At 45.3% G+C, this 59516-nt stretch overlaps 8 protein-coding genes across 8 annotated transcripts; 5 read left to right on the top strand and 3 right to left on the bottom strand.

Moving 5' to 3' along the window:
• Positions 1-2825: 2825 nt before the first annotated feature.
• UCRPA7_3511 (putative urea amidolyase protein) lies at positions 2826-4432 on the top strand (the record flags this gene model as incomplete). The annotated part of the gene is made up of 2 exons (XM_007916110.1): positions 2826-4193; positions 4367-4432. The coding sequence occupies 2 exons, from the start codon at positions 2826-2828 to the stop codon at positions 4430-4432; spliced, it is 1434 nt and encodes a 477-aa protein (XP_007914301.1).
• Positions 4433-9861: 5429 nt separating this feature from the next.
• On the top strand, positions 9862-11954 carry UCRPA7_3512 (putative group protein; the record flags this gene model as incomplete). The annotated part of the gene is made up of 4 exons (XM_007916125.1): positions 9862-9872; positions 9941-10333; positions 10385-10890; positions 11062-11954. 4 exons carry the CDS (start codon positions 9862-9864, stop codon positions 11952-11954), a joined length of 1803 nt encoding a protein of 600 aa, XP_007914316.1.
• A 10165-nt stretch (positions 11955-22119) lies between these two features.
• UCRPA7_3513 (hypothetical protein) lies at positions 22120-24129 on the top strand (the record flags this gene model as incomplete). The annotated part of the gene is made up of 1 exon (XM_007916164.1): positions 22120-24129. One exon carries the CDS (start codon positions 22120-22122, stop codon positions 24127-24129), a length of 2010 nt encoding a protein of 669 aa, XP_007914355.1.
• A 149-nt stretch (positions 24130-24278) lies between these two features.
• Positions 24279-25240, bottom strand: UCRPA7_3514 (putative acid phosphatase protein; the record flags this gene model as incomplete). The annotated part of the gene is made up of 2 exons (XM_007916087.1): positions 24279-24997; positions 25057-25240. The coding sequence occupies 2 exons, from the start codon at positions 25238-25240 to the stop codon at positions 24279-24281; spliced, it is 903 nt and encodes a 300-aa protein (XP_007914278.1).
• A 976-nt stretch (positions 25241-26216) lies between these two features.
• On the top strand, positions 26217-26814 carry UCRPA7_3515 (hypothetical protein; the record flags this gene model as incomplete). Its single annotated transcript, XM_007916093.1, has 2 exons — positions 26217-26635; positions 26706-26814. 2 exons carry the CDS (start codon positions 26217-26219, stop codon positions 26812-26814), a joined length of 528 nt encoding a protein of 175 aa, XP_007914284.1.
• Positions 26815-41783: 14969 nt separating this feature from the next.
• Positions 41784-44127, top strand: UCRPA7_3516 (putative siderophore iron transporter protein; the record flags this gene model as incomplete). Its single annotated transcript, XM_007916137.1, has 3 exons — positions 41784-41808; positions 42269-42506; positions 42576-44127. The coding sequence occupies 3 exons, from the start codon at positions 41784-41786 to the stop codon at positions 44125-44127; spliced, it is 1815 nt and encodes a 604-aa protein (XP_007914328.1).
• Positions 44128-51046: 6919 nt separating this feature from the next.
• On the bottom strand, positions 51047-51937 carry UCRPA7_3517 (putative chitin binding protein; the record flags this gene model as incomplete). The annotated part of the gene is made up of 1 exon (XM_007916156.1): positions 51047-51937. The coding sequence occupies one exon, from the start codon at positions 51935-51937 to the stop codon at positions 51047-51049; it is 891 nt and encodes a 296-aa protein (XP_007914347.1).
• Positions 51938-55955: 4018 nt separating this feature from the next.
• UCRPA7_3518 (putative allergen asp f4-like protein) lies at positions 55956-56906 on the bottom strand (the record flags this gene model as incomplete). Its single annotated transcript, XM_007916177.1, has 1 exon — positions 55956-56906. The coding sequence occupies one exon, from the start codon at positions 56904-56906 to the stop codon at positions 55956-55958; it is 951 nt and encodes a 316-aa protein (XP_007914368.1).
• Positions 56907-59516: the final 2610 nt, after the last annotated feature.

Raw genomic sequence — 59516 nt, forward strand, 5'->3', positions numbered from 1 at the left:
GCGGCGTCGCTCTTTGCTGGTAATGACTTTCTTCGATCAACACTAGCAGCCGGCACCATTCATTTCTCAAGTCCACTGTATATCAACCTCGGGATCGGCCCGGGCGTGAGTCTATTGGCAGGCTTGACATGCGGTTGTATCCTTGGTGTTTTCGCACTTTGGTACTTTGGAGCGTGGCTCAGAGCTAAGAGCAGATTTGCTGCGCAGTGATCGCGCGACGTCATGAGTCAGTCACTTCGGTGCGGCCCATCCCGCACCGAGATCACTAATGGTATGTTGTGCCTATCATGAAGATGATATGTTTCTATCTATCGCGGAAGGCTGATGCAAAGCTGCTGGGAAGTATGAAGAGTGATGGCCGACGGCACCATAGTCAAACGCCGGCGGCGACGGCCGCTAAACCATCACCAAGAGTTGAGGCGATAACAAAAGGTGGAGAAGATGGGGTCGCGCTTGAGGTGACCAATTGTATGGCGGGAAAAGGTAAAATAGGCAACTTGTTTGGAATAATGAATTAAGAAAAGATAGTAATGAAGTCAATTACTATTAGACATGACATGCTAGTCTAATGCGCAACAAGTGGACGCTTGAAATTAGCCTTAGGCGCACATGCAGGAACCTGCCGCCGGGGCCGTCCGCCTAACATATACCTTGATGAACACGAACAGTGCCCACATTATTGCTGGAATAGGGTGCAAACAGAGTCTTGCTAAGTGTTCAGTTATCAGTCATACTAGACACATCACTTCAAGGCCGCAAGGTGGATGGGTACGGGGTATCTAAGCCCCTGAACCCCTGAATAAGAGGGCCAATCACGTGAGCGGCCGTCGGCCAGGTGCCCTCCACTTGAAGCGCTGTCCGGCGGCAACTCGCACAGAAAACCGAGACATCTAGATTAGGCTCTCGGCACAACTCAACGATTAGAAAAATGAGTTGCAGCGAGTAGCAACACTTCAACGTGCAGGACGTCGTACTCTATACTGGCTCTCATGTAGTGGTGTGCTGGAATCCGCTGTGAGGCGAGTTTCTAGACGATCATCAGGGCCGCCGGCGAAGGTCAGCGACGGCTGTCCTTCTCCAGCTGGCGCCACGAAAAGCGTGTCAATCTACCCCACGACCAAAGTCGGGTTGTGCTCATAAAGCAATCAATGAACGGTCTCATTTGCTTGCCGTCTATATGATGCGTCTGTTGTCTCATTTGGGGTCGTCCATACCATAGCCTGCGCAGCTCGTCACAAACATTTAGGATGACAGGCACATCCTCCAACTTAGCGGATGTCGTCTCCGGGCCCGTACCTTACTCCGGCCCTTTTCCACTCCTCATTTCGGAGTGGAGAGCCCGTCAAGCATCGGCGGCCCCGGACTCCGGACTTGCATGTTTGCTTGCGCTGCTCAACGCGGAGACGAAAGCGGCATCAAATGCGTGGATTGCGCTTGCGACGCCAAACCAAATTCGCTCACAATGGGCGAAGCTGACACAGCTCCGGGATGAAGGGGCTAACCTCCCTCTTTTTGGCGTACCTTTCGCAGCTAAAGATAACATGGATGCACTGGAGTTTTCCACAACTGCTGCTTGTCCGGCCTTTGCTGGTCCGCCAGCCACTGCCGATGCCCCGGTAATTGCACGCTTAAAGGCTGCAGGAGCCGTGCTGTTGGGGAAGACCAATCTTGATCAATTCGCAACGGGGCTTGTTGGTACTCGATCACCCTACGGAGCTGTTGCTAATACGTTTGATTCTACTCGAGTGAGTGGCGGCTCAAGCTCTGGTAGCGCTGTAGTAGTGGCACGAGGCGTCGTACCGTTTGCATTAGGGACAGATACTGCTGGCAGTGGTCGTGTCCCGGCCGGCCTTAACAACATCGTAGGACTAAAACCCACCCGTGGTGCTTTGAGTACCAAAGGAGTGCTACCCGCTTGTCGAACTCTAGATTGCGTCTCAATATTCGCTTTAACTGTCGACGACGCGGAGACTGTCTTGAACATAACCGAGGGCTATGATGAGCAGGACTCTTATTCAAGAAGACGGCCATCGACAATAGGGGCAACGCCTCTACAACTCACCTCACTCACGCCGAAGCTCGCCATATGCGCCAATCCGAACTGGCATGGTAATGTCCAGGGGGCTGCAGCGTACAGCACTGCCTTAGAGAAGGCTCGAGCAATTGGCTGGCAGCTGAAACCAGTCGACTTCAGTCCTCTTTTCAAACTCTCTGGCTTGCTTTACGACGGACCATGGGTATGTGAGAGATACGCAGCCATTCGGGCCTTCTTTGAATCCGACGCGGCAGCTGCTCCGGGTGGCATGGACCCCGTCGTTCGTGATATCATCCTAAAGGCTAAGGAGTACTCCGCCGCTGATGCTTTTGATGGCGAATATCTTCGACAAGATCTGAAGAGGCAGATTGAAATCATATTTCAAGACTTTGGTGGCCTCTTAGTGCCTAGCGCTCCCACGTTCCCAACGCTGAAAGAAGTGGCGCAAGAACCGGTCCGAGAGAACGCGATCCTAGGGACTTACACGAATTTTGTCAACTTTATGGACTGGTCAGCCGTGGCAGTTCCAGCAGGATTTCGCGATGACGGTCTTCCTTTCGGGTTAACTCTTATTTCCTCTGCCTGGGAGGAATCTAAATTGCTCCAGCTTTGTAAAGATTGGTTGGCTGGATCAACCAGGAGACTCGGGGCAACAGAGCGACTTCACGCAGAGCCATCAACTCATGATCTATCGCCAGCGTATACCGATGCCGCCACAGTTTCAATCGTTGTCGTTGGCGCTCACCTTACCGGGTTTCCTCTCAACAAGGATCTTACATCTCGAGGTGCAATGCTAGCGTCAAAGACCACAACTGCGCCGCAATACCTGTTCTATGCGTTGAAACCGGTAAATGGAATCAGCAAGCCGGGCCTAAAGAGGATTGCGAACGGCGGCCACGCGATAGAAGTTGAGGTTTGGGAAATGCCTCAACCTGCCGTCGCAAGCTTTTTGAAAACCATTCCGTCACCGCTGGGGATCGGCTCCGTGGAGCTCGTAGATGGTACCTGGAAATTGGGCTTCATATGTGAGCCGTACGGGCTTCAGGATGCCCTCGACATCAGCTCTTTCGGCGGCTGGCGCGCCTACATGGCCACAAAGCAGAAGTCACCAAAGCCAATCATCAATGGCTCATCACCACGGTCCATCAAGTCTGTGCTCATTGCAAATCGGGGTGAAATTGCTGTTCGCATAGCTCGCACATTACGCGATATGAATATTCGCTCACTTGCAATTTACTCTAGCGTCGACTCAGACTCAGACCATGTCAAATCTGCTAACGAAGCTTTTCTTCTGACCGGCTCAACGGTCAGTCAGACTTATCTCGATGGTACACAAATCCTCAAGCTTGCAACTGCGGCAGGTGCAGATGCCATCATTCCCGGCTATGGATTTCTCGCCGAGAATGCCGACTTTGCAGGAAAAGTTGAAGAAGCGGGCCTCATCTGGATTGGGCCGACCCCAGAACAGATGCGTGAGTTGGGTCTCAAGCACCGCGCTAGAGACATCGCAGTCGCGGCGGGAGTACCTGTGGTTCCTGGCAGTGGACGCCTACTAAGCGCTGCCAGCGAAGCAGTGTCCGAGGCTAAGAAGATCGGTTATCCTGTCATGCTCAAAAGCACAGCGGGAGGTGGCGGTATTGGGCTCCGTGTGTGCACTAATGCACAGGCTGTGTCGGAGGCTTTCGAGGCTGTGATCAGACTTGCAGAGGCGAATTTCGGAGACGGGCGAGTCTTCCTGGAGCGATATATCCCACGAGCCCGACATATTGAAGTACAGATTCTCGGCGACGGGGCAGGAAGCATCATAAGTGCTGGCGATCGAGACTGCTCTCTCCAAAGGAGAAACCAAAAGGTCATAGAGGAGGCGCCAGCCTTGTTTGTCCCTGAGGTGGTCCGTACACGTATGTCCAAAGCTGCTATTGACCTTGCCGCATCAGTGAAATACCGCAATGTTGGTACAGTGGAATTCATTTACGATGTCGACAAACAAGAGTTCTACTTCCTGGAGGTGAACACCCGTCTCCAAGTGGAGCACCCAGTGACCGAGTCTATTACAGGACTTGATCTTGTTAAATGCATGATGAACATAGCCAGCAATGACTGCGAGACTCTTTTCTCCGAGGGGCCGAGGCAGGTAGCTTCCAAGTCCGCAATTGAAGTCAGAGTCTACGCAGAAAGTCCTCTGCAGGATTTTCTACCTTCAACGGGGCGGCTATTTGACGTGTCATTTCCAGAAAACGTCCGAGTTGACACCTGGGTACACACTGGCACAGAAATGTCACCCTTTTACGACCCACTCATTGCTAAGATTATAGCCACCGGACACGACAGACAATCGGCTCTCAATACACTATCTACAGCACTGCAGCAAACACGTATTACTGGCGTGGAGACTAATCTCGATTACCTACACAAGCTTGTTAGCATGGAAGAGTTTCATTCCGGCAAATTTACCACTTCAACCTTGAACGGCTTCAAATATCAGGCGCAAGTTATAGAAGTCGTTGAACCCGGTACGCAGACCGCCATCCAAGACTTTCCTGGACGGACAGGTCTGTGGCATATCGGAATACCGCGATCTGGTCCTATGGATGATTTCTCATTTCGGGTAGCCAACCGTCTCGTCGGTAATAAACAAGCTGCTGCTGGCCTCGAATGTACTGTTGAGGGACCTACTCTCCGCTTCCATTGTGACGCGATCATTGCTGTTGCTGGAGCTGTTGCAGATGTCGCCATTGATGGCCGGTCAATCCCAATGCATCAATCAATTACTGTTCTATCTGGTCAATGCCTCTCTGTCGGGATTGCAAAGAATGGATACCGCACTTGCGTTGCTATTCGTGGGGGCATAGACGTCCCCAAAGTTTTTGAGAGCCGTTCAACATTTACTCTTGGTAATTTGGGTGGACATAATGGCCGTAGCTTACGATCTGGTGATCTACTGCATGTGGCTTCGGATATTGACGGTGAACCAGCCACCGCACATGATCTTGAACCAATTTTAAGTCTCATACCCCCACAACCGAATGCCGTTTGGAGTATCAGGGTTGTGCCTGGTCCACAAGCCGCCCCTGACTTTTTTACACCCGAAGGATACGCTACTCTATTCAGCAGCGAGTGGAAAGTGCATTATAATAGCAACAGATTTGGCATTCGATTAAGTGGACCAAAGCCTGAATGGGCAAGGAAGACCGGTGGCGAAGCTGGGCTCCATCCATCAAATATACACGACACATCCTACTCAATTGGCGGCGTCAGTTTCACTGGAGATGAGGCTGTCATTCTAGCTTGTGACGGGCCAAGTCTGGGCGGCTTCGTCACTTTCTGTACTGTTGCGACCGCTGAAATGTGGAAGCTGGGGCAGCTCCGTCCAGGGGATCGATTACAATTTTCTCCGATTACGACAACTAAAGCTTTGGCCCTGAACGGTGACTTGAAGTCTGCCATCTCGGACTTATCATCTTTAAAATTCAGCGATGGTGAGATCTTTCACCGTGAAGAAACTGTACATGCATCAGGAGACGGTGTCTTCGGCGAAGTTCTTACTTCAAATGGCACAGTCAAGTGCCGCGTTGCCGGCGATCGCGCAATGCTGCTCGAGTTCGGTAACAAGGATGGATTTGATATGCGGCAGAGTTTTCATATCTTTGCTTGTATTGAAGAACATAAGATACACCCGCTGCCAGATGTGGAGGAGCTTTCTCCGGGAGTGCGTACGCTTCTAGTCCAGTTCACACAGCCAGCTCCATCTTCGGAAATGTTCAAAGTCATTTCGACGCACGTGGAGCGTGTCAGTCGCAATATTCCTTCGAGCGTTCAGTCCCGCACAATTAGTCTCCCTCTGGCCTTCGACGACAGTGTGAGCCAAGCCGCTGTTACGCGATATGCCGCCACCATTCGCCATGAAGCACCGTGGCTTCCTAGCAATGTTGACTTCCTAGCCGAACTCAATGATCTAAATGGCCGATCGGGTGTGTCAGATATCCTACACAGTGCGACGTTCCTTGTGCTTGGGCTGGGCGACGTGTTCCTCGGCTCACCATGTGCCGTGCCTCTCGATCCCCGCCACCGACTGTTCGGGACGAAGTACAATCCTTCAAGATCATTCACACCACGTGGCTCAGTCGGTATTGGTGGACAATACATGTGCATCTATGCCATGGAGTCTCCAGGCGGATACCAACTTGTTGGTCGAACACTGCCAATTTGGAATGAGAAAGGCTCAGGAGGTAGGCCCTGGCTCTTCAAGCTCTTCGATCAAATAACCTTCTATCCAATGGCAGAGAGCCATCTGGATAGTGCTATTAGGGAAGGCCGCCAAGAGAACTTGATCAAAGTCACGGAAGGCTGCCTTAATCTAGAGTCATATGAAAGTTGGTTGGAAAAGCATCAAGACGATATCGACGATAAATCGAACATCCGGGCTGCAGCTATTCCCAAGGTACCTTTCTATAAACAGCTTTTGTTACCCTATGATCGCAGCCAAAACACGTCCACCGCGAACAAGTCCAAGTCAGACTCCTTGAGAAACACCACAGACATCAAAGGGGAACGAATTAAAGCCCCAATGCCAGGACGATGCTGGAAACTAGATGTACAGGAGGGTGATGATGTCGTGATTGGAGACATATTGGTTCGTGTACACTTTGCACTCTAAGGAGTACCAACTGACACTCGAGTAGATCTGGATCGAGTCCAATAAGATGGAACTGAAAATCCCAAGTCCAGTGAGTGGGAAATGTGTAAGACTCCTTGTCAGTGAAGGGGATCTAGTTGGCCCAGAAGACGATATTGCATTGATCGCTGTTGATCAAGTATAAAAAGATATCAATTGATACCCAGAGAAGCGATGACTGGAGATAATCTTGATCTTGTGGTAAATTCCTATATTCTACGAGATATAGATAGCAGATTACGGCTGGTACAGACCCAAATATCACACTGTCCAAGACTGTTATGCTGGTGATTGCCTTTTTGGCATCGGAATAGTGCCATTCATCCCGCATCCAGCGTTCACGCAAGAAGAGACAGTATGAATGTAACGAATCTTCCCGTTCTCAACCCTGAACATATGACTATCAGGCATCGGTTCTTGACCTCGTGTTCGGTCAAGTCCAGGAAACCCCAGAAATATGTCCACTACCCCCATTGTTTCATCGACCACATAGCGTCGATTAGTAACAACAATCGTGGATGGTAGTCCGCCAATATCGCAGGTATTAGCACTGAGGTTCCCTCGCCCTGTGTACGCACCTCCCTCGAGCCTGGCGCAGTGTGTGCCAAAAGGCACCACAAAGCTCACATTGTTGAAGCGATTGAAGTATGCGTCACCAGCTGCCTTGATTACCTCGCGACTATCGCGTTTGTCTTCAGGGATCGGCTCCCAGCTTTCAAGTGAGTTCCAATAGAGATAGCCGGTGGCATTGAAGGCCCAGTCTCCTTTATCTGTGACAATAGACTCGATAGTAGTGATTTGATCATTAGCGAGGAGCATCCGAGTGCCAATAACGTATGGATGATCCGAGTTGGCGACGATGAGTTCAGTGAAGGTTGCGCACTTCGCTGTGTCGTGTATGCTGCGCTTATGGTCAATTTTCATGGCCTGGGACAAGACACCAGCAGTTATATTGATCGCCTGCTCATTCTCTGTATAGTTGACAGAGTTAGCAAGGTATTTGAGACTGCTGACTGAGCCGCTCCTTTGTGCCAATGTGTATTGGTCAGTAGCGTTTTGAAGCATATCTCGGCTGCATTCTGCTGATACAGGCGCTAATAACGCCGAAAACACGAGAGAAATTAATAGAATCATTGTATTCAGCCACTTAACATTTAGTATGGTTGGTATTTATCATCGATATGGTCGGCCCAAGCATTTCATGTGTAGCTCTCTTCCTTTTATATGCTCGTTTAGGTTGTGTTGGAAAGTGCCGACGCAATGCAAAATTGTCACAGATGCTGGCCAACTTAATCTTCTTCGAACATCACATTGTAAATTAATTCACAAAGCCAATCCCAAAGTCAATATAACTGATAGACGATTGTGTATCGGAGACCCTGACATCATCTATTAAAGGTTCGGGAAATATCCGAGCAGCCTGCGGGGTGTATGCAAAACCCGGCAATTCAGTAGAACAACCACATTCATTCCATTGCCAACATACTGTCTACATATTAACCGGTTCTCAGCCTCGAAAGCTCGGTTATCAGCTGACTTGGCCGGAACTAGATCTCCATGTTTGGTTTATGTTCATGGCACGAAGTATCAGGAATGACCGCGACCGTACGATCACCCTACCTTTTTTCAATTACTCATTTTGGAGGCTACAACAGAATGACCGCCACTCCGGCCGTTTTCTAGTTGTGATTGCAGTTGATGGATTTGAGATCATGAACCCTTCGGTCAAGGAAGACTGAGCGTGTAGTTCCAATCATTTCACTCAATATTTTTTAGTTAAGGCCCTAAGCAATAAATCCTGCTCGTCCGGAAGAGCATTTGTAGCAATTGCCTTTGAAGACAAGACAAATCCATAAAGGTTTTCAATAGCTCATGCTCCAGAGCCTTCTCCTTAAAAATAACCAAGTAACCTATAGCGTAAGTCCCGCGGTGATTCCGATGCAGGTTGTCATACTATTTGTCTTAGCACAGGTAACTAGTGAAATGCGCCTGCACTATCTTTTAAGAACGCTTTCAGCACGTCAACGCACCTGTGGCGGCCGCTTACTAGATCTTGTAAGCCAGTGGCTCCGATTGGATCTAGGCCACAGGGCTCGATCTAAACCCTAACTACCATCACCGCTCAAAGACTTGGTGCGTGCCCTCTGCATGGTCAACGCCTCGCTTGCAGCCCTGGTGCTTGCTCGTTGAAGGTCCACTGGCATTCCTACTTGGACAACCAACGCTCTTAACATCGGCTATTATACATACAGTATCACAGTAGTGTACCACGATGCTACGCCTCATCCGCAAGTGGCACGGGAGCATTCCCGCTAGATGTCACAGTGACAGCGGCGCACCGTGCACTGCAAAACGGTTTCAGCACCTAGTCGACACCCCCGGAGTATTTGCCAGCAGTACAGGACGAAATACACGCAGCCTCCGGCAAATGGCTATCAATGGGGCCTCCTCGGCAGATTCCCCTATTGCGTGACGTCGGCGACAATGCTTTTTTCGGCCTGGAGAGGAGCTTCCTGGACAAGATCTTCACCGCGAGCTCTATTTACGGTGCTCATGACGGCAATGCCGGGGCGGACAGTGGGGATGGTGAGGAGCGTGATGGATATGCTTGGTGACAGCTCCGTCAAAAGCCTGGGCTCCGGGCCTCGGACCACCCAAACGAAACATGTCCTGCGGGGGAAGGTGACAGTCCAGTGCTGTCGAAACGTGAAATTTGCATATGATTATGAAGGCCAGACGCAGAAATCCTCGGTTGCCCCTCCTTTCACACGCCACTACCTGGCAGCTCGCGAGACACTATAGGCTTACTATAGGATGGGGATGGGTGTACTAGCAAGGGGTGTTCCCCGAAAAGGATGCAAATCCTACCCTAAGAGCCAATGAGCATCGTGAAAACCTGGCTCAGTGCAACTCAGTTGTACAGTCGATCAGCCGCTTTGATAACGGGATCGCTGCATATCTCTACACTAGGGACCCTTGGGGTATACACTGGCGCAAACGAGAAAAGTCGTCCTGGGGGGTAAGCTCACCTTTTTAAGCAAGCTGAGTCCCGCAATTCAGCTCTTTCCACCGCTTTTGGACTCTTGAACGGCGCTGGGCGCTTTGCTTTCAATAACGTGCTCTGCTGTAGGCTCTTCAACCCGCTGGCACAATGGATTACATGTAAGTCATGGTTTTTGGGTGCAGCGTTCTTTGTAGGAGCTATAACTGACTCTGGCACGTTCTGACAGGGCCATTACTACGGGATGCATTGCCCTGAGCAATGCCATTTCGAAGACATCCGGCGCTATTCGAGCATTCATCCGAGAGGTACGCGAGTCTCGCTCTGAGCTGGACGTCATATCGGGCGAATTGCATTCCCTTGACGGTGTGCTTGACCTGCTCAGAGACGATGCTGCTTCATTTCCACCAACACTGGCGCACCGCACACCAGTCCTGCTGGACCGTTGTGTTGCTATTGTGAACGAACTGGGAGGTTACATTTCGACGATCAATGCTGGAGGGCTTTCGAGACATGACAAGAAATTCCGCTGGATAGCGACCCGGAAACACATGGCCAAACTTCAAGAGACGTTAGAAGTGCACAAATCGTCCTTGGGTCTTGCCTTGGATGTGGTTGGACTGTAGGTTGACGGTAGCCCCTTAATGCGCATGTCCTAACAATATTGTAGTAGAACCACGCCTCGCAATGGCAAGGGAGCTGTTTCTGGAAAGAAAGAAGCTCCCGAGAGTCTAGCTGATGACCCAGACTTGAAGAGCGACGTTCTGAGGATCATTGGTGAGATGAACCGATTAACAGCAAATATTGCGCGAGATTCACAAGCGAATGGCGCTACGTTCAGTCTACACAACTACTTAGATGCCGTGCAGGCCTACAGCGTTTCCCTGGGTGTCAAGTTCGAAGCTGATGATGGCGATGGGAACGCTTCCTCAGTTGGAGATGGACCAGACAGTGCAATCGAAATGAATGAAGAGGTGATGTTTCCAGTTCTACCTGACACCCTACCGCGCGACGTCACCCTTTCCGTGGAGGAAATCGATGAGCTTTTGGACGAGCTCAAAGACACAATGCCGAGTCGACCTCCAACACCCCCACCGAAAGCCCGAGCGCGAGCGAACTCGACTCGCAGCTCTGTTGTCTCGCCGATTGATTACCGCCTCAATACCCCGGAGAGCGAAGGTAGTCCGAGTAGCAGGACTGGGTACATGGACGTTCAGCCCAAAGTTCCTGGAAGATCGAGCTCCTTGCGCGATGCTTCTGTCTGTCCGTCCGAGTCCGATCGTCAAACAGCTGAAAGCCTCTATACCGTGGTGACCAGAATCAGTTCTGACAATCAATCTATTGCACCAGTCAGAGACACTCGCGCAGGACGACTGTTTGGACATGTGCGCAATGCGCTGTCTAGTGCGTCAGAGAGGACAGCAGCAGAGCCACCACCGCCGATTGCGCGCCACCCTCCGGGCCTGGTACGACGAGGCAGCCGTCGTCTGTCGTTCACACTGAAAAGCTTGCCCCAATGGAAGTCAAATGGCCCAGCTGAGGAAGAGAATCCGGAACCAGATACGGTGTTTGGAGTCTCACTAAAGAAGAGCATGCAGATTGCGAAGGGGACAGTTAAGACCCGCCATACTGGGAGCGGCTCGTCTGCGAGAGATTTCCCTTTATGCGTCTACAAATGTTATTCCTTCATCAAGGATGAGGGAGTTGATGCTCAAGACATCTTCGGCGAAGGCGGAGATCCAGAAGCATTGCAGAAGTTGAAGGAGATGTTTAGCACTGGTCCTAAATATGGTGAGGATATGGACTGGAGCGAGTTTGGTGTCTACGAAGCCGCCGATCTTATCCTATTATATCTTGCACAGCTCCCGAAACCAATCATTTCCGAGTCCGTGGCCAAGCGCTGGATCTCGCTCTCTAAGCAAGCAACAATGCCGGGTTCCCACGCCATTCGCTTAGAACAGTGCATCGACTTCTGGGAGGAAGCGCTTGGCGGAGTTCGCGGACCCGCTCGCAGCTTGTTCAAGCTGCTGCTCAACCTCTGGGGAGATATCGCCGACGCAGCCGATAGAAATGATATGACAGCAGAACGGTTGGCTGCCCGAGTTCTCAACCCCCTCATGCATCTGCCGGTTGGCAAATACGGTACTGACTACATGCTTGGTCTTGCTTTCCTAATTCGAAAACGTTCCGAATACTCAATGCTGCTGCAAGGCGACACAAGGAAGAGTAATGCTGCGTTCTAAAACTCGCTGAGTTTAGATACACTTGATATTCTATTTATCTTCTACAAATGTCTGTACGGTTCTTACACATGCAGTTATGCTCGATCGAACGGCCGAAGCAAAAACCTGGGTTCCATTCGCTATGCTGAACCACCCGGAGAAAATGGTCTTGTGTTATTGGGTCGGCTTGCTCACTCATTACATGTTGCTCAACAACGGCGCTTTTTCTTTGGCAAGACTTTTGCTTCCACTGGATGGGATGAGATAAATTAGATACCCAATATGCCACTAGTGCTGTTTATTTTGACTTGTAAATAATATTTTGAATATGGCAGTCCAGTGGCTACAACCGTTAGTTTCTTGTTCCAGAATTCTATTGTGCTCGGTTGTCTAAAAAGGCGTAAATAATATGATGCCAAGCTATGAGTCTTTATAAAACCCACGATTAGAACTTCGTATGTTCCCGACAGTCATAATTCTTGCCTAAAATCAACATGCTTTATAGCTCTTCGTCTTCACTTTCATCATCTCCTCTCATTCTTCTCCACCATTTGCTCTGTTCCTCCAATCCCGACCCATTTATTAACAACCTCCACTTCTTAGCAAACCATCTAGCACATTCCCAGTTCCTCCGATCTCTCAAGAGGCTCGAAGCTCGATCGCTCGGCCCATGCGAAACTCCCCACACCAGCAGACCTTCTGATTCAATATCTCGTTTAAGCTCACTTTCGTCGAATGCTGGAGGAGTCATATTCAGGAGCGTGATAGCCCTATCACGAAATATGGGGAATGGAATCAGATCGATATACATATCGTGGGGCTGTAATTGCTGGAGTTCCGTAGGGGCCAGATCGGCCATGACGCTCGTGGAGAGACTAAAGCATGGACGACGGCGGACAGGTCGGACAAAAATGTCTGTTCTAGGTGAATTTCCGCGAATGTAGAGGTGAGAAGTTTCTGAACTACTGCGATGTTGTGAGATCTGTGAAGTCGTAATGCGAGCAAACTCCTTATGCCAATACCAGGGCGAAATGATGCTTTCAGCCTTTTGGGCGAGTTGAAGAGGCACATTAAGATAAAGAGCATTTTGGATACGCGCCGCTTGAAAGTTATATCTTTGTATTTGTAGAAAGTTGCAATATGGCGAAGGTAGCTGTGACGTCTCGTGGGTAGTGTCGTTCAGCAGCGCTGACGGACTTGTGGTTAAGTGAGACACGAACGAGGAAACCCCATATTCCAAAGGAAATGTGGGTGCCGATAATGCTGTGTCTAGTGAATCTTCAAAAGAGTTGTCGCCGCAAGCATCTCGTACTGGCGAAACCCCGGAGTCGAGAAAATCCAGGATACCAGGAGCTGCGTCATTGGACAAGTCAAGCAAGCTTGAGCCTTCGGACAGGTAGGTCGACAGTTCACTTTGTTTTGCTTTTCGACGATCCCCTAGCGGACGAAGTCAATAAAAGGGTTATCGTTCAAGCTAGGGATCAACATACGGAAGCGTCTTTGAGACTCGCGATTCTGTGTGCGTCTTTTCTCTGTCAGAACTCTCCTCCGCTTCCCGGGCTGCGAGGCTCCAGCAGACTTTGGCATTTTCAGTCACGATAATCATCAAGATAAGCAAGTTCACTAGTCGATAGCAGCTCGTACGTGACATAAATAAGCCATTTAGTGGCTTACAAATAAGCCCTTCAAAGCATTGCCGCTATTGGATACAATTCGCATAGGTGGAGATTGCGCAACGTAGATGGGGGAATGACCACCAGAGAAGTTTCATATGTCTATGTCTATGTTTCGAAATCGCATTGAACAGTCGTCACTTGTCCTATAATGTTATTCATGGAGCCCAGTCTTTGCGAAGATTTAGCACGGCTATCTCCCCATTCGAACGCCTAGTGGGGCCTATCTGTATCTCAAATGCGTCCACAGTGATCGCCAGCTTCTCGAAATGTCCACACGCTTGACTTACATTGAACTAAGAGACTTATCGAAGATAACAGACTATAATTAGTACTTCGTCAATATATCAATAGGATGCTGGTCATTCATGGGGAACTGAGCCTCATTTTCACAACACGAAAACTTTGTGGCTTATGGTCCTGGCTTATAAGTGACTTTAGTGAAGGGACTCATATAAATATTAGATCTAGTGCTGCAGAGAGACACAGACTTTAAATCCTGCTTCTGTTCTGTTAGAAACTAATTTCAACTCGAACTTTCCTGAAATGTTGCCACCTTACCCAGTCTTTACGAAGCTATTTCACAGCTCGGTCGACAATGCAATCGACCCGCACAATGTTTCAGTCTCAGCACAGGGAAAAATTGTCCTCGTTACAGGTGGGAGCAAGGGAATTGGGAGATATATAGCCACGGCATTTGCAGTGGCTGGGGCTCATGCTGTTGTCATTTTAGGCCGCACCCCATCTGATCTTGAAGATGCAAGGAAAGAGATCTCGGCAGCTGCGTCGAATACAGGTCACAATACCGTCGTAAGATCCTTCAAGGTTGACATAGGTGACTCTGGCGCCGTGCTGGAAGCCTTTCGACACACCCGACAGGAAGTAGGTGCTATTGATGTGCTGGTCAGCAATGCCGGTGATGTGTATTTAAGCACCATTGAAGAAGCATTGATTGACAGATATTGGAAGAGCTTCGAAGTCAATGTCAAAGGCTTACTGAACTGCACGCAAGCATTTATTCATGTTGGGATGGATCATAATGCACTACGTCCACCAACTATGATAAACATATCCACGATCGGTATTGCTATGGGCCCAATGCCAGGGTGGTCTTCATATGGAGCCTCGAAACTCGCGGCATGGAAGCTACTAGAAGATCTCGTCGCGGAACTGGACGGTAAACTTCGGATATTTTCAATTCATCCGGGTAGAATCGCAACAGATATGACAAAGAAGGCTGGAATCCCGACCGCTGATGATAGAGGTATGTAAAAGTTTAAATATGGAAAGATTCCAATCATAACTAACTCGTATAGAACTGCCAGGAGCCTTTTGTGTTTGGCTTGCGGGAACTGCCGGTGTCGACTTTCTTCAGGGGAGATTTGTTGCTTGTAACTGGGACGTGGAAGAGTTGCTTCAACGTAAGGACGAGATTGTTGAGAAGGACCTCCTCAGAATGAAGCTGTCCGGATGGAACTCGTCGTAGTGCTATATCGTAGCCCTCACAGCATGTTATTATCTCGTGTATCTTTGACTGTATTAATTTTCCACCCGTCTTGTCACTGTAACGTTCATGTCTTTCTGGATGAAGAACGCAGCATTGAACGATTTCCACGGGCTGGTAGGATCTACTAGAGTGAGATTGAACCGCCGAAGGAGCTGCGCGTGTCAGAGTTGCTTCTTCATTATGCAATTGAGCCATGTCACCTATAACTTACCTCGACATAGGTTTTGTTTAGCTCTATCATGGCGATCGTTTTGCCCAGGCACTCCCATCTGCTGCCAGATGCAAAGTCCATCAGGACTGTTTGCTCCATCACACGCCATTTATTAACAGGGATATCTAGCCATCTTTCGGGCCTAGACATCTCTGCATCCTCGCCAAAGGTGCCTTTGTGCCGCATCACGGTCCATGGCGCCCAAGCTACATTAGTCCCAGCCGGTATATGTACACCACAGACGATCTCATCCTGCTTTGACGCTTTTGGCAGCAGCCCAGTCGCGGGCGGCCATAATCGTAGTCCTTCTCTAATAACAGCTTGAAGGTAGGGTAAATTTCGAGCCTCCTCATCAGTGATAGGCGAGCAAATTGCCCCCTGACCAATGCCTTGATCAATCTCTGCTTGTAATCGACAATAAACCTTTGGGTTCATCATGACAAAAAAAGCGTTGACCGAATAGCTGTTGCCGTAGTGTCTGACCCTGCAATAATTTGCACGATAGTCTCGCCTTCAGCATCTTCCTGGCTCAATCCGTGGGCGATGAATGACCCAAGCATATCTCGTTTCACAATGGGACTGGTACCATACCGTTGAGAAACGGCTTCTTGAGCTAGAGACATGACTGTGCCGATGCCTACCATTCCTCTCGCGCTAGGCATGATGGATTTCAATCTTAGTGATTGTAGAATGGAGAGAACTCTTGGGAGCAGAGCTGTAGCTAACAGAACGGGCACGGTCTTTTCGGTAGTTTCTATGTACCCGAACTTGTCTTCGTCTGATACAAGATAACCAAACGCCTTTCCAAATGCCAAAGACGAGATGACATCAAGGGTGAAGTACTGAGCTTTCTGAGCCAGATCGACTGCTTTGAAATCCGTTGCTGTTGACAGATATTTCGTCTCCAGAAGTCGAATAAGGTCGGCCACTTGTTCGTCGATCAATTCGTGTACATGATCAACGTCCTTTCCAGCATACCCTGGAAGCAGCTTGGAGCGGAGAGTCTCGTGCACGCCTTCATCAACCGCAGTGAAGGTGTTGTCTCTGTAAGGATCTATGCGTAATCCTTTATACCATTGCCCACATTGCCACGGTGGACGAACCGCCCAAATTCGTCGCAGCTCTGATGCATCGCCACAGACCACCCAGTTTGGAGCAATCCTGACAAGTGGACCATATTTGACATTCAGGTCGGCCAGAATTAAATTCAAACGCCCGCTAAGTTGGCTCTTGACAAGCCAAGCTTTGGTCCAGCCGGCCCATAACGGTCCTTGAATATGCCGGAGGCGAAGATAGTCTCTGGCTCGAATGGTTATTAATACGCCGCTCAGCACGGTGAGCATATGATTAGCAGCCATTTTGTGATGGGTGACAGTGAGTCATATGCCTGGGGAGAAAAGAGATTTCCAAAATATTGATGCTGGTAGGTACTAGAGGTAGCGATGTCGAAGGCGAACGAGGGACAATCGAGAAGCTAGCCAGGTTTGATGCAACGGTGTGCCATGGACTTGCGGAGGAGCGCCCATGACAATGGTCGACCTTACCTATCCCCAATTCTGCACTATCGCGTCCTGGGAGGAGCCAACCAAAAGATAGCAGGAAAAAAGGAAATCTACACTGGCAAAAGCCTGCACTTGATTATTGGACATGGCTGAGAAGCAGCCACACTCCACGTGTTCAAGGCAGAGGACCATCCACTTGTCTTGTCGCTTGTGGAGGGCATAACAGGTATGGAATTCGTCCCATCCCGCAGACGGCATTCTTTAGCGGCCTGTCACTTCCCTTTGGATGCCGTGATTAGGAATTGGATGGGTCACACAAAAGCGGGATTGGTTTATTACACAAGAACAGACATCAAAGAATGAAGACCCAGCTTTTCATTCAAGAACTCCTCTCATAATCGGACTTTGTTTACAATTATTTCTATGCACAATCAACGACGTGGTGCTTGATCTATGCCGGATTCTGACATCTGGCTATTTCTAAAGATGCCAACCAATACCACCTACAAAACATAAATCATTGCGGCAGCGATACCCAGCCATATGCTCCCACCGACAGTGTACCGGCTTAGCGCACCGTTTGCTGCCTTTAGATTGGTATTCACCACCTGAGATGTTGTCCCCGCCGTAGATGTATTGAAAGTTGAGCCGATATCTCCCCACCGAATGTTAGAGAATGTGACGGACACCTCAGGGTTATTTGCCACAATCAAGGCAGGATCTCCAGAAGTATTGCTGCAAGGACCGGCGTTTCCACTGTCAAGCCAATTCATGAAGTCTCCTTCCGAGTTCCATATGCTGAAAATGAGCACCATTCCGCGGGCCAAGGATGCGCCCATGCCCGACATACCGCCAAGTCGGAGGAAGCTTGACGCATTGCTCGCGCTGCAGAAATCTTGAGTGACAGCGCCAGCAACTGCCGCCTCGTTTGTGCTAACGGGCGCGTTCTCAATGACATTCCCGTTCTGGATATACAGACGGCGAATTTCGCTCAATTCGCCGGTCGAACTGTTATCCGCGGTAAGGAATTGTGTGACCACGGTGAATGGTTTACTCGTGTCGACTGTCATGCCTGGGCCGTAGAAGTCTTTAGACCCCGTGGCAAAAGGGTTGATGCCGCATCCGTTCTTGTCACAAACTCCAACTTCGGTCTTGCCGCACTCTTCGCCGGCACAAAGGAAGGAGCCTACACGGCTGCATGTATGTGGTGTGAGTGCATTTGCCATTGAGTTGGCTTCCCAGATGTCCATCTCGTTGCAGCAGGATCCAGAATTGTTGAGATTAGGCTAGTCAACCGTTAGTCACAGCTCTCAAAGTAGACAGTAATATGTACTAATCCGTTGATAAATGAGACATTAAAACATTGCGCGTCACAGTATCCCGTGCCATACTGAGCACCAGCAGGATTCAAGTCGCTGCGGGACCCTGATGCGTCCATCTCTGATAGATACAATGCTCCGTTCATACCACATCCCAGCTGTGACACGTCAACATCATATGTAAGCTCTTGGTTGACAAGCTTCAAGAGTTCGTAATTCTTTTCGTCTTCGGCGAGCAGATAAAGACGTGGGCTGACTGATTTGAAGGCAGTCCCGTCGAACAGGTACTGTCGCATCGTGAGGGCTGAACCAGTCGTAAGAACTCCGAGACTCCCATACTCGACACCCTCGAGCTCGCAATTTTGCGCGCAAGTTGCAGCATCTGGACACAAAGTGTTATTGACAGGTGAGCAGGGAATATCAAAATTGTCCACTGCATGAAATGGTCGAGACAGAGCATCAGTGACAAGGAAAGTCTGCCTGTCAACACATCCCCCAGCTGTAGTGCAGGTTTGGGTTTGTATCTTGGGATGTACTTCCGGGATTGTGGTTCCTATTCTCTGGGCGGCGCCGAGAGAATAAAGATGAAGCAAAACGACTGCCAATTTCATCTTCATTTTGATAGCGAAGATATATGACAGGAGTATAATTCTTTCTTTCGCTGGGATGCCTTCTGATCCAAATCTGTGTACTAATACTGGAACCATGCTTGTATTTAAGACAAAGAGGCATTTCATCCACGGGTACTGTGATGCCCATATCCACCTATCACCAAAGCCAGTCCTATGACTGCCGCAGCTTGCATTGAATGATCATCGCAAATCAGGGGAATTGAAAACCACCTCCTTCCACTTATCAAAAGTGCACTCTGAGACATTTACATGTACCGTGAAACCGAAACTTGGTGGCAAATGCTTAAAAGTTTGTGAGGCGGCTGAATGCATTGTCTGAGCTGTCCCCAACATCTGAGAAGAGCTACTCGCCTTGAACGCAATGGGGGCAGTCGAGGCCCATTCAGGCAAAAAATCTGGAACACTTGAGGTAGTGCCCTGACTAGCTGGCCTAGCACATGAGTCCTTCTTTGGATTGTCTTTTGCTATAAAAGTCGAGTCTAATCACTGTAGGATTGCACGTCACGAATACTGAGATGTCCGGACCAGCAATATACGCCTTGACCAGCATATTATCAAATATCACTGGAGTCACTTTGATAGACTAATTACTTTTCTTTTCGAGTGCCGGTATTTGGCCTAGCGCAGATTGATGCTTGATGAAACTTAGGTCTTTGCGGGTCCACCGGTGTCTGTGTTGGCCCAGTAAATGTGGTTTGTGCACGAGGGCGGAGGAGCCGCAGGATCGTTAGAGTGCCATTCAATTGGTTGCATTTGAGAGATTGCGCCCTGAAATGTCCTGCTGTCAGACGGGAGGATGCGCTTGTGCGGCGTAGTGATAGCGGTTGACCAGGTATAGAAATGTGTTGAAGCCGATTATAAAACAGACTCTTGCTCTGACGTGATTTGTATTTTGCAGACCATCAAGGTGAATACGACAGCATTTGTCAATTTCAGCCCTCATGGCGGCCCAAAAAGAAACGGCCACTGGGCAGTACCCATTGGCAACCGTGCCAAATGATCAGCTTCCAAAGCACATACAAGAGCTTCTTGCCGAGCTTCCCGACTGTGTCGTTCTCCAGTCTAACGTCGAAGCTTTCCAGGAGGCCGTGAATGCCGCCTGGGCTCAGCACAATCGCGAAGTCATCCCTGCATGCATCGTACGCCCGCCAGATACACCACAGCTCAGCAAGGCCATTGCGATCTTGAAACGGGAATATGACGCCCGCAGCCAGGCAGAGAGCTCTGACTCAGGTTTATTCGCTGTCAGGAGTGGAGGTTGCAATCCGGGACTGGGCTCGGCGACAGTTCAGGATGGCGTTGTTATTGATCTTAGCCTCTTCCGTGAAGTAACGCCTGCTGCCGATGGAGCCACTGTTACTCTTGGAACTGGTTCCAAATGGCTCGAAGTGTACAAGAAATTGGATGAGAAAGGGATAACTGTCATGGGAGGAAGAAACGTACCTGTTGGTGTGGGTGGGTTAACATTACAGGGTAAGATCTCTATGGTTCCATTACGGGATTGGTTTCCAATGGAGATGATAAATGCTGACAGCCCATCACCAAAGGCGGGATTTCCTTCTATTCTCCCAGACATGGCTTTGTTTGCAACAATGCCGTGAGCTATGAGGTCGTACTCGCCGACGGAACGGTCGTGACTGCTTCGGCCACGGAGCACCCCGATTTGTGGCGCGTGTTGAAGGGCGGCTCGAGCAACTTTGGCATCGTGACTCGCTTTACGCTGCGAAGCATACCCTCCGAGCCGATTTGGGTTGGACAGTTCTTCGCACCGGCGGTGTTCCAGAAGGCAAAAGCCTTGAATGCTTATCATGACTACCTCAAACGGGCAGGTTCTGAAGGGTTTGACGAGAACGCCGCTGGCCCGATATTGTCATTTTGCTTTGTACAGGGCCTTCCCTTCCAAGTCATTGCCATGCATCTTGCGTATACCAAGGCTCCTAGTAACAACAAGTGGCCAGCCCACTGGAAAGAAACCGGCTTCAGCTCTATATGGAGTGTCTACAGCACCAGTAAGGTACAGAGCCATACCGATGCCGTGGAAAACCTCGGCAAAAGCGCTCCGGCCGGTACCAGGCATATGCAGGGAACTACAACTATCCGCAACGATGCCGAGACCTTGAAAGCTGCCTACGAGATATTCTGTCAGACTACGACCGAATTGCGGAACGTGAAAGGCCTACTGTTCCCCTTCACTTATCAGGCAATTCTACCTGCGTGGATGAACAAGGGTGATCCAAACGTGCTCGGCCTCGAGGGCTGTACTGAGCCCTTAATCATCTTTAACTGCTCTCTGACATGGTCTCGGGCTGAAGATGACAAGCATGTCCGTTCAACTATCCAACGTGCTCTGGAACGAATAGACGAAGCTGCTGCTGCGAGAAAAGCAGACCACCCGTACAGATTTATGAACTATTGCATGGAATTTCAGAACCCATATACAGGTTGCGGGGAAGAAAGCTTGCGGCTTATGCGGGAGGCAAGCAAAAAGTATGACCCCGATGGCCTCTTCCAACGCGGAATCACTGGTGGATTCAAGCTACCTTGAACACTTTGCATCGGAGCTATTCGTGAAGTCTGTTTGATTCGCAGGGTATGCTGGCTTAAGCATAGAAAAAGGTACTCGATCGATCGATTGCTTCTTTGATTTGTCTGAGGAATTTGTTGGTACCCGACGAAGTATATAATCATGTACATATCGTCACAATAATGATATATTTAGCGACTAGATAGAGCACCTAAAGGAATCACCGAGCCGTACGCTTTGTAAGAATATTGTACATCGGCTGTTCATCTCGAAAGACCTGTGGCTAGTAAAATGCCGACCGGGAATGCTGTCCAGCGACCGTAACATAGACTATGTATACTTTACAATGCTGACATTTACAGCTGATTAATGTTAAGGTGTTGCCAGGTGAAGAGCAGCTTTTATCTGATGTGAATGAGTTGACCAATATTGGGAACCCTGCCTGCGCCATGCAAGATGGCGCACTGTAATCAATCAGAACAGCGGACCATTGGCCACAAATACGCACGGGTTCGATCTGATAAGATTTCAGTCAGGTGCCAAGCTGATCGACATGGGCTTCAAATCCCCAGTGCTAGCGGATGGTCCAGTACTGTACGAGTGAGGAATGCCTTATCATAGCTGATAGGGTCCAGATAGCGTTGAAAATGCACCGGCTATCGCGCCCCCCACTGATATTCCCGGGTGTTCTAGATGGTTGGGTAAAAGCTGAAGTGAGGGCTAGAGTCTCTAGCTTTGACCGAGAGATTCCCTGACGCTCGATTTTCTCTTCTCCCTCTTTTCTCTGTTCACCGCTGTGCGGGATGCTTTGAAGCACAATGGAGAAGGCTTGGTTGTTATCAGACAACTCTTCTCCCACTGGAGACTCGACAATCAAGCCGGCCCAGCCCAAAAAGCGCAAGGTAGTCGCTTTATCGTTGACAGCCCTACTGATTTGGGCCTTGATTTCGCCCTGGTCGCGTGCCGTGCGGCTTCCGTTACCCCCAGACAGCAGCGACGCCGAAACGGCAACGCGCAGTTTCCGCTGGGACTACGTTGCACCCAGCAAGTCTTTGCAATACACTCCGTGTTTCTCTGATTATTTCTGTGCGCGACTGTCCGTACCGATCAACTGGAATGCGACAACCGACGACAGGGCTGACGGCCCCTCCGTAGAGATTGCCATCATCAAGCTGCCGGCTAAAGTGCCTGTGACAGACCCACGTTACGGTGGGCCGATTCTGCTCAACCCTGGTGGCCCTGGAGAATCTGGTGTATACCAGGTTTTGTCGGATGGCAAGAGTTTGCAGACGCTGGTCGACGTTGCCGAAGGGACAGAATCCCCAGACGCCAAGTTCTTTGACATCTTGTCGTTTGACCCGCGGGGTGTAAACAACACAACACCTCGCCTACGATGCTTCCCGGACGGCTTCAATCAGCAGACATGGCTGTTGAGGCAACCAGACTATGGTCTTCTGTGGGATAGCGAGAGCATCATCGGCATGGAATGGGCCAGAGCAGAGGCGCTGGGACGAAGTTGCTCTTATGGTGAAGACGAGTCGGGCATTCTTCGGTATTTGAATACTGCTCAGGTGGCCGAGGACATGCTCCAGATTGTCGAGAAAGAGGGCGAGTGGAGAGCGAAAGAGGCGACCAGGCTCATCCAGGAGCAGTCGACCACCAACAAGGACGAGATTATGCAGCGTGCATCGTACAAGCCGGGGCAAGAAGCAATTCAGTATTGGGGCATGAGCTACGGAACGCTGCTCGGCGCGACATTTGCAGCCTTGCACCCCGATCGCATTGGTCGAATGATCCTTGATGGTGTCGTGGATCCTGCGGATCACTATGGCGGCCACTGGCTGACGCAGCTCCAAGATTCCAATATGATCATCACCAAATTCTGCGAGTATTGCTTTCGAGCTGGCCCTGGCAATTGCCCGTTGTACACTGGCTCGTCTGCGGAGGATGTTGAGTCTCGCTTCACAGCAATCCTGATGTCGCTCAGGGGCAGCCCCCTCGCGGTGGCCGTCACGGATGGAAACACCGTCAGCCCTGAGATCATCACATATGGCGATGTGCATCTCATCCTTCTTACAGGGATGTACTTTCCATTCTCCTTTGCTGAGGGACTCTTCGATCTGCTCCTTGCCATAGAGAGTCGGAATGGTTCGGCTCCGGCGTTGACGAACATGGCTGTTAGAAAGCAGGCTCGGCTAGTCCCGATCGAATGTGGGCAGGATGACTCGAATCTTGGAGGCTGCATTCCTTACATATCTGGAGTAGGGGCATCGCAATCGATATCATGCATGGACATGGCTGGCTCAACTTCTCTCACTCGGACCGGTTTCCAAGACTATCTAGAAGAGTTGCAATCGCAAGGTCGATGGATCAGTCCCAGCTGGGCACGTAACAAGCTCGCCTGTGTTGGCTACACGGTCCACCCCGAGTGGAAGCCGGATCTTACCTTTGAGAAGCAGGAGTGGGCGAACACATCGCACCCACTGCTGATCATTGGCAACTCACACGACACTGTGACACCCGTGAGGAATGCCCGCCGTGTCTCGACCTTGTTCCCCGGAAGTCAAGTGCTGCAGCAGGACTCGGAGGGACACTGCTCGCATTCGACACCGTCCCTTTGTACGGCGAAGGTGATTCGTGAGTATTTTCAGAAAGGGACTTTGCCAACAGACGGCAAAGTGTGCGCACCGGAGACCAGGCCGTTCCTGGGTTGCATATCAGAAGATAGTGAGGACGAGAAAGAGTGTAAATACGTAGACAGCGAGGACGCTCGGCTATGGGAAGCGATGGTAGACCTAGCTGACCCATTCGGACTGCGGCAGGAGTAAGAGATTAGAGAGCATGTGACCAACGAATAATGAGCGATGCATAGTGCTTTCAAACAATTCCAACTTTCAAATGCAAGATCAATATAAACGTGCGAGTAGTGGACGGATAGAACAATTGAGACATGATGTTATATTTGTCGAGCTGTCAATTAGGGCAAGCAAGTAAGTAGACTGCTAAGTTTCTGCAATACCACAGCCTGCTTATCCGCGGCAGCTGTTGTCTTATCATTCGCGTCACCGACGCTGACAGAAATATAGCAGCCATCCGTATTAGACACATCCGTCTCGGTGGGCAGCCGTGTACTACCGCAGTGCTGCACATCTGGCGCTGATAAAAGTCCGGGGTTGATGCGGCTTAGCACCCACTTGAAGCTGCTTGCTTGCGTGCAGGTACCCTCCACCTCCGGGAAGTTGACATTCAGCCAAACATCGCTGGGCAAATAGGGTGCGCCAGATGCAAGAATTGCGCTGGTCAGTTGAGTGGCTAGTTGAGCGTAAAGCAAGCTGCGTTGCGGTGGTGGGAAAGTGTTCCATGCAAGCGTGCCATCTGAAGCACCCGAAAAGGCAATTGATGGAATGCCGGCATTGTGGGCGGCGTAGACGGCAGCCCCGACAGTGCCGGAGAAGGGGACGGAAAGCCACAAATTAGAGCCGACATTCGGGCCAGTTACAACCAGCTCGGGGCCCTGGCCGTTCCAGAACTGGGGGCCGAATGTGTCAATGCCGTAGCGAACTCCAGTAACCGGATATGCATTCACCCAGTTAAGACGCGGGTTCGTGGCATTGCTGCCAACAGGGCCACTGTTCGCTGGACAGCTGTTGTACTGGCATGCCGTAGTCCGAGGGCTTGGCTCGGCATCCAGGGAGCCTTTGCGATATTAGTGATGTTGTCCTAACTCTGCACAGCACCATGCACAGCAAACTCACTTGTTCCCGACTTGTTCTCGGCAGGGGCAGACAGGACGACGTCGTGGCCTGCGGCATTCAAAGCGTCGTTGAATGAACGAATGTACAGCTCGGCCCAGCCATCATCGTTGCCCTGTAGGATGCGTGCACCCAGGACACTTTCAGCTGCTAGAAGCGCGAAGCCAAACACTGCGTCGGCACGCATCTTAGGTTGAACAGCGAATTAGTTCGCAGCACTTGCGAGAGACCGCAACACAACAAGACGGAGGATGCAACGGCCATTTTATGCCGCTCTCACATGAACGTGCCCAAAACGTTGTCGGCCGCTTGGCCATTGCGGAGTGCATCTCGGATCAGGTTGATTACGATTTGCGAGGCCGCCGAGGGGCTCCAATCATGGAGTTATTTCCCGCCCAGGAATAGTGGAATGAAACCGCCGCTTGGGGTTGCAACAGTTCTGCAGCGCGCGGATTCGTCCGTCCAAGGAGACACCTTCCTGGCACACGTGGTGGCAATGTAGCATCTTCAGCACGCCTGGTTTCAGGGGTAATGCGAGTCCACTGCACTGCCACGCCAGTGCCGACCTCTTGTGGCTTGCCACCGGCGTTCAGGCAAAGACTTCAAGGATGAGCTGCCCTGGAGCTCCCTCAAGGCTCACTTGGCGCCCCAGAACAGCGTCCAAAGAAATAGCGCAAAAGATCCCCAATTGCCGGCAAGCTGGATCGCGGAGTATTAGCGCCCATAGACCAATTTCCCACTGTGGGCCGCTCGCTCGGTCAACCTTTGAGGAAAGGGACTCACGACCATGCCATGTACAACACCGACATTATCAAACTGTCTCTGGGACGTACACAAACGGCAGGTCACGTCACTTAACATTTCCCTGCAAAGATATCGACGCATATAGTTGTCTGCGGCTGCTTGTGATAAGGTTGCGGCTACCTTATCCACGAACCGTGGATGGCTATCAAGTGGTCGCGCGGTGCTGAATTAGCGCCCGAGCTCCATACGTCATCGACCTGTCATGCGTGGGCAGAGCTTCAATGACATCGTCGCCGTGTTTGGGCTCAAGTTTTTCCTATGCGAATTACTTCATTTGAGCTGAATATATATATTTGAAAGCCGTGATTTATATTCTCGATCTTGGAATCCCACCTACTTCTACACAATAGAACTCCATCATGTCTAGTCTCGAGCCCTCCGGCCCCGCGCAGCCCCCAAAATCGGAAGCTTACACTGAAGCTGCCAACCCCGCGACACAGAATCCAGCCGAGAAGGCTGCTGCCAGTCACGGACACGGACCCTACTCGACAGAGGTTCGAGGTGCCGACTCTCAGCGAAGCAATGAAGATGCTGTACCGCAATCCCTGGGCAGGGGCACCCACGGGAGTGGGCCAACGGACGCAAGAGAGGCGCGCGAGACATACCACAAAAGTGAAGAGGGTCAACAGTCTGTCCCTGAAAACGAGAACGTAGATGCAGAGCAGGTGGCGACATATGGGGAGGGCGAGGTTGCAGATGCAGTGCAGCGCAAGAGTGGGACGCAGCGGGCTGCAGGGGAGAATCCTGGACTGGACGACTATGCTTCAGATCTTGACAGGTGAGCACGTGTAGCAACTCTAGTTGAATTGCATTATGATGTAACAGTGTCTAACTTGCGTTGTTGATAGAAAGAAGCGTGAACAGGCCTCAGCTCGAGAATCTATTCAGGAGGCGCGGAAAGCAGGCATCGACGTTGATGGAGGTCAAAACAAGAGATCGGGAGTGGAGGTTGACTAGATTCATTGAATGCTGATCATCTGCCATTGCACATCTTCTAGTCGGATGCCGTCGTTCTCCTCCGGTTCTACCACTCGCCAGCGTTCCCTACCATAGGGGAACCATGGAGGTTTCATCTTATCGCCAACAGCATCTCCTTCCATGATACCATTCACTACCGCAGATTGTCAGTTATAAAAATGACATTACAATGTAGCCAACTCACCATAGGCTTCCCCTACCAGTCCATAGTGACCGTTCATACTGTTTTTGCGGAGAATGATTGGGTAATTGCAGCCTCCAATTATCCATACTTCGTCGCCCTTTTCCGCTTCGTGAGGGCCGATACATAAGCGATTCCCACCAGTAACGAAGAATCTCCGACGTCTCATGACATTTCTAGCAATGTTACGGGCTGAATCCTTCCTCCAGCCTGCAGCAAGGACCCTAAGAACTTTCTCTTGCAATCCCCTGTCTGTCGCCGGAGTGGCTGTTGCCGTGGCCGCAAGCTGGACAGCTTCACTGATACCCCTCTGTAACGATTCTTCCACCCCGGCTGGCTTTTTGTCTCGCCAGCTATTATCAATCTCCCATAGTGGCGGATCTGGGTCGACTTGGAAAGTGGGCGTGAGTCCCATTATGCTATCAATCAAGACAGCAGAGACTCCCAGCACATCGTCATCAAACTCGTATTTCGGTCTTCTTCTTCCCGCTGCTCCGAATCCGCATTCCGTAGCTACAATATTTGAGGTTGAGCCGGTGTAATATGATTGGAAAAGTCTATCTCTATTGACAAACAGAGTAGGTCGGTGGTCATTCGCCTCTTGCCTCCAGTCCGGCACCCATGATGGCAAGCCGTCCGTTCGTGATAATCCGTTGGCCGCCAAGAGGATATCCATATGGTCTTCCAAGTCGATGATGTTACGAGCTGCTTCTTTATACACTTCCACCATAGGCTTGGTATAGTCCGCGTGCATGTGCGGTCTGGTCTCATCAGCTATGAGCTCCAGCGCAGCGAAAACCTTATCTCTGGGATCAGCAGCGTCACGATCCCAAGTGTTCCAAAGGACATCAGAGAGCCCACGGCCATTAACTCTCTCATGGGCAATGTGAAGAGCCAGACCCCACCGCCGCTTCAGCGTCTTCCACTTCTCTAGTCGCGCTGTGTTGCCACTTTCCAATAATGTTTGTCCCATATCATCCCATGCCTCCGAGTAATTGAGAGCCTCCTGGATTGTTCTCCATCGGATAATTGCAGCTCCGCATTGCAAGATCACTTTTCTGGCACTCCAGACTTCCTGAACGACCCAAGTCCGCGACCACCACGGCCTTGCTACCAACTCATCAAGAGTCTCCCAGTCCTCGTTGGATGACCAACCAGCGTAAGACCGATACCAGTAATTGGGGAACAAAATCGGCCATCCGTATTGAATGTGCGCGCGTGGGTAGCACGTCTTCTTCTCCGCGCCCACGGACGGATCAGGGTTCTCATTTCCCATGAGGCGGATAAAGTCAATCGCGCGAGTACTGGTAGCGCTCTCTTCGCCTATCCAGACAACAACTAACTCTGCGCCCCTATAGATGTCGCGCATCTTGCCCACCTGGCAACTGCGCTCTGCGACATCCGCCTGGTTGATGCACAGAGCATCGATCCACATTACACGCTTCACATCCGGCCGCCGAAGGCGCTGCAGCGCCTCGTAGAGATTCGTCGAGACGGCAAGCGACGATGACCCTGTAGATACTTCATACGCAAAGTCGGCTTTGCCCCAGGCATAGGAGAGGGCTTCGTAGGCGGGATGAGTGCCCAAAGTGGTGTGGAAAATCTCCACTTCGATTGACGCATGGCCGTCGCCCGGCAAGAGGCTCAAGAGACGGATTCCATCGGAAGCGTCGAGCGGCGCATAGCTATACCGAAAAGCTACCATTTTGACAAGATATCTGGCGCTGGATAGCCTCCACTAACGAGCTTTGGACTTGGAAGAGGGTATCTCGACCCTCTCTCGCAGGTTGAGGCACTGCAATTGGGGGCCAAGCATCGCTGCCAATGAGCTGGCCCCAACGAAGAGGCAATCCACGTGCGCACATATTGGGCAGCTGCTCGGCAAGCTTGAGGCCATCAGCGCTTATCTCACCAAGCCCAATCTTGTTTCAAGCAGACTTGACACGGATGAGCAGACAGCAGCCACATAACATGGCGTGCTGTCTCAGACAAAGTGTGTGGCACAGCGAGAGACATCAACCAGCCGCCCGGTAAGGCGCTAAAGGGCTCCCCCGTAATATGCACTCAACCTTAACAGCACTCATTTTGCATTAGATCATCAAGTTAGAGAAAACCAAGGGAGACATCAAAGAGAAGTCAGTCACTGGTCTCTCTTGTTACTTTGAATGATGCTTTCATCGCGTAATATCAAGAGGTCTCACATCTAGGAATCGTAAGACAACTAGGTATTTTGCCGTCCAAATTAAACCATAGCATCATCGATGGTGAACGAGAAAATGCTCTACCGGTGTAATGCCAACGCATTTCAGCGCTTTGCATTGAATACAAATCCTACAGGCAGGGCTTGAACGGGCGGCGCGGACCTGAGAGACCTGAGTTAGACTCCTTCAGCTGAGCTACTCTGAACCAGTGATCTCAACGGTGTTCCTTTTCTATACTCATATAAAAAATAGTGTATCGCAAACAGGCTAGATCTCTGGTCTTTGATCCTAAGTTGTGCGTGTTAAGGCGTGGCTCTGCGTAGTATTGCCTTGCAGACCTCCACGACGGATGAGTGGCTCCCAAGTCCAAAGACATGAGCAAGCCTGGCATGAGGTTTGGTCGATTCACACTTCTACGACATCTCTCGAATTTTGATAACGAAATCCAATGGAGCGATCAACTTGGAGGGATTTTCTACATATTGACAACTCTTGAACTACTCCTTCGCCAGAGTAATAAACGTTAATTCTTGAAGGTAAAGTTCCTCAATGTTGAGACTCGTAGTACTATCAAGCTCTCGAATGTTCCATTTACTACTATAGGCCCATCAACTTCTACAAAGGCAATAACCTTTGTTGAGAAGGTAGTAATATATACTCTTGCCGAACCAACATTTATTACCCTAGCGGAGGGGTAGACAGACAGCCCAGCAGGCACCCACATCCCGCACGAGAAGAGGGCATCCACGTAGGGAGCCGATGTTCGGCTAGCCGGAATCAGTTGAAAAAGACTGCTTCCGGATATCAATGATCCAGAAGTATAAGAAGCTTTCGAGAAGGCTTAACTAGTAGGCCTTATGTTTCTAGCCACCAGTCAAAATTACGCGGTCGAGTCATTCCTTCTCATTGTCAAGAAGCTTTGCTTAATGCACACACTCGATTGCTGAAAAAACGCACATTATACCGTTTCCAGTAACGATCATCGAATCTCCGCTTATTTTTGCAGAAAATCTATATAGCTTCGAAAACAGTATATTTCGATACCAAACGCATCAAACGCATCTCTATATCTACGAAAATCCGTCAAATCTGTCAATATTATAAATTAAGGCTATCTTCAAATACTATCTACTTATCTATCTTTAAAGCTATCGTCAACATAATATAGCTTTGCCACTATCGTTTCTATCGTTTGACAATATCCTTATTAATGATAGTCTATCGTTATCATTATTATCGTTAGATAAAGCTATTTTTATTGATATATTATCGTTAGCTATCGATAATCTTATAAAAATATAATCTAACTTTATGATAACTATTAAGATTATTTAGACAGTTGCTAAAGCTGATAGTTTTACTATTTTAAAGAGATAAACCAATCATTATCTTAGCTTACTAAAGATGATTTATATCTTCAATTTAATATATTATTTTTTAGATAATTAAGCCTAATATAGTTATAATACTCTTAAATCGAAGATAAAGGCTAACAAAGAGTTAAAATATATCTTATAATATTATAAATATCCTTTCAAAATATAAGCTTATTTTTTATATACTATAGCTATAATATTAATTAAAATAATTAAAGCTACTTATAATTATTATCTTTTTCTTATAAAAGTATCTTAACTATTAGCTAACTATTATCGTTAATAAGATAAAGCTATTTGTAAGTAAATTAAGGTTTTAGCTGACGATCCTAAGCAAACTTACTATAATATTATCTTTAGCTTATAAAAGATCTTTCCTTATCTTAAGATCTATATAAAAGATATTAATAATAAGCTTTAAAAGATATATATTAAGGCTGATAGTAGCTAAATACTAACCTAACTATTTTTAGTAGAATTAAAGTTATTATCAACTGTTTATTATCTTTAAATCTAATATAAAATGTTAAATAATAAAAAATCATAAATTATATATATTTTTTAGTTATATAAATAAAATCTTAATCAACTATATTTTAATTTTAAAGTTTTTACCTTTGATAATATTTATAAAATAAATTATTTTAACTTATCTTTCTATTAGGCTACTAATATTATTTTTATTAACATTAATTTTATTATATTTTTTACTCTTCTTTCTAATAAGAATAAAACTTTATTCTATTAGATTTTAAAGTAAATAAAAGATTTACTATTTTTAAAGAATATTATATTTCTATATATTATTCTTAACAATTTTAATAAAGTCTTTAAAAATATTATAATATATGTTTTTCTAGATATTATAAAGTATCAAATATATCTTTAATATATTATAAAGAATATTGTTTATAATATTAAAAAAAAGTAGATTAAAACTTTTGATAATACTATTATTAATGATTCTAAAGATAGTATTGATAGTAGATTATATCTAGATCCTACTTTAATAAATACCTTTTTCGACGATAATAATAAAGCTATTAAAGCTAATGAAAATCTTATCTTAAGGCTATTTAATAATAAAGACTAAAATAACTAAAGTAAATCTTATAATAATAGCTATCTTCTTATTAATATCAACTATACTTTATCTAAAAGTAATTATATCTAATTAAATAATATTGATAGAATATTAAGAATATAAAAAGATAATATTTATATAAAAACGTCAAAAAAATTCGTCTAACTATAAAATAAGCTTATAATAAAATTTTCTTAGCAAACTAATAAATAATCATCTTTTTTTTTATCTATCTATAATCTAACAATCTATAATAATCATTTCTTATCTTAAGACTATCTACCTTCCTTATATAAGAGAAATTTACTTAATTTAGTATCAAAGACTACTATAATTATAGCCTTAAAGTTATCTTATAGACAGAAAGTACTTATAGTATATTCAAAAATTGCTTTTATAATCGTTAAGTCAATTTAAAGCGTTTTCATACTACTATTTTAACAATAATAGACTATCAAAAGGTAAATTATATATAAAAGTATATTAATTAAGCCTTTAGTAAACCTTATATTATATAATAGTATAATATCGACAATTTCTAGCTACTATAATGTTACGGCCAGAAAACAGGCTGCCGCCAGAAACCCTACGGTAGGCATAAGAGACAGAAGAGACATTATGTAGAGATAAGATAAAGGCCATCCGTGAGCTAGATGTCCTAGATTATGATAAGCTATAGTAAGCTACCACCTATAGATTATAAAGGATTCTAATGATCTAGCAAAGTATAGCTTTATATAAGACTATACTTATGACTATAAGCCTAAAGATAAAGAGACTAGCTTTTTAGCTTTTAATATTATAGTTTGATTATATTATAGTTTGATTTTATAATTAATAGAATCTAACTAATTATAATTATTTACTTTTATAAATATTGTTTAAATATCTTTTAACTTATCTTAAGATATAAACTTAAAGACTCTTAGTTATTTATCGATATATTGATAGGAAGGATCATTATATATTGAAAGTTTTTATTTAGTAGGTTAACAATATACCTTTAAGTAATATCTTTATAGTTATGATAGTATCTACTATCATTCTATCAACATTAAGCTTATCTAGTAATAACCTTCCTTAACTACTGTCAACAATTAAAAGACTAATAGTGATAATATAAGATATAGTCAATAAGATTATATAGCTTAAGATAATTCTTAAGTTAGAAAGAATAAAAGTAGTAAAAATAAAGAAACTTAACTTTTATAATAGAAAAAAGAGAACCTTTTAAGAATTCTTAACTTAAGTTAAGGCTTACTTATATATAGATATAATAAGAATTATATAAAAGTATGATAAAGTATTTTTAGTAGTTAACTTACTTATAGAAGATATATTTAACTAGTTTAAACCAACTTTTAAAAACTATCTTAAAAATAAAAACTTAAAAAAATAAGATAAAGAAACTAGGAAGATCTTCAAAAGTTATAAAAAATTTGAAGAAGTTATTAAGATAGTATTTGGAAACTCTGATAAAAAAAGAACTATTAAATGAAAATTGTTAAACCTTAAATAAAAAGGATTTGCTTTAGAGTATTTATCTAAGTTTTAACAAATTTTGTCTAAACTATTATAGTCTAACGACTCTTTTATGATAGTATTTTATATAGAACTAAAGGATAATATAAAGGATGAATTATCTAAATATAAAAGACTAAATGATTTTATAGATTTTATAGTAGTAGTTATAAGGATTGATAATCGACTATATAAAAGATGTTTTAAGAAGAAATCTTATAGAAATTAGATATTTAAGCTAATATACTAAGCTAACAGTAAGAAGTAAATATAATATTATAATAAGTTATAAAGTATAGCTTATAAATACTACTTAAGACTTATAGAAATTAATATATTCTAAAAAAGATAATAAAAGAGAATCTAAGATAAGAAAGATATATAATATTATAACTATAATAAGAAAGGATATTATATTTGAGAATATAAAGAATTTAAACGACTTATAAAATCTAAATAGTAGATAAATATAATATTATATGATATCTTTAGCTAGATATACTATTATAACGATAAGTATAAAGAATATAAGTTAGATAAAGAAAATATTAGATGATATTTTAAACTACTAAAATAGTAAAGAGCTATTATTATATTATCTTAATATAATTATAAAAAGATATAATAAATCTATAGTATAAATGTAAATAAAGATAGTAAGTTAGAAGCTTAACTATAAGATAAGACCTTAAGTATAGAAAGTAGTATATTAATACTTATAAGAGAAATATTATTTAGGAAAATTATATTATTATTAGAATCTATAAGCGAAGAAATACTATTATCAGCCTATAAACTAGAAACTAATGATAGATATATCTTATATTTAGTATTATATAAACTAGACTATTAAGTTATGCTAGTAAGAGTTATAATATATTAGATATACTAAGAATAGGCTAATTAACTAAGAATCTTTATAATATTTAGAGAAGATTCTTTATTAAATTATTAAAACTTAGACTATTATATTTTATTATAGATAATATATATTTATAATTAGTATATACTATATATAGTAAAGAAAATAAAAAATAACTTCTTTTCAAAAAGATATGCTAGTAAATCTATTATATAAATATTAAAGAAAGTAGAAATAGAATATTAGTATATTTTAGAATAAACTATCAAAGCTAGACTAACAACTTTCGAATCTAGTAAAGACTATCTAACAAAATATAAAATAAAGTATTAGAAGGACTATTAGACATTCGAATATAAATAGTATATAATCTTTAAAGCTAAAGAATGATATAATCAATAGTATTTATAACTAATATAAATTAAGGATATTATATTATATTTATATATAAAAAGCTGACAAAACTTACTATAAACTATTATATAATAATCAAACATTTTTAACTTAAAAGAAGAAGAATTATTATATATCAAATAGATAGGAGACTAAGTATCTTATAGCTTAGTTAAAAAGCAAATATATTAATATATAAGAATAATAAGACTTAAAGAAATCAATTAAGAATTAGAAAGTTTATAATAAGTTATATTTGACTAATATATTCAAAGAACTAGCTAAGAAGTAGCCAACAAAATACTAAAAGAATTATAAAAATTTATAAGCTATATCAAAATTTGTTGATATATTAAACAAAAGGTTTAGAAAGATTTTAGTTTGATTTAAAATTAGGAATAAAGTCAAAAAAAGTAAGATAAATATTTAGATAAGTAAGTTATTAATATTATAAAAATAATATAAGATAAAAATAAGTAAGATAAACTATCTTTATTATCAATATAAGTATTTAAATAACTAAAGAATTAAATATTAAATATAATTAATAAAGAAATTAAAATAATAAATATTTTTAAAACTTATAAATACTATTAAGATTAATGATAAAGAGGTTTATCAACTTTCTAAATCATTAAAAAGTATAGAAAAGATTTAAGAAAAGGATTATCTTAATTATAAAAGAACTATAAAAAGGAAATAGTAGAATTAGATTTTTATAAAGTCTAAAAGTATAAAGAGATTATCTATATATTAGGATAAATCTTAAAGGATATAATATTATTATGATTATAGATTATAAAGTATAAGGAAACTATATATTATCTATATTTATTAACAAACACTATTTAAGATAAAGATATAAGGAAGACTCTTATAATCTTATAATAGCTAATAGAGAAAAAGTTATTTATAATAAAAGAATTGTCAATAAAGAAATAGACAAACTATAAATAAAAATATAAGGAAAATAGGAAAGAATCTAGTTTAATATAATAAACTTTATTGAATACTTAGTATTATTAAAGTTATTATAACTTAAGAAAAACAACCTTTAAATTGACTAAATTAATGGCTATCTATATTAAAAAAGTGATATATTCTTATAAAATTTATTAACACTTAAGAAAGAATGATAATTATAAGTCGTTAAGTAAGAATTCCGACAGAATTTAGCTAATAAAAAAGATATAATAACCTTAGTATCCTTAAGTAAGCTTAAAGAAGCTATCAATATATTGAATATTAATATTAAATCATGAAAATAAGTAATAATGCTTATAATCAATAAAAAGAAAAAATGATTATAAAACATTTTATAAGAATATTAGATATATACTAAATTATTTATAGAAAAACTAAAGATAAATCTACTATAATATAGTAAATAAAACTATAAAATATCCTTTAAAGAAGGAATATAACCAAAATTCTATAAAATATATAGACTTAACGAAATTAAACTAAAAGTATTTTAAAAGTACTTAAATAAGAACCTTAAGAAAGGATATATTAAATTGTTTATATTGTCGGCTAAATACCTAATTCTGTTTATACTAAAGAAAGAAGGCAAACTATGCTTATATATAGATTATAAATAACTTAATGATATTATAATAAAGAACCATTATTTACTATCTTTAATATTAAAACTATAAGATAGATTATATAATACTATCATATTCATAATATTAGACTTTTTAAAAGTATATAATTTGATTAGAATTAAAGAAGGAGACGAATGGAAAATAGTATTTTATATATAATATAGATACTATAAATATTTAGTTATATTTTTTAGATTGACTAATATATTAGCCAGTTTTTAAGCTATAATTAATTATATTTTATAAGAATTTTTAAATATCTTTATTATTATCTACTTAAACAATATCTTAATATATTTAAGGATACTTAAATAGTATTAAATATATATATATTAGATATTATTAAAACTATAAGAAGCTAACTTATTAGTAAACCCTAAGAAAAGTATATTTTATATTATAAAAGTCGATTTCCTTAATTATATAATAGAATTAAGATAAATTAGTATATAAGAAAGCAAAATTTAAGCTATTTAGAAATAGCTAAAACCAATTATAGTTAAAAAAGTTAAAGAATTTTTAGGATTTTTTAACTTTTATCAAAAATTTATTAAAGATTATAATAGAATTATTATATTATTTATAAACCTTATAAAAAAGAATAAAACCTTTTAATAAGATAATAAAGTATAAATTATATTTAATATATTAAAATAATAAATATTATTTAAATCAATCTTATAAAACTCTAACTTTATAAGATAATATAAAATTAAGATAAATATCTTAGATTTTATACTTAAAAGATAGTTAAAATAAAGAGATAATAAATATTGATTATATTTTATAATATTTTTTTTAAAGAAATTATATAATTTAAAACTAAATTATTAGATTTATAATAAAAAGTTGATAGCTATAGTTAAAGTATTTAGAGAATAAAGATAGTATCTATTTAAAACTTCTTATAAAGTATTTATTTATACTAATTATAAGAACTTTACCTACTTTATAATTATAAAAGAACTTAACAAAAGATAAATAAAATAGATAGAAGAATTATCAAAATTTAACTTTCAAATTATCTACCAAAAAGGATCAGAAAATGGTAGAGTAAATACTTTAAGCTAACGAATAAACTATTATTAAGAAATATTAAAAGAAATATAAACGATCTTAAGGATAAATCTAGATAGAACTTTAATATAAATAGAAAGATAAATCAATATACTCTTAAAAATAAAATTAGATGATACTTAGAAAAAGAAACTTAAAGAAGTATATAGACTATTAAAGTATGAATATAATATATAAGTTTTCTTAAAACTAATATAAACTAGTAATATAGAATAAGAATAATATAAGTATAAAGGAAAAATATATATATTATTAGAATTATAAGAAGAATTTATTAAATTATACTATAAGTTAATAGAATTTAAATATATAAAAATAATAAAGACTTTTAAACGAATATAAAGAAAATATAACTTTCTATATATAAAAAATAAAGTTAAAAAAATATTAGATAAATATAATGTTTATAAATAGAATAAAAATAGTAAATATAAACTATATAAAGAATTATAATCTTTATCAATTATATAATAATTATAAAAGTCAATCTTATAAGACTTTATAATAAAGCTTTTATTATTAAAAGAATTATTAATAAAGGTTAAATATGATAGTATTTTTATAATTGTCGATAGACTTATAAAGTATATATACTTTATTTTATATAAAGAAGAAAGTAATACTAAAAAACTAGCATACATATTCTTATAAATAGTTATAGTTAATTATAGATTATTAAAAGAAATAATTTTAGATTAAGATAAGTTATTTATATCAAAATTCTAACAATCATTTATAATATAACTTAAAATAAACTATAAGCTATCTATAGCTTAATATCTTAAGACTAATAAACAAATAGAAAGATTGAATCAGACTATCAAATAGTATCTTTGATATTATATTAATTATAAACAAAATAATTAGATTATATTATTATCAATAGCTTAATTTAGTTATAATATATTAATTAGTAAGTTAATAAGAATATTATCATTTTATATAAACTATAAATTTAACTTAAAACTTAACTATCTAATCAAAATAAAATCAAAATCAGAAAAAGTAATACTTATAGTAGAATAGCTTTAATAACTTCACTAGGAAATAAAGAACTAGTTAATATTTATTAAAGAATAAATGTCAAAGTATTATAACCTTTAAAGAATAAAAGAACTATCTTTTAAAAAGAAAGATAAAGTCTATTTTATATAATAAAACATAAAAATAAAATAATCAAATAATAAATTAGACTATAAAAAACTTAGATTATTTAAAATCAAACGAAAAATATCAAAATCTAACTATAAACTATTATTATCTAAAACTATAAGAATATATTCTATTTTTTATATTTTACTTTTAAAATTAATATATAAATCGATAAAACTTTAAATAAACATTAAAGTAGAATTAAATTAAGAATATAAAGTGAAAAGAATATTAGACTTATAAAAGAAAGGATAATAAATATAATATTTAGTTAAATAATAAGATTATAACGATTTAGAAAATATATAGAAACTTCTTAAATATTTATAGAATTATTTTAATTTGATTGCTTAATTCTACTAGAATCTTCTATCAATAAACTTATAAAGGTAAACTTACTATCTAAGCTTAAAGAAGATTAGTTTATATTATTTAAAATATTTAATAAATAAAGATTGTTTATTATAAACTACTCTTAAGTAAAGATAGAAGAAGTTATTCTATCTTCTTTGTCTAACTTTTATATCTTCCTTCGAAAAGCTTTAGAATATTTCTTAAATACTATCTTCTTTATATAGTATAAGTAGGCTAGATAGTTGATAACTATAGATAATTATATTTAAAGAGTAAAGAGTACTTCTTTAATATCTACTTCTTTTTATTTAATTTTCTTTTGTTAAAAGGCTAATTATATAAGGATAGAGGCTATAAAAATGTTATTATAAGAATAATCTAAATAGATATACTTAGAATAATAAGAGGAGTTACTTACTATATAGTAAGTAAGATTTTACTTAAAATAATAAGTATAAAATATTTTAGTTAGATTTTTAGAAAATTTAATATCGATAGTAAGGGTAAGTTAAGCTAAAGATTTCTTTAATTTTGATTTTGATTTTTTTATATAACCTAATATAATGTTAGTATTTTAGAAGAGTAAGGAATATAGTTTTAAAATCTATTAGATAGATAGTGTCTAGGTATTTAACTAAGTCTCTAGGATATCGACCTTAAAGGAAGGATATTATATTATGGCTAGAAAATAGGCTATCGTTAGAAACCCTATGGTAGACATAAGGGATAGAAGAGATATCATATAGAGATAAGATAAAGGTTATTTATAAGCTAGATATTCTAGATTATGGTAAGTTATAGTAAGCTATCATCTATAGATTATGAAGGATTCTAATGATTTAGCAAAGTATAGCTTTATATAAGATTATACTTATGACTATAAGCCTAAAGATAAAAAGACTAACTCTTTAGCTTTTAATATTATAGTTTGATTATATTATAGTTTGATTTTATAATCAATAGGATCTAACCAGTCATGATCACCTACCTTTGTGAATATTGCTTAAGTATTCTTCGACCTATCTTAGGATATAAACCTAAGGACCCTTAGTTATCTATCGACGTACTAATAGGAAGGATCGTTATATATAAAAGTATATTAGCCACTTAACAATAGCGATTCTCTACCATCAATATAAGTTAGCTATAAAAATACTTAAGAAGATTATCTTATACTTATAATACTACTTAAACACCTTTTAGACATAATATAGCCTACCTTATTGACATTAGCTATATAATTTAAAACTTATAAATTAGATAATTAGCTTTAAAAAGATTGATAGATATTAATAGTTAAATCTAATAAAGATAATATCTTTAGTATCAAATATAATAATTCTTTACTAACAAACGTATACTTTAGTTATAAAAATTCCTTTAAGAAAAGCTAGAATTTAAGACCTTCCTTAAATAAGATCTTTATACTTTTTTAAGCTATAAAAAGCATCATTTTAACGATATATAGCTAATAACTATTTAAATAGTCTTAATATTATAAGAAAGTATTTCTATATAATAAGATTATTCTTATAATAAGCCTTAAAAAAAACGAAAGCTAATACTTACTATAATATTAGAAAAGATAAATATAATAATAATATTACTTAAAAAGAAGTAATAATAATTATAATAGCTATTAAATAAGCAATTTAAACAAATATTTACTTAATTAGTTAATATAATATTATAATAACTATAACTGTTAATAGCCTTATATTCGCCTTCGCTTTTACTATTATCTTAACTATCATCTATACTTTTATAATATAAAATATATATATAAAAGCTTATAGTAAAGTTTTAAGAAGATTAATATAAAAACTTTCTATAAAATATATCGATAATATTTAGATAAATATAATAGCTATTATAACCATCATCTATACTATCTATACCTTATTATTATTAAATAAAATATAAATTATAATCCTAAATAGCCTCAATTCTGTCTGTTTATATATAGCCTACGTTGACACATCCGATTATACCATTATATACTGTCTAAACGCTAGCATAGATCTCCTGCAGGCTATAGTGGGGATTCGATGATCGTTACTGGAAACGGTATAACGTGCGTTTTTTCAGCAATTGAGTGCGTACATTAAGCAAAGCTCATTGTCAAGAGAGCTAGCTCAGCCTGGAAGAGGTCTGGGCATGACAGCTGTACCATGATCCGACACTAAGATCAGTCAATTATCTAATCTTGGATCATTTCGTCTTATTCCCTTGCTCAATCAGCTTCGTCAATGTGTGACCTACGTTGCCACACGTCGCAATTGTGTATGTGGCGTAACCTCCTTTTGCCACCGGCAGTTCTTACCATGACATGACTAAACAGCCCATCGTGATCCTTATTATTGTCTACGCAACAGTCACGAGGAAGAATGGCGATTCGTAGATCAAGATGTGATGGAGTAGGTCAGGGCATCGAGATTAAAGCTGTGCAGTGGATTTGGCGTGGTTTACGGGCGAAGTAGCGGGACTGCCACCCGCCAAGTCTTCTAGATCATGGGAAACCAATGGCGTTACCCGGGGCGGCAATTGAGCTTCGCCAATGCTTTCATTGGGTGCTAAGCTATCAGTGCAAGATAGCGTCTGCACGATGAGAATTGCCGACATATGTGAGCGCCACAGAAACGCCTCAGGGCTTAGTACACAGACTTCATTCCAGCCAAATTTGAGGATGGTATTCAACAGCTCACTGAAATCTTGATTTCACGATCGAGAAAGAGTCGCGAGCCACGGGAAGTATCGCGGGAAAGCACAGCTCCACAAGCTCGCGAAGCGAACATCGGATCAAGTTCAGTCAAGCTCAGTCTCGAGGCAACGCTTGAGTCGCTAGTCCTGCGATGTCGACGATCCTTGGTAAGAATCGGAAATGGTTTCCATGGGTATGGATCCATGTAAGGGTTCAAATTTCCTGCAGGAAGGTGTGTGGGGTTGCGAGCACATAGCTCCGAGTCAAGCGGACAATGTCGCGATTGATTAGATGGAAAACTCTGCATCAGTGGAATGACCATTGAAGCGACATTTCGGCGGCTTACCCAGATCGGCCAAGACTGGCTTTGACGCGTACCGCCATAAGGTAATGGATAGACCAGGTGCCCACCACCGTGGCCCGCGATTGGCGGTATCTGATGATCAGATATGATCAGATAAGATGTAAGCTTTACCCCTTAGAGCCAAGCACCCGCTGTTGAAAGCCAAGACTGTGCGTGCAATTGGATACAACAACGAGGGATCCAGAAGTAGAGCTCCGCAATACCCCAGCCCCTGTCCAAGATTTTGAAATTCAATGAACCAGAAATTTTCACGGAGCCTGGGCCGGCGACCGGGGGGCCAAGATCACGCACACCTCGGGCCTAGACCGGAGGAGCGGCGTGTCACAGGGTAGATGGCCTCTGCTTGTTCTGTGAAATCCCGCAGACTTCGGTGCATTTCGGTTACCATGCAGGCAGGATCCAGTGTGAGGGTCCCATGCAGATGAGATTTAAGATCCCCTCCTCTCCTCTGTCTGCATCCCTCGTCTCCCGTCCCTTTCTCACTGCACCTTAGCAAGCATTGAGATAACCCTGCTGTTGTCGATCCTCAACCCGATCTGTGCTCAAATCGTCACTTGTAGCCATGAGGTTCCGATTCCCTGTCAGGGGTCCAAAGGACGCTCCCGTCGTCGACGAGACAACCCCTCAACAGGACGCAGAGACGCCCATTGACGACTCTAAGGAGAAGACCGCCGTTGACAACAAGGCTCATGACTCTGAAGGCGAGGAGTCCCTTTCAGACTACGAGCATGGTGTCGCGGCTGCTCGGGCTCTGGCCCAGGTCTGGACCAAAAAGCATTTGATCGTGGCGTACATTTTGTAAGTAAATACTACTATGCCATTTGCTGCCAAGATTGTCTGGGTGTGCAAGCCACTAACAACTCTCAGAATCTGGCTGGTCTGCTTCATTCAAGCCTTCTCATCTGGAATCATCGGCACTTTGACACCTTACGTCACTAGCAACTTCCAGGCTCACTCTCTCACTGCCACGACAAGCATCGTTGCCTCCCTTGTGTCTGGTCTGATTAAGCTTCCTTATGCAAAACTCATGAACATCTGGGGCCGTCCTCAGGCATTTGGATTCATGATCATTGTCATGACAACTGGCTTGATCATGATGGCTGGCTGCAACAATGTGAAGACTTACGCCGCCGCTCAAGTCTTTTACAGCACCGGCTACAGTTGTATCGACTTCACAACAACCATCTTCATTGCCGACACATCATCTCTGAAGAGTCGAGCGTTCATGATTGCCTTTGCTGGATCGCCATGGATTGCTACTGTCTGGGCTTATGGTCCCGCAGCACAGAGCGCTCTCGATGGTGTGGGATTTAGATGGGGTCTTGGTGTCTGGGCTATCGTCTACCCAGTCGTTACCGTGCCCCTCTTCGCATTGTTCTACTATAACCAGAAGAAAGCCGAGAAACAGGGTTTGGTGCCAGAGAAGCCAACATCCAACCGAAACTGGAAGGAGTCGATTGTGTATTACTTCAAGGAATTCGATGTCATCGGACTCCTGCTGGCCGCCACTGGTCTCGCTCTATTCCTGCTGGCGTTCTCTCTCTACTCCTACCAGAAGGACACCTGGAAGTCTCCTTTGATCATCTGCTTCTTCATCTTCGGTGGCTTGCTTGTTATTGCCTTCGCCCTCTGGGAGAAATACCTCGCCCCTGTCACCTTCATTCCGTGGCATTTGATGACTGACAGAACTGTGTTCTTCACCTATACCATGGTGGCAAGCATTTACTGCGCCTGGTACATCTGGGATACATACTTCTACTCCTTCCTCATTGTGGTGTTCAACCAAAGTGTTACGCACGCAAGCTACATCAGCAACATCTACACAGTCGGAGCCTGCACCTGCTCGCTTATTATGGGAGTGATCATTCGCTTCAATGGTCGACTGAAGTGGCTGGCTCTGTACTTCGGTGTGCCACTGACCGCTCTGGGTGTTGGTCTTATGATCCACTTCCGTCAGCCCGACCAGGATATCGGCTACATCGTCATGTGCCAGATCTTCGTGGCTTTCGGTGGTGGTGTCTTGGTTATCTGTGAGCAGATGACCGTCATGGCCGTCTCCTCCCACCAGAACATTCCCGCTGTCTTGGCCATGGAAAGCATGATCGCCAGCGTTGGCGGCGCCATCGGTTATGCCATCGCTGCTGCTATGTGGACGGGCATCTTCCCCAACAAGCTCATGAAGTACCTACCGGCTGATGCCCAGGCTGATTTCGCCAGCATCTATGGTGACCTGACGGTCCAGTCCTCTTACCCGATCGGATCTCCTACGCGCGACGGCATCAACCACGCCTACGGCGAGACCCAGAAGCTCATGCTGATTGCTGCGACCTCTCTGTACACCATCACACTTGCTTCAGTGCTTATGTGGAGGAGCATCAATGTCAAGAACATCCAGCAGGTCAAGGGTCTTGTGTGGTAAATCCAATGAAAATGTGGTGTGAAATAGGGTGATCTGGTGTGATAGTAATTGAAGTAGTACACTGATACCAATGAACCGAGATTCCTCTTGGTATGAATATTTTCTCTTCAAGGGTGACTCCCGTTCAGGAATTGTAGATGTAAGTGGCACAAGAAGGCCTTTTACGGTTCGCAAAGCCTAATCGTCTCACAACTGGTGTTACATCCACAGAGATGGAGCTACTTCTATCAAAAGCTATGTCAACACGGAAAGGAGACGAAGATTTGTATTCCCAGGCTACAGTGAGCTTTGAATAAAATAACTACGCCTCAAAAAACTTATTCGTCGGTCGAGGTAGTCCTAGGTGTTCCCTCAAAGTCGTACCTTCATAGTCCTGACGGAAGAGGCCCCGCCGCTGGAGTTCCGGGACGAGTCTCTGGGTCACATCGTCGAGGCCCTGTGGAAGGAAGGGAAATACAACCGTAAATCCATCAGCACCCTCTTCGGCGATCCAGGTACCAAGCTCGTCTGCAACTGTCTCCGGAGTCCCCACAAATGCCAGCCCCGAGTACCCTCCGTAGCGCCCGGCAAGTTGACGCACCGTCAAGCCTTCGTCTTGAGCAAGCTTAATCACTCCAGCACGGCTTGTTTTGCTCGCATTCGTGTCAGGAATATCTTCTGGCAGTGGACCATCCGGATCAAAGCCAGAGGCATCGGCTCCAAGGGCCACGGATAGCGATGCAATAGCGCTGTCATAATGTACCAAGCTGTCCAACTTGAGTCGCTTTGCTTTGGCATCGTCGATTGAGTCACCGATTACAATCAGAGCAGCGGGAAGGATATTGATATGATCACGGCTCCTACCAGCAGCAGTTGCCCGCCCCTTGATATCCGCATACAACGCCTTTGCAGAGTCCAGGTCTCGCGGTGAGCAGAACACAACTTCCGCTGTCTCTGCCGCGAGTTGCCTTCCTGGCTCAGATTGACCAGCCTGGACGATCACAGGCCATCCTTGTACTGGACGCGCAATATTAAGCGGGCCGCGCACCTTTAAATCATCACCCGAGTGGTTGAGAACATGTAGTTTCTCTGGGTCAAAATAGATGCCACTCTCAGGGTCGCGAATGAAGGCATCGTCAGCAAAACTATCCCACAATCCCGTAACAACGTCATAGAACTCCCTAGCTCGCTTATAACGCTCACTGTGCTCCATATGCTCGTCACGGCCAAAATTCTTTGAAGATTCCGGGTTGCCCGTAGTCACGATATTCCACGCCGCTCTGCCGTTGCTGAGATGATCAAGTGAGGCGAAACGGCGGGCGATATGGTACGGTTCGTCATATGTAGTCGATGCTGTCGCTGCAAGACCAATCTTCTCGGTTACTTGCGATAATGCAGACAGTAAAGTGAAAGGTTCAAAAGATGTGACTGTGTGGCTTCTTTTCAACGCTTCAACCGGCATATTGAGCACCGCAAGGTGATCTGCCATGAAGAATGCATCAAATTTTGCTTGCTCGAGTTTCTGTATGAATGACTTAAGATGTTTGAGGTTAAAGTTGGCATCTGGATATGAGCCTGGGTATCGCCATGCGCCAGTATGCAGACTGACAGGTCGCATAAAAGCGGTAAGATGCAGCTTCTTAGTCTCGGACATCCTGTTATCCTCTAATGATGAAATTTTAGATCGTCAAACTCGTTATTTGGGCGTGAGCGGATTGAACTCTATGCTTTTATCCATCCACGTTGAATTATTCCGAGGTTACCGATGACCGCGTTTAACTGAGCCATACATGTCGTCACAGTGGTGATTACAAATTGGTACTTAGGTTGATCACGACATCGATAATCACGACATCGGCAGGTGCGGGGCCAGAACTTAGCCCGCCGTGCAACGCAGCAGAGACGCTTACTGTCAATATTCAAAAGGGTTGGATTGGATAGTAAAGGTGTTACAATGTGAGTCAAGTCCTGCCAGAATACAAAATGTTTAAAGAGAGGTTCAGAATACTGGGTGCTTAAGCATAAGCCAGGAAGGCAGATTTCCTTTCGCCCCTCTTCTCAACTCCTAACATTGATAACAGTGAGCGACCATGACATCTATCAATATTAATAATTACGGTGAATTAGGAAACTGAGAGAATTTTTACTCTCAAGAAAGTGTTAGAAGGCATGGTGTTAGGTCTTATACGCTCGGTGGAGTTGACGATATTGGACGGAGCTCTTGTATGCAGCTATATTGTGAAGCCAATGATCAAGTAGGCGAGGCACACGAAGTCGACTGATATTTGTCATAGCACGCATGCAAATACATTGAGATTGATGTTCCAGCTTTCAGTCGTTTGGCAGTTAAATCAGCCAGCACACGTGTCGATTTCTAGTTGAGTTGTTTCGCCTTTCGGAGCGATGATGCATAGCATGACAGCCTAGATCACTTAGAGAATGTCTCGTAGCTATGTCTTAGGCGAATTGTGGCTGACGTTATCCCACGAAGGCAGTGTTGCGTTACGACACCTAGTCTTGAAAAGTCCGCAACTCCGCAACTCCACAAACCCGCAGCATTCCAGTCTACGACCTCGGGGATCTGGTTAGATCTGGTAGTGACTGATGAATAAGCCAATTTGCTACCAGTGAAAGGCAAAGTTCATATAAGTAGTAGAACAAGTAAAAAATAGTATGTGGCTTTGCGAAACGGCCACTGTCGCTGAGTTTTGTTGACGCTCCTCTTGTTATACGTCTCTTTAACTGATTGTATAACAAGTATTTGCTTCCTTGCCATACCTTCGAACCCATCGCTTAATTAAGCATAAATCTCATCCTCTATTATCACCCAACTCATGACTTCCAACCATAATCTCAGAATCCTAATCACGGGCTGCTCTCCTGGCGGCACAGGCGCAGCCCTTGCTATAGCTTTCCACAATGCCGGACATCACGTCTACGCGACAGCGCGGAACCTATCTAAGTTGCAACCTCTAGCCGCCCTAGGGATCGAGATTATGTCCTTAGACGTGACATCGGCATCATCCATCGCGGCTGCAGTCTCGTCTGTATGCTCTTCCATACTAGATGGCGGAGGTCTGGACATGCTTGTCAACAACGCTGCTGGAAGCTATATCATGCCCATTGCGGACGTATCACTAGACGATGCGAAGAAGCTGTACGATGTGAACGTCTGGGCACATCTTGCCGTTACGCAAGCTTTCTTGCCTCTGCTACTCAGATCTATTGATGTTTCGGCAGGAACTGGCCATCAAGCCAAAGCAATGATCGTCAATCATACATCAGTTGGATCGGTATCAGCGCTTCCTTTTCAAGGCGTGTACAATTCATCAAAAGCAGCATTCGCCATGCTCTCTCAGACGATGCGTCTCGAACTGGCTCCATTTGGTATTCGCGTCATTGACCTCAAGACAGCAGGAGTGCGAACAAATTTGATTTCCAATAGCAACGCCAATACCAAAGCCGAGCGACTACCGAAGGGTTCGATATTCGAACCAGCCCGCGAGGTCGTCGAGAAGGCTATGAGCCAGGACGACCTTCGCGAGATTGGAATATCTCCCGAGCAGTGGGCCATAGAAGTTTCAGCGCTGCTATTGGGGAACAACCCGCCCAGCGTCATATGGAGAGGCGAGAACGCTCTAGCTGCACGAGTCTCGAGTATGCTGCCAGCTTGGCTGTCAGAGGGAGTGCTCAAAAAGATGACCAAGTTGACTCTTGTTGAAGCGCTTATCGAGAAGAGTAGGAGCCGAGGTGCTGTTTGAAAATACTCGGCTGGCTTCCCTACCGTTGTCTGAGCTCGTGGTGCTCGTTTTGATCTTCGGGCCATGTCTGATACGGATCGTGGCCCTGGGTTCCGGGGGAAGGCGTTTGCCATCCATATCCCGGTGCTGGCGGTTCGCGTGTATTAGCGGGGGTGAGAGGTGTTCGGTCTGGAACTAGATTTTGATAGTTGTTGCAATTGTGATCATTTCTCTCCATCAAGTTCCATCTTTGTTCATGCCCCGGAATAGTACTATTGGTGTCGCCCACGAGCACAACAGACAAGACTTTAGCCCTCTCTTCGAGCTCCTTACTGGTCGTGGCATCTTTTAGATTGTCTCCTAAGCGGATTCCCCGGGACATGACCGCTAGCTCGCTAGCCTTCCAAGCAGGCACTATCGGCCCTTTGCGGCGGGAGGTTATCCAGATCGTGCAAATCAGAAAAAGCACTGCTCCAAGTTCCGCGATACAATGCAGTATGATCCATCGCCAGTCTACTGCATACACGGTTGTTGGAGTGCCGACTAGACCGCTTTGCCCCGTGGTATCGTCACCTCCATTGCGGATAGCGGTGCTCATGCTTGCGGCGATGTTTTCAAAGATTCCATCAAAGTCAGTCGCTTCAAATAGTACCTTTGCAATGCTGGAATCGTATTGCGCAATATTGGCAGCGATGTAATAACCGTTAATGGGATCAACGTCGGCAATGCTCTCGGTGCAGTTTTCGTTCATACAGACCTGGAAAGTCTTTTGCATGAAGAAACTTACCCCATTAATAGCATCCTGGGAGATGTTCCATCCTCTACCGGACCCGACAGACCCGAGCCTAAGGTCACTTCTCGCGACTCCAGATCCTGCAATATCAAATGCGATACTTTCGGCATCATCTTTGTTCCAGGTCTGGAGTGAGGATTTCTGGATCTGCCATGAATCCGCTGTCCGTCTCGCATCCTCGACCACGGATGAATCCTCGTAAACCGTGCCGTTTCGAACCTCGGCGGTGTAGTTCTTGACGCAATAGTATAATGCACATTCGGAGGCGATGATGCTATAATCTGGCCACTTCTTGGTGTTATGTGGATCTGCGTCGACCTTTATCATACTTTGCGACCAGATGAGCGTGTCTACGTCGCCCATTGTAACCGTCCTGCTTCTATTTGTAGTACCAAACATGGTCATATAAACAAGTTGGTCATCGCCCCCCATTGATTTGTCGATATTGTTAAGATATAGACCATTGTGAAGACGATATTCTGTGGAGCCGGATGCTGCCTGTGCCCCAGAAACAGATCGATCCAGGGCCACCCAGAGAGCTCCGTCGCTGTCGGTGTTCTTTTCAAGCTTGGATGCAAGGTCAGAACAGCGGCTGCAAACAGCTAATGAGGACACAGCTTCGAACTTGCATTCGCTAGATGGGCACCCAAATGCGACTTGCTGGGATATCGAAAAGGGGTTCGCGGTGATACCGAAAACGGTTGCAGACTGAACTACAACATCTAGAGTCAGTAATTGCCTTATGAGGACAGTAAGAGATCAGGGAAAGGCTCGAAAGGAGATGTCTCGGGAGTAACCGTCCACATTGGGACGGTGTCTTTGTCTCCATTACTCCAAACATGGCTAGAAGAGGTGAAAATGAACTCCAAAAGTTGCTTACGGGCGTAATCGGCATCGGCCCATATGACCTGTGGCTGAGAAACTAGTAGGCTGCCATCATCGTCGACTGCCCACAGGTGCATTTAGTTCTTGTCGTATTGAATTATGCCGATGCAAGCGTACCTGTGATTCCAGGAAGGCTGAGGCTAAAGACACTGCCCTTTGAGTAGCGATTCGCAAAAGGGACTTTCGCTTGCCCAGTCGTATCTGCTGTAAATCTCATTTCTTGGTCGAATTGCACGAGCTGCTGTGCAAATGGGTCAAGTGCGATTGTCACGACCATGACTAGCGCACCAAATCGCACGATTGTCCTTGACAGATTTGGATCAACAAGAACACTCCCCTATCTTGATTAAGGGCTACTAACCCTCCCCGAAGATGCACATTTCCCAACAGCATGAAGCTCCCTAGAGAACCTCGGCTAGCATCCGCTACACGCTCAAAATCATAGAGGCGTCGTGGCCTGCTTGAGAAGAGTATCCAGTTCCATTGGCTGATTGAGCTTGCAACCGCCAGTGTCAACAGAGCTTTCTCCGCGGTAGAGATGGTGGACACGATGGCATTTAGTGTCACGACTCCAGTATCGAAAATGGGCTTTCGGTCGAACGAGGAAAGAATGGCTGCGAGCGCACCTAGAAGTGCGATGGATGCAAGTATTGCGAGAATTTCAAGAAACCATCCTTGAACGACGGACTGGCCTCCCCGCCTTGAAGCCATGATCGGTAGAGATAAAGGCAATACCAGCGGCAAAATCTGGCCAGCAACTCCATGATGGGTGGGGGCCAACGCAATAAGTAGTATTCGCGTCTTTCAAGTCTGCAATGCCAAGGATTTGATTGCGCGCGTGTCTGTGGTTACACAGGCGTAGTACAGCACGATAAACGAGGCATCGTTAATGTCCAGACTTCCGTGCACCAGCCACACCTCATCATTGCCTGCCTTGTATAGGGCTATTGGAACAAATCTGCCAGTAATCCATCAGTGGCAATTTGGGAAACTTGGGGGATTGGTGCACCTTCCGTTGCGGCTGAGACTGGCATATCAGCACTAAATCCTTCAAACGGTTGAGCCAGCCATATAGGGGCATGCGGGTGTTTTCAAATGCAACCCACCCACGTTTGGGCAGGACCAATCTCATATGCCGAATAACACTCGAAGTAAATACTCTTACATGAACGAAAAGCGACAATCGGCCGCGTCGCATCTGATTATCAATTGGTCATCGAGTGATGAGTGTAAATCTCAATAATCATAGCATGTGGAATGGTCGACAGGCTTCATTGTTTCAATTAATTCTACGGTCATCGACGTCAGAAGAAAATTTGGATCTAGCATTTACATTTGTGGTCTTTTAATTCACAGTCTCATTTGCTTTTCACACGTCCGGGTTTCAAGAAATGTCACAAAGTGCAATGATGTTTTATACAACTAACGAATATATACCGAAGAAAGGCATGGCTTTCACGTTGCTCGCAGCGCGAAGTGCCCCATCACATTTTGTACACTCCTCACCAGACTCGGAAGATGTCTACTCGTCCACAAATACAACCTCCTCCTCACAAGTGGTGGGGTCCTCAGGCTCCTCGGGGTCTGCAGCATCGCACTCATCATCACCGTCGTCGCCTTCCTCCGGATCTTCCGGCTCGGTGGCATCACACTCGTCGTCGTCTCCCTCACCATCATCACCCTCTTCTGGGTCTTCAGGCTCTGTAGCATCGCACTCGTCATCGCCAGTATCGTCCACGGGTGCAGTCGAAGTCGCAGGGGCGGATGAGGTGGTGACGGTGGCGAGTGTGGTTGGGCCAGCCGATGGTGTGGTGACCACGGTGGCCAAGGTCGTAGGCGCAACTGATGTTGCGGGCACTGAAGATGGGCTGCTGGATGTTGTGGGAGATGAGCCAGATCCAGAGCCCATAGTGAAGTCGATGCAGTTCATGTAGGTCTGGCCGACCTCCCTGCTGTCCCACCACCACTGCAGAACACAAGCACCTGTCGTTGCACACTGGGAGCTCACATCGGGAAGCGTAACCGAGAACTCGGTGTTGTTCGCGGCAACGCCAGTAGCCGTGCTGGCATAGTTCGTAAACGAAATCAGGGGTGACCCGATCATCGCACCGGTAGCAGCATCCACAATGCTAACGTTGGCCACACCTGTGTGCGGCGCGCGGATCTCAATTTTCATAGGTAGGGTCTGACCAGCGGTGAACTGCTGAATATCGGCGGCGTTGGCATCAGAAAACTGATAGCCCTTGCAGAACGCGAGATTACAAGCAGTTGCGTTGAAGTCGTCAGCCTTGATCAGTTGTGCCAAAGCTTGGATGTTGCCATAGGGGTCAGCATTTTGGTTGTTGAATAGCTGCTCGCCACAGGCGTCCTTGAAGTTTAAGCCTAGAGCTCGTGGTGTGGGTGAGGTAACCATGCCATGGGCGGCAACGGTGGAAAGAAGAGAGGCGAAAGCGACAAACGACTTCATGGTGTCTAGCACAAGGCAATGTTCACTTGTAAAGAGAGAAAGGCTATCGTGAAGAAGCTCGAGTTGATAAGAAGCGAAAGAATAGAGCGACTGGCGCGTAAAGAAAGACTGAAACGAATGAAAAGGCTGGCAACAACAGCAAAGAGATTGTGACCTGATAGACTGCCAGAACTTGACGAACGACTGCAGAAGGAGGTCTTATATACCATAGGCGACTTGCCCCATAGCACGACGATGATAGCTCCATGCTCAGTCGTGAAACAGTCATTTCGATATGGCCCGTAGGTTCCTGTGCAGGGGCAAGAATCCGGACTCCGAGAACAATCAAGCTCAGACGAGACTTGGATGCTCAAAGGCCTCAAGGAGGTTAGAAACGGGGTCGAATGAAATACCTTCGTGGGCCGCCATGGTGATGATAGAGTGTTGTGTGTGGTGGAATCGCATGAGGCGACGGCAGACCTTCCTCATTGTAGTCTGGTCAAGCTGGGCAAGCCATCGCCTGTCTCAAGGACCTGGACCCAGCAATCAATTAGAGGCGGCGGGCGCTCTTGGGGGTGGATCATGACATGGGCTTGGCTGGGATTACGATTGGGCGGACTCCACGAGATGGAGTTTCGAAACGGTGCGATAGGGCAAGGACTGGCCCCTTGATCGTAAGTGATCCTGGTGAGAAGTTGGGATGAAGACGGCAGGCAGAGAGCCTCATCTCTCTCCTTATTTCATCTCGTTTGGTGGCCGGCGCCAAAGTTGCATTGAGCTTCGGTTACCGGCTACTGTCCTGTAATGATGCACCATCCTTGAGCCGCCATGCGCTTAATGCAGGGTACATACCCTTCGAACCCCTGGATGGTCATCTAGGAGGCGTGATCTACTTCTCAAGTCCTGCCTTGAGCCAAAGTATCTTCCTGGTAGCGAGAGATGTACCAGTGATTGCTTGCCTACAGAAATGAAGCAAGCGGTACCGCCAAACTGTCGGTCGCCTCTTCACCGAGAAGCAGGCATTAAAGAAACTTTTTTGAGCATCACAACGAAACTACACGCAGATGAAATCGTCAAGAAAGATATCCTGTGCTGAAGTGCAGTCAAACTCATTGATTGCGATTGACTGGCGACTCTGCAGGTTGAGCGGCACACCCGGGCTCCTAAAGTTGAGTACACACGCGTATTGTTCCATCAATCAGATACGGCGATTTCGCCAAGAACAAAGGCTGAGGATGCAAAAGCGTAGGAGAAGAAATGCGGTCGTAGATAAAGGGAGAGTTGAGATAAAGAAGCTTTGATGGTGAGGCAAATGCCCACCATTGCAAAACCACACTAGAGTTCACAGGATGCACCTGCAGACGCCTTCAATTTCCCCAGACTTACTCGACAATCGCACTAGCATCTCAAGTGTAGAACATAAATAGCTCTTGATAAGTGACCTCTTTGTTCCTGGCCAGACTCCTATACCTTTACGTATCCTCTGAATGCGCCGGGCCAAGTACATTCAAAGCAATGTTTCAAATGCTTCGCCAGTCGAGCCATGTGGCAAGCTGACCCCTGTGGCAGATCACGGGTGGGCACAGTACACCCTGCTGCCCATCCGTAGATCTTAAGAGATCAACGAAGCAGCTAATTCACCTGGCTTAAGCTCCTCTTTTACTGGTCTGCCTAACCTCGAGCCTTGTAATTGGTATTCTATACCACAGGAATCAAGCACTGGCTGTGATCTTTCGACGAGGAAAAGCATATATCACTTACTGTTGCCATGCCCTCTTGAGACGCCTCAAGATAGCCATGGGGTAGCCACAAGAAGTGCAGCATTCGTCATGACGGGCATCGAACAGCTCTCAAAACAACAAATATGGGCAAGCACGTCGGTTGAATGACCAAGCCATGCCATCCTTGAAGATCTCGTCCATGTTCTGTCGTGATCAAGCTGTCTCGCCAGTCAGAGCAGATTGGCTGAACAACTGAGGCCATTGGCAGCTCAGTCTTCAAACCGGCCTCGAGAATGGCCGCCATCACACCAGAGCACTTTGCCCTGTGCTTCGGAGCTAACATCCCTAGCAAGACTCCGTCGACACAAGCGTTATCCAGATAATTCCAATCTTCACCGTCCTCGATCCCACAGAAACCGAATCCTCAGGCAGAAAAGGATATCACGCTCCCCAGCCTGAGGCATCACGATCCCCTCTCCTCCATGCCCACCTTTCTTCACCGATAGTTTCAGGGTCCACGGTGAGCATAACGCCACCAGCGCCGGCCGGACTGGGACTGGATCTCTCTGTGCTCTCCACCCCCTCAGAAGGATCTTGGCGCCGAAAGCAGAAGCACGCCTCGACGCCTCGACGAACCACGGCAGATGATTTTCTGCGCCGGTGCCAAATGCCAGACGGACGGCGGGGGAGGGGACGGAAAAAAAACTCCATCGGACAGGTGAGACGGTAGCCTTTGTGACAGTGGAGATCTGTTCCTAGCGTCGTCGCATGGTCGTCCGCCGAGTGCTTTTCTGCTCGTCGACTCACTCCCGCCTCCCTCGAGAATGAAGCGCCGTCGGGATCGTGAGCCCAGGCGCCACAGGGTCTTCTGTCACCCGACGCCCTCAAGCCAAGCGAGGGAGAGGTGCAAGGCCTCCCGGAGAGCCGACGACGTAGGTGGCATGGCATGACGGATCCGTTGGAGAATGCTGCGTTGGCATTTCACCCACGAGCAACACAGTGAACACACGCCGCAGACAGCTCCGCCAAGCCTGCCTAGACTTGTCACGTCCGCCCTCGTGGGAATCCAGCGCGCGAGTCATTCGCCAGCACCAAAATCGCTCCCGCGGCGCTGGTGCTTCCTAGCCCAGGAACGGCTGGTCGCAGAGCCACGAGTCAGTTGACAACAGGAGCACCGCGAAGGAGGGGCGCCCACCGTCCGTCGCCCGCCCGCGCTATCTCGATTTCTTCCTGCACGCACTTTAGCGTTAGGGCCTGCGGTGTTTTTCTCGGGCGGGCATCGGTCGGTCGATTAATCGATTGCGGCGCGATAAAGATGGTGGACCGATAAGGAGTCTGTTGCAATCGGTGCGCCTGGGGGACATGTCCGCATTGCCGCATTGGGGGAGTCTGAGTCTAGGTCTGGGTCTGAGTTGAGTCGAGTTGAGGCGAGTCTGTTCTAGACTCTAGCGGCGCTCGGTCGGGATCGTAGGCGATGCCGGGAGACGACAAAGAAACGATTGGAATGCGGAGGGTTCGACGTCGAAGAAGATGGCTGGGAGCTGAGCACGATGTCTCTGACCGACGACATGGCTTGCCGAGAGCTTGAAGTTGATGAAATCATCAGTTGTCAGATTCGAGGGATAGCGTTGCTTGTGTCAGGCGGCGACAGCCACGTAGAAGGTAGGTAAGAGTCATGCGGTGACGGCCACACCTACTGCCATCTTTGGGATGTGCTCCTCGGACTGTGCATCCTGCCCAGCAACTAGACCGAGCGGAAGTGCATGCATACCGGCAGTTGGCAGCGTATCTCGATATGCGTCTGACGTGATCAAGTAGATTCTAACTTCACCTTGTCTTCACTTCAGGGTCCAAGCGTTACGACTCATGTGATGGACGGGTAGGTGCGCCGACACGTGGTGAAGTAACTACGGTACGGGAAGATGATCTCAACGGTCAACCGAGCGAGGTGGCGATTACTACGAATAATACGGGAACACCAGGGAACAGCCGAAAGTTTAAAAAGTGACTTTTCTGTGAATTTCAATAAACACTACAAATGCTTAGCTTTAAATGCCTATATGTTCGCCCGAATGTATTCATGACCTAGACAGGCATCTTTTGCAAGATCCACAATGTCCAGGCGCAAAAGGTGTTCATGTCTGCGAAGAAAGTGCCAAGAAGCTGAGCAGCCAACCACATAACCAGCCCTATCAGGCACTGCCCCCGTGGGAAACAGCAGCCGTCGGTTTGTATCAGAAGATGTGAAGAAAGAGGTACCCGTCTTAGTTGGGGTTGACGTTGAACTCGATCTTCAACGGGCCGCTGGACTGACCACCAATGCCATCGGCATCCTTGAGTGAGAGGTCGTAGGCGTTGTCGACGGCACCACCAGCAGCGATCTTTGAGGTAACACCGGCACCGACCATCTCGCAAGCAGGGACGGACAGACCAGCCTCCTGGGCAACGATGCAAGAGCAGTCAAAACCGCTCCAGCCATCGTTGCTCGAGTTCTCAAAGTCGAACTCAGCCCAGGATCCAGCCAAAGCACCATAAGTGGTCTTGATAGGGTCGCTTCCAGAGTAGCAGGCGGCGGCGCCCTGGGTGTTGCTGTCGAAGGCAACGTACTGGACAGCTCCGGCCTTGAGGGTGAAAGTAGTAGCATCAGTACCCCACATACCAGAAAGGGTGCCGTCAGCAGCCATCTTGTTCCAGACCCAGCAGTTCATGTCTTCAGTAGCACCGTAGAACTTGATGGTGTTGTCGTACTTGGCAGCGACGGCCTCGCTGGCGACCTTCATGATGTTGCAGCCGTAAGTACCATCGCCGGTGTTGCCAGTGTACATGATCTGGCCAAGGGTTGCACGCTTCTTGGAAGACGAGCCACAGTAGTCAGAGAAGGTGGTGTAGGTTGAGACACCCTCGCCGGAAGCATCGCTGTCACCGGAAGATGCAGACTGAGTGGATGTGGCAGCGGGCTCCTCAGAGGATGCGGGAGTTGGCGTAGGAGTAGGGGTTGGCGATGCGGTCGTGGTGTGCTTCTGGGGACGACCAGCCATGACGAAGGGCGACGAGTCCTGGGTCCACTCGACGACCTTGCCGTTGATAGTAGCACTGATGATGTTCTCAGCGCGGTTAGGGTTTTGGTGAAGGCCACGGTGGAAGCGCGCGTGGCCGGACGGGTGGGCAGTGACAGCGCCCAGGGCGCCGAGGACGAGGAGCGATGTGATATGCATCTTGAATGATCCTCGCTTCTTGTTAGATGGGACGATGGTGTTGTGCGTCGTAGTTGGATGCGATCTGGTCCGCGTGGTCTCGATTGACTCGATTGGTGATGTTCGAAGGCCTGCTTGAGATGATGTTGTTGTTCCAGCAGTCGTCAAGGACCGTGTTGTGATATGTTTGTTACTTGATGTCGATGTCGACGAGTAGTTGATTGATGGCACAAAGGAATGTGGATGGGTGAATGAGTGTGACCTGAAGTTGTCGTGACTGTTCCCGCAAGGGTAAAGCGTTTCTTGTTGATGATGATGTTGTTGTTGTTCTTGGTGAAGAAGACGCGATACGATGATACGGAAGGAAGGCGCGACAAGGGACGGACGGAAAGAGCGAAGGCTCACCCAAAGATATAAATGACGAATTCGTCAAATGCGTAAGGAGCGTGTGGAAGCCAAAAATCGACCGACGACTGAAGGTGAGGGTGGAAAGGAGAGACAGGATGAGGTAAGGTAGGGAGAGAACGAGCGAGGGCGGCCGAGATAAATGAGCGAGATGAATGCAAAGGGAAAGGCCAGAACAATGGGCGACTGGCCCTAACGGAAGGGGAAAGGAGGGCCGCGTAGAAAGAGATTGCAGGGCACCACCACTCCCCGAGCCAGCGGCCTTTGTCACTCCCCACACAAAGAATGCGGGCGAGCGACTTTGTTGTTCCAAGCAGCCAATGTTATTGGCGAAATGAGATAAGGGGGGATCCACTCCAAAAACAGACGGTCGTGCCTTCCACACCAAGAAAACACCAAGGCCACCAAGGCCACCAAGGCCACCACGCCAGTGCGCCTCTTGCGACTTACCTAATGCGGTGTTTGTGTACCAATTGGGGAGGCACGAGTGGAGCACGGCCGATGGATGATGCCTGAGGCGTCAGGGTGACGAGGAGGGCGTTCTGGGTGTTTTGCAGGGTCTGGGCCAGAGTTGACGGCGCTGAACACCACCAAGAGAGAAGAGAGAGTCCAACGCACTCACGGAGAGCCTGTGAATGCCTGGCTCGCCCTAGGTTCTGCTGTACCGCCCGCCGGCGTACGTGTAGTCTGTAGAGCAGTTTCAGGGATTAGGTCATGATTTCGAGGCCTGACTTGGCCCATTTTTCGTGATTCGCAGCCACCCGTTGGCTCTCGCGTGTGCTCACTGCCCTGGCGGAGCGCTGGCTGGCCGAGTCCAGTCCACCACAATCCACTCTCTCGCCCACTCGCTTCAGTGGGCTCACTGGCTCTGTTCCTGTTTTTTTCCCTTTTCCCTCTTGGTCTGCCGCATGCGTGACCGGCTAAGCTGATGGATGGGTGGATGAGGGATGCCACCCGCTGGCACTGGACTGGCAGGCGCCGCTTGGCTAATCAGAATGGATGATTTCGTCGTCGACTGAGCTACGTAGTCTGGTAGTGTACATGTAGAGCTAATCAAAGCTCTGGAATGCATTCCACGGTTCCCTGCCACTCCGGCTCTTGGACGCCAAGGAGACCGCTTGGGCGGTTGCACTACGGCTGCACTACGCTGTGCCTGCATGCGCGCCGGCCCACACCGCCCCTTTCCAGACTTTCTACTGGCTGCTTCATCTGCTCCATCCCAGCAAGCCCGCTCGTCACTCCACCTGGGGGACCGCCGACTGGGATCCGCTGGATCCACTGGAGCCCACTGGAGCCCACTGGGATCGCGAACGCATCTTGCTCTGGAGTCTGGCTCCTTCATTCTCCCCTCTGGCTCTGGGGGCTGCCAAACACCAAACCCCTCCACCGGACCACGGCGCGGTGCTGCTGCCAGCAAACCAGCCAGAACGGTCCTAGCACTACTGCATAGTAGGTAGTACTGTACAGCATAGTAAAGTAGGGCACCACAGCAGAATGCGCTGCAGGAATGAGCTGGCAAGTGCCGACTGTGGTTCGCCGATGTGATGGTGCGCTCTTTTCTGTCCCGCTACAGCAGCTTGAGTGCTTCCGGCGAAAGTCACAGACCACCCGCAGACACGTGTGCAGCACAGCAGCACAGCAGCACAAGCAGCACCGCCCGCCAGTGGATGCGCTGGGTGGTTCCGCGACGGTGGAGCACGATGGGGTTCTGGCTTGCGTGTCCTCCCCCTCTATCAACGAGTTTCTCACCTGAACCTGCATCTCACTGGATGATACTGTACAGTACAGTGCATTGCGCCGAAACAAACAAAAAAAAAAAGACGCACAAACAGCGGAGAAAGGTTGGCAGTACGAACTGCGGCGGAACAAGAAACAAGAAAAATCCTCGTGGTGGAGGGTGGCAGAGTTTTCGTGCCTGACGATCACCGGACACAGCCAGCGAACCAGAGGCCTGGGATGCCATCTTGCGACTGCTCGAATTACGTCCATCAATTCCAGTGTCGGGCCGCGTGGTTGCATTGCCAAAACAATGAATGAATGACCAGTGAAGCGTGACAAGCGGGCGCCCCCCAGACTCCGGTGGCTTCGACAGCCAGCGCCAGCCAGCGAGAGGGCGATCGATCGCCGTTTCAACGTTGATCCGCGCCCACAAAGTGCTCACTGTCATGTCAGCCAGCCACCAAGCTTTTTGACAAAACCCCGGGAGCATATCCTGATCTGCTGTCG

The sequence above is a fragment of the Phaeoacremonium minimum genome (genome assembly GCF_000392275.1).
Source record: "Phaeoacremonium minimum UCRPA7 unplaced genomic scaffold PA7_03_scaffold_288, whole genome shotgun sequence".
Classification (NCBI taxonomy): Eukaryota; Fungi; Ascomycota; class Sordariomycetes; order Togniniales; family Togniniaceae; genus Phaeoacremonium; species Phaeoacremonium minimum.